Raw genomic sequence first — 72,089 nt, 5'->3', positions numbered from 1 at the left:
CGCCATTTTAACTGGGGTAAGATGAGGTCTTATTGTGGTTATGATTTGCATTTCCCTGATGATTAGTGATGTTGAGCTTTTTTTCATATACCTATTGGTCATTTCTATGCCTTCTTTTGATAAATGTCTATTTGTGTTCTTTGCCCACTTTTTAATGGAATTGTTTCTTTTCCTGTTGAGTTGTCTGAGTTCCGTGTATTTTCTGGGCATTAGTCCCTTGTCAGATGAATAGTTTGAAAATACGTTCTCCCATTCAACAGGTTGTCTCTTCAGTCTGTTAATTGTTTCCTTTGCTGTGCAGAAACTTTTAAGTTTAATATAATCCCATTTGCCTATATTTGTTTCTGTTGCCTTTGTTTTTGAGGTTTTAGCTATAAAATCTTTGCCTAGATTAATGTCCTGAAGTGTTTCCCCTATGTTTTCTTCTAGTAGTTTTATAGTTTCTTGTCTTACATTTACATATTTAATCCATCTTGAGTTAAGTTTTGAATATGGTGAGTGACAGGTGTCCAGTTTCATTATTCTGCATATGGCTATCTAATTTTCTCAGCACCATTTATTGAATAAGGTCCTTTCCCCAGTGTATATTTTTGTTGGCTGTGTCAAACATCAGTTGGTTGCAGGTATGTGACTTTAATTCTGGGTTCCCTATTCTGTTCCATTGATCTACATGTCCATATTTATACCAGTACCATGCTGTTTGGTTACTATAGCCTTGCAGTGTAATTTGAAGTCAGATAATGTAATGTCTCTAGCTTTGTTCTTTTTGCTTAGAATTGTTTTGGCTGGTCAGGATCCTTTTGTTTCCATATGAATTTTAGGATTGTTTTTTTCTAATTATGTGAAAAATGATGTTGATAATATGATCCTTAATGGTCCACATTTCCATCACAGACTCCTACAATCCTAATAGGGCCCTTTAAGGAGAACCCCTAGACCCTCAAGGGCCCCAAGACTAAAAAGGAACTGCCCGGAGACTGTGCAAAGGTATTTCTCCAGAGTGAGAGTTCATGCTGGGTCTCACAAGATGCCATTAAGGATCTCTCACTTACCCTTTCTGTGTGTTAGGGAGCCTCTCCGGGCTCCCAGATGATCCTGGCCAGACTGCCTCATTTCCCTCTCTTCTTGTGTTAGATGTTTCCTGTCACTTCTCTGTAGATGATCTACTCAAAGCGTGATTATCTACTCACTATTTTTGTTCTTCTTTGTGGAGGAAGCAAGTACCAGATGCCTCCAGTAATCCACTTTGAAGCCCTCCTTTTCTTGTGTTATTTCACTAAGACTTACAGTATGACATTGAATAGGACTGGTGAGGAAACATTCTTTCTTGTTCTGGATCTTTGTGGGAAAGCATCCAGTGTCTCACCATTAAGTATGATGTTAGCTGTAGGTTTTTGTAGACATTCTTTATTAAATATAGGAAGTTCCCCCTCTATTCCTACTTTGTTGACAGATTTTATCATGAATAGGTAATCAATTTTGTCAAGCGATTTTTCTGCCTCAATTCACATGATCAAGAAATTTCTCTTCTTTAGCTACTGACGGCTGATTATATTAATCAGTTTTTGAATGTTGAATCAGTGTGCAGAACTGGAATAAATCCTACTTGGCTGTGTTTTACAATTATTCTCATATATTTTTTTTTAATTTGCTGATTTAGTTTTGAGAATTTGTCATCTCTGTAGTGAGAGATTGTGATTTGTAGTTTTTTACTGAAAGCTATCTTTTATAATATTTTTATTTGGTTTAGGTATTAGGATAATGCTGGCCTCATACAGTGAGTTAGAATGTGTTCCTCTGGTTCTATTTTCTGGAAGAGATTGCAGAAAATTCATATAATTTCTTCTTTAATTGTTCAATAAGATTCACTGGTGAAATCATCTGGAACTGATGTGTTCTTTTTTGGAAGGTTATTAATGATTAATTAATTTTCTTAATAGACGTACACTCATTTAGATTATTTATTTCTCCTTGTGTGAGTTTTGGGAGTTTGTGTCTTTCAGGGAATTGGCCCAGTACTGATAATAATCAGTAGGGATGGCCCTGTTTTTATGTCGGATATTGGTAACTTGTGTCTTTTTTCTTGGTTATCTTGGTTAGAAGTTTATCAAATTTACCAATTTTTTTTTTAAAGAGCTTTTGCCTTTACTGATTTTTTCTATTACTTTATTCTTTTCAATGTCATTACTTTCTGCTTTCAGTTTTAGTATTTATTTTCTTCTGATTTCTTTAGGTATAAATTGCTCTCCTTTGTCTAGTTTCCTGAGCTTGGATTATTGATTTTAGGTTTTCTTCTTTTCTAATAAAGGCATTTAATTTTAAATTTCCTTCTAAACACTGCTTTTTCTGCATTCCACAAATTTGAAAAATTTTCATTTTCATTTCATTTCATTTAGTTATAAATAATTTTATAATTTTTATTGAAGTTTCTTTGTTATTCATTTGTTACTTATTTATTTATTTATTTAGAGATGGAGTCTCGCTCTGTCGCCCAGGCTGGAATGCAGTGGTACGATCTCAGCTCACTGCAACCTCCGCCTCCTGGGTTTAAGGGATTCTCCTGCCTCAGTCTCCTGAATAGCTGGGACTACAGGTGCGTGCCACCACGACCGGCTAAGTTTTTGTATTTTTAGTAGAGACAGGGTTTCGCCATGTTAGCCAGGATGGTCTCAATCTCCCTACCTCGATCTGCCCTCCTTGGCCAATCATGTGTTATTTAGATGGGTGTTGTTTAATCTCCAAACATTTGGGAATTCTCCAGTTATTTTTCTTTTACTGATCTAGTTGAATTCTATCATGGTCTGAGAACATATTTTGTCTCATTTCTATTCTTTACAAGTTTTTAAGGTGGTGTTTTATGACCCAGATTGTGGTCCACCTTGGCAAATGTTCTATGTGAACTTGAGAAGAATGTATATTTAGCTGTTATTGGATAGAGTATCCTGTAATTGTCAGTTAGATCACATTGATTGATAGTGCTACTCTGGTCAATTATAGTCTTACTAATTTTCAACCTGCTTGATCTATGCATTATTAACCTTCTGCTAACAGATGAATTCTCCACATCTAATAGTGGATCTATCTATTTCTTTTTACCTTCTATCAGTTTTTGCCTAATGTACTTTGATGGTCTGTTCTTAGCTGCACACACACTGATTGTTATGTCTTTTTAGACAATTGATGCCTTTACCATTGCATAATGCATGCCTTTATTCCTAATAATTTTTTTCTGAAGGCTACTTTTTTCCTGAAATCAAAATAACTACTCTAGCTTTTCCTTTTTTCTTTCTTTCTTCTTTTTTTTTCTTTTTTTCACAAATAGCACCTTTTATTTGCCATCATTTGAAGTCTGAACTTTAAACAGATTCTTGGACTGGTGGTTCATATCCCTCAGCTCGTTCAACTGTAGCACCTGTCTCATCCCCAATGGCTTTTCCAGAACTACTGCTGTCACCATGAAGCTCCATGAGCTTTCCCAATTCAAACTTGGGCTTCTTCAGCATTTTTACTTTTCTAATGAAGACATCATGGAGAGGATAAATAGATTGGCAAGCCTTTTCTATGTCTTTTCCAATGCTGTCTGGAATCAATTTATTGACGACTTCTTTCAAGTCATTTGTCTGCACCTCTCGGGTCATGATTTCCATCATCTTCTTCCGGATTAGGCGGACCTGTTGGTGCTGAGCATAAGAGGTCTTCTGTATCTGATTGTTGCGTTTTTTAGTAAAACCAACACAGAACAGACGAAGCAAGTAACCATCGGTAGTCTTGACATCAGTGTGAGCTTCAATCTTGTCTGCCATTTTTTGACCATGGAACACATTTTGTCATGGGTAAGATCCATGCCATGAAAGTTAGTCAGGCAGTTTTTGCCCCAAACATCTTCAGTAATCAGCTTGAATTTTCTAAATGCAACTTCATCATTCTGCAAATCAGCAAGACTCACTTCAAACACACGACCCTTGAGACCATCAGATGCAATTTTGGTTCCTTGGGTCCTGGTGATGGCGTCTTTCCAATATTTCTTATATTGAACATAGCAAGTGCTTTCACATCATACCAATCTTTCTTAGAAAATTGATCAACCACTTTCTTCTTGGCTCCCTTTTTGCTGCCTTTCATAAAGCACTTGTTCTTGCCAACTGCCATGGTGCTGGTCAGAGCCAAAAGGCTTATTTATTTATTTTTTTTAGACAGAGTCTTGTTGTCTGCAGTGCAGTGGCACAATCATGGCTCACGGTAGCCTCAACTTTCTGAGCTTAAGTGATCCTCCCACTTCAGCCTCCCAAGTAGCTGGGACCACAGGCACACACCAATATGCCTGGCTGATTTTTAAATATTTTACAGAGACATGGTCTCCCTATGTTCCCCAAGCTGGTCTTGCACTTCTGGGCTCAAGGAATCCTCCCACCTTGGCCCTCCTAAAGTGCCGCTTTCTTTTCTTTTTATTAGTGTTAGCATAGTCCATCTTTCTTATTATTTTAGTTTTACTCTGTGTCTTCATATTTAAGGTGGCTTTCTGGTAAGCAGTGTTTAGTTGGGTTTTGATATTTTATCCGCTCTGACATATCTGTCTTTTAATTGGTGCATTTAGACCATTCACATTTAAAATGGTTACTGATATAGTTTGGCTAACATCTACCTTGTTTATAATTGTTTTCTATTTATTCCACTTATTTTTTGTTCCTTTCTCTTCCCTCTTTTTCTGTCTTGCCTGGTTTTAATTGAGCATTTTATAATTCTCCATTATCTCATCCTTTAGCATATTAATTATACTTCTTTGTAAAAATAATTTAGTAGGGACTGCCCTAGAGTTTTCAATATTAATTTTTAACTAATCAAATTTACCTTTAAATAACAAGAGAGATAGGGAAGACAACTTTCTGGCCTCTATCTTGGTGAGACTCATAAGATGATAAATTTTTCAAACATAGTAAGGATGTTCAAAATTGCTGAGCAGCCACAAAGAACACAAAATCTACTACATATTTTTCTTAACTACTTTTTCTCCTATTTTTCACCTCCTTGCTTAGTTCCTAAAACAGTTCATTTCTTTCTACTTTGTCTTCCAGTCATTAAGTCATTCTACAAACACGTCATTTATCTTCAGTCCAACCATTGAGTTCTTTTTCAAAAATATCCTTGTGTCATGTTTTTGATTTCTAAGAATGCTCTTTTTCTGACAGTTCCCTTTTTTGTATGCAATAACCTTTCAAATCTATTTGAAAGTATTAATCACAAATTATTTAAGGAATATGTTTCTTTTTTCTCTGTATTTTTGTATTCATTTTAGTGTCCCTCACTGAAATTTGCTCTTGGTTTTCCTCAAAATGCCTGGCAAATTTTGCATTCACATTTATAAATGAAAGACTTGCCTCACCATTGTGGGTGTCATGGGGCTCCCTGGCCATTTTCAAGCCTTCTTTACTATAGAGAACTACCCCTTGAAAGAGAGTTGTAACTTTAGAGCTCCATAAGTGTGACAGGGAAAAACCTACAGGAATGCTTCCTGCCAGGAAAAAAAAAGGGCAGCTGTTTTTGAAAGGCCCATAGATAAAAAGCAAAAAGATAATCTACTGACTTTCCTCAAATGGTGAAATAAGAAAAGTATGAGTGTGGCCCAACTCTTAGCATGGAGCTGGAGTGTCCTTGTCATTTTCTTGATGTCCATTCTAACGGTCAAATTTTACCTTTTTGCCTTACTCCAGTTCAGGAGTTCATGCTAAGGCTTCATTTTCTGAGTCAAAAATTCTACTTTATTTAATTCTTCTAACATGATTTAGCCTGCAGGCTAAAGAATAGTCAAGTTGGGACTGGCCCAACTGTTGCACAATTCTTCAGTGAATTGACTCACTATTTGATCCATGACCAGCTCCCATTACTAACCCTGCTGACTCAATACTTTGCATTTCACTATGGTTTCTAGCACTAATCCTGCTAACTACTGTATGTTCTTAAGAAATTTCTCCAATTTTAAGTATAATAATGACACTGCTTTGTCTCCAGTGCTGCTATAGTTTTTTTATTCATGAATCACTTCTGTTTTTCAAGGTGATTTTATGAATAAAAGGAAATACTGTATCATCTTGTTTGGTGACAACATTTGTCTTTTTCTACCACACAATGGGTGAATAATCCACTGGGTAAAATGGTAATTTTCAGGCTAGCTGAGACTAAATAAAATAAACAATGATGCATTGCTGTGATCAAAAACTCAGCTTTTTCATTGGTATATTTGGAATCTGTGTTTGTGCAAATGAATCCTTAGGCATAGGCATTTTTACCATGATACTTTAAAAATGCAAATTATTATGTGATGTTTGTACAATTCATTTCAGTACTTCTGCTTAGAAATTGTTTTCTTAGCCCTTTTCTGAATGAGATATATGTTCATTAACATTAAAACATACATTAACATAAATATATATTTTCATATGAAGATAAAAATATTAATGTGGTTATTCCAGAAGGTAGAATTTAGAGCAATGTTGATATTTTTGCTTTTAGATTGTGTTTTCTAAATTTTCTACAATAAACATGTATGTAACTTGAAGGAGGACTTTTAAAAATAAATGTATTTGCTTTTTTTTTTGGTTTGCTAGACAAATATTATGCCATGCCCACGACTACCAAGAGAAGTAGTCACAAAGAGCAGCAAATTTAAGAAGCAAAAATTTAAAAAGCATAAACAGCCTTATGTATACTGATTGCATAAAGATTTCTGTGTGTATACCATAGTACAGAATGCAAGTTTAAAACTGCATGTATTATTTCTTCTGTGCTGTTTCCTGCCAGCTGTTGACCTTGAAAACAACATATTGAGATGACTCATGAGAACCAGTGTGAAATAGGACATTTTACTGCTAGAAGTTCTCCTTCTCCTCAGACTGTAGTTTGGCAGTACTGTATAAAGGCAGAACAAAGTTGTAAAAGCTGAGATTAGAAATTAGTCATGTTAGCACACCTTAACCATAATTTTGTTAGGATGTGCAACAAAAGAATCAATGTTAACTATTTACTCAACAGTAACATTTATTATGCAGAAGAAATATGTGTTCACGCCTTATGAAATCTCTTCTAAGTCTTCCAAAGCCTAACATGGCAAATATAGAGTTTAGTGGACTCCATTATAATTTGGCTTACAACCCACATCTCTCGAATTTCCCCATAAATTGTATGAAAATAATATGCATAAAATTATTTCATGAAAATATAACATTAGCATTTTCCTTTTAAAATATCTGGGACTCATCCAATAAAGGTTCCTGTGATGTCAGGGACAGATGACCCTAAATGTAGAAGTGACATTATGAGGCATTTGCAAAACCTGGGCAAAATCAAGAGTACAAAATATTAACATTTTTACTTGCTATGAAAAAAATAGGCAAAATTTGAAAGTGTGGCAAAAAGTTGGGTACCATATCCCTTCAATGTCATACTAGGGTGACAGCAACCTAATTATTATCTAGGGAAGTGGGTCTGAAACTTCAGTGTGCATTCAAAATCATCTAAATAACTTACTAAATCATAGGTTGTTAGGTCCCACTCAGAGCTCCTGATTCTGTAAATCTGGCAAAAGGGCCTGAGAATATTAATTTCTAACAAATTTCCAGGTGAGACAGATCCAGGAATTTCTAATCCAGGAATTATAATTTCAGAATCACTGATACAGAAGAAGATACCTACTTAGATTACTGTACATTATTCATCTGCATTTCTAGGCATCAGTTTATAGACTTCTGTTCAGTAGAAACGGAAATAATTTCTGTCCAGAGTAACAGATAATTCTAAATATTATTGCCCTATAAGACATTACCAGTTTTGTATCTTACCCAACTATCTTAACTGAATATGTCTGTGTGTGTGTGTGCACACAAGTGCATACATGCATGCATAATAGTTTCTCAATTGCTTCTTGAACTGGTTTTAATACCTCACTGGTTCCCTCACAAATGTGAGTTCAATAACATTTTTTACATTTGTTTATATTATATTTGTATGAGAGAAATAATTTTACTTTTGTGAAAATTATACTTTAACACATTTGAATGAATGGTTTTTGACTGAATTTTGGTACTTTGGATTTTATTATATAATTGTAATAAAGTATTGTACACAGAGCATTAACGTAACTCTTTTAAATAGAAAGGTACATCTTTTGTGAAATTCATGAAATTACTTTGAAATTTCTTACATTATTTCAATAGATTTCCTTTTCTTGCCTCAGACTTACGTGCTTCAATGTTTTCTTGAAACTCTCAAGACGTTGTGTCATAAGATGGTTACTATTAATCAGAAATAATTTTCTCTTCATTTTTATTTTCATTAAAGTAACTCTCAGAGTCCTTTTTATGTTAACATGCAGAAATATACCACATGACTATCTTCTTCATCAAAATTGGGTAGCATCCATATTGGGTAGTATAAAAAACATATTTTAGCATAGAGAAACAATAACAGAACATGGAAGTCAGAAGTATATCTGTGTTTCCAGGGATTACATAAATGGCACGGGGCTTCATAGCTACAAGTTTAACTCTCAATTTATTACTAATTTCCCATGAGTCTTGGAGAATCACTAAGCTTTTTCATTCTTTTGCATCATTGTTTGCCAAGTATTATAATATTTGCAGGGATATAATTTAGTTAGATTGTAAGCTATTTTTATAAATTAGATGGTCTAGTAAAAAATGTAGTATTAATTAATATAAATATTCAAAACCACAATGAAATATTATTTCACATACATTAGGATGGCTACCACCAAAACAAAAACAAAAACGAGTGTTAGAAGGGATGTGGAGAAATTGGAATCCTTGCACACAGTTGATGGGAATGCAAAATCATGCAGCCACTATGGAAAAGAGTATGGCAGTTTCTCAAAAAATAAAAACATAGAATTATCATGTGATCCAGCAATCCCTGTCTGTGTATATATACAAAAGAATTGGAAGCAAGATCTCAAAGAGGTATGTGAACACTCATGTTTATAGCAGCTTCCACCAAGAGGTGGAAGCAACTCAAATGTCCATCAGTAAATGAAGGGATAAACAAAATGTGGTATATCCATATGATGGAATATTATTCAGTCTTAAAAAGGAAAGAAATCATGTCACACACTACAACATGGATGAACTTTGAGGACATTACACTAAGTGAAATAAACTAGTCACGAAAAGACCATACCACATGGTTTTACTTGTATGAGATATCTAAAGCAGTCAAGCTCATAGAGACAGGCTGGGTGGAGTGGCTTACACCTGTAATCCCAGCACTTTGGGAGGCCAAGGTGAAAGAATCACTTGAGCCCAGGGGTTCAAGATCAGCCTGGGCAATAGAGAGACCCTGTCTCTATTAAAAAAAAAAAAAATTCATAGAGACAAACAATGGATCATGGTTACCAGTGACTGGGAGAACCAGGAAATGGGGGGGTTGTTGTTTAATGGATATAGAGTTTCAGTTTTGCAAGATGAAAACATTCTGGAGATCCATTGCACAACAATGTGAACATAATGAACACTATTGAACGCTAGACCTAAAAATAATTAAGACTGTAAATGTTATGTTGGATTTTTTATCACAATTAAAAATAGAAAAAAAAAGTATTTCTGGATAGGATTAACTTTATGGCTTTAAAAGAAGGCAGCTTTAGGAACCTAATTCTAGGCTCACCACAGGATTCCCTTTACCCTGCTATCTCCCTTACTAACCTGTTTTATGACTTAAGTGTTACCTGTGGAGCATCCTTCCTTGTGGTTATGAGCATATTCCCCATTGTGAATAAATACCTAAAGTAACAACCTGTAATCAAGCATTTATATTTCTAAGGACATTTATGACAGATTGTTACAAGTAAGCTTTGACTGAATACACAAAGGAAAAAGCAGGAGGGCAGAGTGTCCTTGGTGAAGGGAGATTAAGAGTCTGGTGAAGCCTGGTTATTTACCAAAAACTTCATCTACTTAACTCCATGTCAGGCCTGCAAAAATATTTTCCCTTCCTATTTCCTGTTGCCCTGGGGAAAGTTGCTGTTACCATAGAAAAGGGAGTCTATGTGTGTAACCTATGCATTCCTTTCTAGGGGCAGACAAAAGACACATTGTGAGCGAATGACTTTCACAGCTCTTCAGCTCTAGACCATTAGTATGCTCAGTTTTAAGCTCTATGTTTCCCTTTTTGAAGTAGTTAAATCCTTTATTGACTGTTCTTTCTCATTTCCACATCATCTTTTAGTTCAGTGGAGGAACATTATATTACGATTCTTACTAAGGGGCCAGAAGTGTCAATCCATTTTAAGGTCAATTCAAACACAGATGCTTACCTCTCAGCCCTATGCTGTGGAACTTCTGGAAGAAACCCCATTCTTAATTTTATGATGTTTTTACACATATACCCTCACAAAAAGTGGTTACCATAGAAACTGGGGAGCAAGTAACTTGGTAACTTTAACAGAAGTGCATACTTGCTATTGCCAAAGCTGGAATAACAATTGTGCATTTACCAGGAGAATACAAGACTTTCTATTGTAAAGTTGACTACTTCTTTTTTACCAGGTGCTCCATAATTCTTCAAGTGTATTCCCAATATGAGAACAATGTTTCCTGTATTAGTGACTTAGAAAAATATTTGGGTTTTTTTTGACATAGCAGTATGTCAGTGAAAAAAATTAAATTGACATGATTTATATTACCTTATGTGTCTACATCATTCCTTTTGCTTCTAAGGCTTTACAAGGACATCCTTGAAGATTTTGTGAGTGGATGGCTCCCTTTATTTTTAATTAAACATTGATATAATTCATTGTACAAAATTTGGGGAGCACAGTGAACTGTAAAGAAGATTTTAAAAACCCATAAAGCCTTTGTCTCTCGCTCCAGCCAGAGCTTGGGGTTAGTGCTTCACTGCCCTGTGTCCTCCACTCCAGGAGGTCTCTGTGATTGTGCCACAGCCTAAGCCTCCATCGCTCTGTGACCTGCTGGTATTGGAACATTCATAGCAAAGACCCCAGGACACTCCTGAAGCCAAGAAGGAGGAAAAGAAATAGCCCTGCAATGTGAAGAGACATGAGACAGTAGCCAAACTCCCAGAAGACAGGAGAAGACAGAATACCTCCTAAACCTTTATATGAGGTCAGCATTAACCTACATCAAACCAGACAAAGACATTACAAGAAAATAAAACCACAGACCAATATCTCCTATAAATGTACATGCAAAAACCTCAACAAAATACTAGCATTCAAATTCAATGAGGTACAAAAACAATTACACACTATGACCAACTTGGATTTATTTCAGATAATGCAAATCTGGTTTAACATTTAAAAACCAATTAATGCAATCCATTCCATGAAGACTAAAGAAGAAAAGTAACATGAGCATATAAATGGAGAAAAAAACATTTGAAAACATCCAGTACCTTCTCGTGGTTAAAAGATTGGGCAAAGAAGGAAAAGAAGGGAACTTCCTCAACTTTATACAAAATATTTTTTAAAAACTCCAACAGCTGGCCAGGTGCGGTGGCTCATGACTGTAATCCTAGCACTTTGGGAGGCTGACGTGGGCAGATCACCTGAGGTCAGGAGTTCAAGACCAGCCTGACCAACATGGTGAAATCCCATCTCTACTAAAAATAAAAAATTAGCTGGGTGTGGTGGCAGGCACCTGTAGTCCCAGCTACTTGGGAGGCTGAAGCAGGAGAATCGTTTGAACCCGGGAGGCAGAGGTTGCAGTGAGCCAAGATCATGCCACTGCACTCCAGCTGGGCAACAGAGTGAGATTCCATCTCAAACAACAACAACAACAAGAAAAAAAAAAAGCCAACAGCTACCATCATAACCTAGATTGTGAGAAACTAGAAGTTATCCTGCCAAGATCAGGATCCAGTTAGTGATGGCCTCTATCAGCACTCCATCTCAACATTTTACTGAAAATCTGAATAGTATAATATGGGGCAAAGTGTATACTGTTTGGGAAGGATAAAATAAAACTGCCATTTTTTGCAGATGACTAAATTGTCTATGTAGTAAATCCAAAATGAGCAACCTAAAAATATCTGGAACTAATAAACAATTATAATAAGGGTACAGAACACAAGATTAATATACAGAAGTAAATTGTTTCCTATATAGCAGGTATGAACAAGTCAAATTTGAAATTTTAAATGCCTTAACATTTAAATTAGTGCTTTTCAAAATGAAACTTATAAATCTAAAAAAATATATTCAATATCATTTTGATAAAAACTATATAATTCTGATGAAAAAATCAATAACCATATACAATATTATAGGTATTCTGAAAGTATTTTTCTTCCAGTCTGAGCCTTGTCTTCTTATTCAAATGAGAAGCAGTGTATTTCAGAGTATAGTTTGTATTTCACAGAAGAAATATTTCCTTCTCATATACAAGCAAACTCAGTATTGTCAAGATGTCATTTCTCGGCTTCATCTATAGATCAACACAATCCCTATCTAAACCCAAAGAAATTATGTTGTGGATTTTGAGAATACTTTCCAACATTTATATGAAGAGAAAAAAATCAAAACAACACAATATTGAAAAAGAACAAGAAAGAGGACTGTTATTACCCAACTTCAATACTTATTATAAATCTGTAGTAATCATGAAACGTTGTATTGGCAAAATAATCCACAAATTGATTAAAGGAACAAACACAAATCTCAAATATCTACAAAAATACAGTTAACTGATTGTTCACAAAGAAAAAAAAGCAACACAATGGAGAAAAGATAATCTTTTAACAAATGGTGCTGTAATAACTGGACATCCACATGCAAAAAAAAAATTTAAAAAGAATCTAGACATAGTTATCACACTCCTCAAAAATTATCTCAAGGCCAGGCATGGTGGCTCACACCTGTATTCCCAGCACTCTGGGAAGCTGAGGTAGGCGGATCACCTGAGGTCAGAAGTTCAAAACCAGCCTGACCAACATGGTGAAACTCTGTCTCTACTAAAAACACAAAATTAGCCTGGTGTGGTGGTGCGTGCCTGTACCCCGGCCACTAGGGAGGCTGAGGCAGGAAAATCACTTGAACCCGGGAGGCAGAGGTTGTGGTGAGCCAAGATCATGCCACTGCACTATGGCCTGGGCAACGAGAGCGAAACTCCATCTCAAAAAAAAGAAAAACTATCTCAAAATGTATCAGACTTAAATGTAAACACAAAACAACGAAACTAGAAGAAAACAGGAAAAAAAATCTAGATGTTCTCAAATAGAGCAATAATATGCTGTTCTTCATTGAAATTTAAAAACAAAGAAAAACTCTGTAAAAGATATTGGTTCTCATTCTAATAAGAGGAGAAGGCACAGACCAGAATAAAAATATTTTCAAAACACCCACCTGGAAAGAAATATTATCTAAGATATGTAACAAACACTTAAAATTCAACAAAAAGAAATGAACAACTCCCATAGATTACATACATTTTACATATCATATATTACTTTTTAGAACCCCTAACAGAATGAAGTCCTAACACACCCAAATTATAATTTCTGAGCACTCTTTCAGTAAGATATGTAAAGGCACAGGAAAAGCTGAAAGACTTTTTTGTATTCCTGGTCTACCTCATTAAAATGTAATCCTCGGCCAGGCCCGGTGGCTCACGCCTGTAATCCCAGTGAGAGGTGACAGTGTGCCGGCAGTCCTCACAGCCCTCGCTCACTCTCGGGGCCTCCTCTGCCTGGGCTCCCACTTTGGTGGCACTTGAGAAGCCCTTCAGCCCACCGCTGCACTGTGGGAGCCCCTTTCTGGGCTGGCCAAGGCCGGAGCCGGCTCCCTCAGCTTGCAGGCAGGTATGGAGGGAGAGGTGCCAGTGGGAACACGGGCTGCACGTGGCGCTTGCGGGCCAGCTGGAGTTCCGGGTGGGCGTGGGCTTGGCGGCCCCGCACTCGGAGCAGCCGGCCGGCCCTGCCGCCCCGGGCAATGAGGGGCTTAGCACCCTGGCCAGCGGCTGCGGAGGGTGTACTGGGTCCCCCAGCAGTGCCAGCCCACCAGAGCTGCGCTCAATTTCTCACCGGGCCTTAGCTGCCTTCCCGCCGGGCAGGGATCGGGACCTGCAGCCCGCCATGCCTGAGCCTCCCACCCTCTCCATGGGCTCCTGTGCGGCCCAAGCCTCCCCGATGAGCGCAGCCCCCTGCTGCATGGTGCCCAGTCCCATCGACCACCCAAGGGCTGAGCTGTGCGGACGCAGGGCGCGGGACTGGCAGGCAGCTCCACCTGCAGCCCCGGTGCCGGATCCACTGGGTGAAGCCAGCTGGGCTCCTGAGTCTGGTGGGGACGTGGAGAACCTTTATGTCTAGCCCAGGGATTGTAAATACACCAATCGGCACTCTGTATCTAGCTCAAGGTTTGTAAACACACCAATCAGCACCCTGTGTCTAGTTCAGGGTTTGTGAATGCACCAATCGACACTCTGTATCTAGCTACTCTGGTGGGGCCTTGGAGAACCTTTGTGTCCACACTCTGTATCTAGCTAATCTGGTGGGGACGTGCAGAACCTTTGTGTCTAGCTCAGGGATTGTAAACGCGCCAGTCAGCACCCTGTCAAAACAGACCACTCGGCTCTACCAATCAGCAGGATGTGTGTGGGGCCAGATAAGAGAATAAACGCAGGCTGCCCGAGCAAGCAGTGGCAACGCTCTGGGGTCTCCTTCCACACTGTGGAAGCTTTGTTCTTTCGCTCTTTGCAATAAATCTTGTTACTGCCCACTCTTTGGGTCCACACTGCTTTTATGAGCTGTAACACTCACCGCCAAGGTCTGCAGCTTCACTCCCGAAGCCAGCGAGACCACGAGCCCACCGGGAGGAATGAACAACTCCAGACGCGCCACCTTAAGAGCTGTAACACTCACCGTGAAGGTCTGCAGCTTCACTCCTGAGCCAGCGAGACCACGAACTCACCAGAAGGAAGAAACTCCAAACACATCCGAACGTCAGAAGGAACAAATTCCAGACGCGCCACCTTAAGAGCTGTAACACTCACCGTGAGGGTCCGCAGCTTCATTCTTGAAGTCAGTGAGACCAAGAACCCATCAATTCCGGACACACCAGCACTTTGGGAAGCCGAGTAAGGCAGATGATCTGAGGTCAGGAGTTCAAGACCAGCCTGGCTAACATGGTAAAACCCCATCTCTACTAAAAATACAAAAAAATTAGCTGGCATGGTGTAGCTGTAGTCCCAGCTACTCGGGAGGCTGAGGCAGGAGAATCGTTTGAACCTGAGAGGCGGAGGTTGCAGTGAGCTGAGATCGCGCCACTGCACTCCAGCCTGGGTGACAGAGCGAGACTCTGTCTCATAAATAAATTAATTAATTAATAAAATGTAATCTTCGAAGGTGTTGTAGCCAGCTCTCCAGGCTCCTAAGATTGTGAGGAATGCATGTCTTCCTTCCAGGGCGAAGAGCAGCATTGAATAATAACATAATAGCTGTAACATGGATTTTTCAAGCATGGCTTCAATTTGACACGTCAGAACATTTGAGATTCTAAATCACTGCTCCAGACTGTTTTACATCGCTCCACTGACTATAGGAAATTTTTACTGAAATCAAGGTTTAACAAAATAACTTACTTATAAAGTCTAACAAGCGGAAAGAAAATTAGCAAGAGATAATCAGTTCTTCCTGAAAAACACTCTTTTCTCATTAAATTTTTTCTGACGTTAGTTTACTGATTTCAGGTAGAATTTTAAATTCTTCTTAAAAACAGAAGCAAACAAAAGAACTAACTGATAAAAACTAATAAAAGCTTGCTCGAATTAAAAAAAAAACCATAAACCCGCTATCCGGAGTTAATTTTAGTTAATAATTTGACCTAAGTTCTCCAAGTATTTTTTCAAACATAGTTGAGATTGTTGGGGGCTTTCATTGCAATTGTAAAAGGAATTGCAGGTGCCTGCTTAAATGAATGACTGGGATACATGTATAAAACTGCCTTGTCTAGTTATTTATTTACCTTTATTCCTTAGCAATAGAATCTAGTCAAGCCAGCTATTATTCAGCATAATTTGTTAATAATATGCTCTCATTTTTGCCATAAAATATTTATTTTCTCTGACATGTAGGGTTTATGTAATTTTGGAATTTATTTCATGGAGAAATACTAGCTAGAGGGAAGAAATCAAGAAATACCTTTGGTACCACAGTGCCAGAGGATGGATCTATCTGGATAACACTCCCTGCTGACAAGGTGAAGGTTGTGGGACTTAAGATGCCAAGAGGGTGTGTGGTGATGATGAAAGATGAAACTGTCATGGTTAAAATTGAGCAACGGCTGCTCCTTTTGTAGGGGAGAAAGTTTTCTTTTCTCTACCCCTCTTAGAATCATTGGCTGGGGCCCTGTAAATTAAACTGACAAAAGACACATTAATAAGAGAAGAACAAACAGAAGTTTGTTAACATGTACAGTATGCGTACACAGAAGAGCACTCAAAGGGATGGTTAGCATTTGGGCTTACATAGCATCTTAAAAAATTTTAAACAATAAATTTTAGAGATGTGACAAGATGAAGGAAAAGGACTTTGAGTTTCTAGGGCAGCAAATTATGGGAAGGCAAATATATGGGGGGATGAATGAAAGATAAGGGCTAATCAATAAGATTTGTTACATGGATTCCTCTAGTGCAGTCTCCAGGCTGATAAGGGTCTAGAGCTGTCTCCAGTAATTACCTCTGTCCTTCCTGGTGGAGAGGAGAAAGAGGCACCTTTACAAATTTACATTCTGCTTTTAATCAAATGAGGGAGGGAAGAGAGTTTTTCTTATGTCTGTTTCTTCTTAATTGTCTTCAGCTCAAAATAATCAATATGCCAAAATGACATATTTTGGGGTGCATCTTCTGCATCTCTTCACTGCCATTTCTCTTGGTAATGAACCTTGTTGCTGCTTGTAAGATTGCTTTGAAAGTGATGGGACTGAGGATGTTTGCGACTGAAAATTACAGACAGCTGGGCAATGCTGTAATCAGAAAAAGGATCATTGACTTAAATAAAGCTTCCATCAAAATATATTCTTTATAAGAAGATTTGCAATATTAATAGCCTTTCTCTCAAGGTATACTAGAAAGCATTCAGTGAGTCTTACTGTATGTCAGGTACATGGCATTTATTATCTCATGAAATCCTCTCAACAGTTTTGTAAATTAAATGCTGTTGTTTTTCTCATTTTAGCAATGTAGAAACTGAGTTACAAAGAAAGTAAATTAACTTGCCAAAGTCAATTACTAGTTAGTAAGGAAGTCAGAATTGCAATTTCCGCAGTCTGACTTGAGAGTCCATGTTCTTACCCATGTTTTACTGTGTCCTATCTAGTAGAATTAGATCCATAAACACTCTTAAGACTCTATGAGCCTTGTTCTCAGTCTTTTCTGGAAAAAAAAAAGAATTATCAGACGTCAAATATAAAGAACATTTATCAGTATTTATTCTAAAAATATCTGAGAACACTTAAATTTTTTTTTTAAATTAAGCTCATGTCTTCTCTTCTTTGTAATGAACCAGAAGGATTACTGGGTGTCTTCAGTGGAAAACTAGGCAGTTGTCTAAGCACATTATTACTGTCGTCTGATCTATAGGTTCTCTGTATTTTTCCTCATCTTTGAGTTATTTTATAATTCTTGTAAATTGTAAGTAACTGATAGCAATGCAAGTAATTACTCTACAGAATCACACAAATTAATTTTGTCTTAGGGAAATTAAACTGATTTCTCTCTACTTCCCATGGAATAAGACCATTTTACACCAATTTGTAAATAAAATCCAACATACTTATTGCTTATATATGCGCATATTCTTTAACACTCATTTGGATCAATTGTAACATTTATGGGTCCCTCATTAGTTAATGAGTTAAATAAAATCATTGACAGGTATTCATTTTGTATTTGTATGTCAGTCACAAGTATACCCTATTTTAAGCTTCCAAATCTACTTTTCTTTTTTTATTCCAAGCAGTACCCATATTGTATACATCCTTCCTTAAATATATTTTAAACTTATCTTTTCTGTTCCTTTTGCCTTATCTTGGCCCTCATTATCTCATCAGGAGTACAGCAACAATCTAACTTATATGTAAGTGATGAATAAATTCATGAACTCCCAGGTTTAGGATCAGGATTATAACAGTTATTGTCAATAATGGGAACAGCTGAATTGAAAATAAAAGAGACCAGGGCTCTAGGAAGGTTACTGTTCTAAAAATGTTTCTGAAATACAGTTTCATTGTATTTCTTCCTCTGATAAAAGCACATTAGTGCAATATGCATATTCCTTACTTCCACAATAATATCATTGCTTTAGCACCCAAAATTCAACTGGCTTTGCAGTGGCTTGAAGCCTAGTAACATCTCCATTTCTTTAGGCATTGCTGGATGATACCATTTGTTCATCACTTAAAGTAAAAACTATTGGAATATTTAAATGAACAGTAATCAACTTAGGGTTTTTAAAAAAATTTGTAAACTTAATAACAGGATTAGATTTGATTGGTTGTAGCAGGGGGTGGGGAAGGTGGCATCAGCGACATTAACTTCAAGAATGATCGTTGCCCAAAGTTGTTTTGTTGTTGTTCTGCAAACATTTCTTCTGGTAATTACTAAACTTAATGTCCATGTATATTCTTGTGGTATCATAAAAATAGCATAAACTCTAGCTCAAAATTCTTAAACATGATCTGAATATACTAATTTAAGATAGAGAATATACCAAATTAAAATATGCCTTGTGTAAACTCTTGGACCTCAGAATGACACCTCAATCCACTCTTTGGAATCTAGAGGTTACATGCAGGGGCAGGTGGATAAACACGAGGTTTCCACAGTACATTCTGAAGCTGGAGGGATGCTCAGCAATTACCCAAGAAATACAGAAAATATCCTCAAACAACCTTGTTTCCTGAAGTTTCTTTGATTGTACATACAAATTATTAAAAACAATACACTTGGAAAGGCTCAGAAGCCATGCAGTACTGCCTAAGTATAAAAATAGGAAGACTAACATTCTTGAAAGCCTCAGGCATACTGAATTTGTCATTAACAAAACATTTGAATTCATGAGGACCAAAGGCTGGAGAAAAAGAGAGGCTATCCTGCCCCTACTTAAGTTGAAACTACAAAGGCTATATATGTTTCCATTTTCTGCTGCCAAATGACAATAAGGTAAACAGTGTTAAGAATATCAGTTTGATATGCATTGTAAAATGAATAAGATATAAAAATACTCTTCTGAAACAAAAATTTTAAAATTCAGGTTTTTCTGAAGCAGCTTCGTTCAATACTTTTAAAATGATATTTTGCCACAGATATGAACTTTTATGAATGCCTAGACACAATTAGAATTCATCTATATATGTTTACAAAATGTCCCCTTTTTATTGATAGTTATTTTACTACAAAAATTGTTGGAGTTTCTCTTTAAATAACATAAACCTATTATTAGCTTTCATTAAGAAAATTATCCAGCACATGGTGAAACGGGCAATAAAATGAAAAGAAAATTATCCACAAACATTACATAATTACACCACCTGAGACTTTCCAATCTATTTGGCTTATCAAGTCTCCTTCAAGTTTTTAAAAACCATTTTGCCTGTTTTCTATGGTAGATAATAAAAAATTGAATTTAAGCAAAATATTTTATTTTATATTAGCATATCAATAAAGAATACAAATAACATTTACCTAAAATAGTTTTAAATATTAATATGGGGTCACTGATCACTTTTAAACATATAACATTTACATATATTTATATGTACTATATAAATAATACTATAATATGAATACACATTTATATTTATATAAATGTCCTATATATTTATATTATAAATATAAATATGTAAATTTATATAAATAGAAATATGTGTATATTTATCATTTATCTATGTAACAAAATAATTCATATAAAATATATTACATATAAATTTTTATATTCATATTATAAATATATGTATTTATTTATATATGTGTATTTTTAGATATAAAATATATGTCTATGTAAAGATATGAATAATATAAAATATTATGTTATTTTATAACAATATAAATTTAGGTGTCTTTCTATTCAGAAAAAATGCCACTTGATTTACTTTAAATTGTGTAAGACAAAAACTGCTTTGTCAAAAATAATATTTAAAATGAAATATGTTTTCTTTGGGGACTGGATGCATGTTAAAAATACATATTAATACATAACTAAATGTTATGCATCAAAAAGACCAGAACGCCTTTCATAACCTTGCAATTTTAGCATATGCTTTAAAAACTTAACTGGTTTGTATTTTTAGGCTATTTTGAAGATCTTTCTATAAATAAAATATTTCTTAGGAGTACAGTGCTTGTTTTCCAATACTTGGATGATGTATTATTGTTTTTCTCATTGTGTGTTTTTATGTTTTTATGTATGTAGTATGTTTTTCTCAAGTTTTTTCCTTGAAGAACTATTTAATAGTGTAGCTTCTGGATCTGGTGAATACCAGTTTTTGTATTACAATCATGAACAAAGCAGAACTGCCTGCATAATACTATGACTAAATGGATGAGATTGATTTATTCCAGTAACTAACAATATCAAAAGGCGAGTAAACTTTTCCATGGGGGTACCATACATAACCAATTCATAAGAATTTCTTCAATGCTTTTCCTTGGATTAAAATCATATTATGGACAAATGAAGTCATTAACAAATCTCTTGAACCTGTCAACCTATTTTGCAAAATGTACAATTTCAGAAATTTTTATATGAATAACATTTTATCTGTCCAAAATTATGCTTTTATTTTGACAATTCTTCAGAAATATTTAAGAATTCAGAAACAGAGGTATATCAAAGCAATCTAAAATACTTCTAGCATCTCTCTTTTTATGTAGTAAATATAGAAATCGTTGTGATTTCTGCATTTTCCAGGGGGGTCCCTGGGCAATCTAAAAGATAATTGTAATTTTAGAAAACATCTTAGAGTTTGCTTCAGCAGCAAGTGTACTAAAATTAAAACAATATAGAGAAGATTAGCATGATCCCTGCACAAGTATGACACACAAATTTGCGAAGCATTCTATTTTTTTTTCGACAAATGGTTATCTATTTCAACCGGATATCCACATGCGGAAGAATAAAGTTGGACTCTTACATTATACCATATATAAACATTAACTTAAAGTGAATCAAAGCTCCAAGCAGCAAAATCTAAAACTATAAAACTCTTAGAGGAAAACATAGGAGGAAAGATTTATGACATCAGATTTGGCAATGACTCCTTGGATATGACATCAAAAGCACAGACAACAAAAAAAGTAGATAGATTAGACTGCATTCAACATGGGAAGCTTTTGTGTAGTATGCTAAGTAAGACTCGTCACAAAAAGACAAATACTGTATGATTGCACTTATATAAGCTATCTAGAATAATAAAATGTATAAAACAGCAAGTAGAATGGTGGATGCCGGGGCTGTTGGGAGAGATGAATGGGAGCTATTGTTTAATAAGTATGGAGTTTCAGTTCTGGAAGATGAAAAAGTTCTGGAGATGGATGGTAGTGACAGGTGCACAAACATGTGAATGTACTTAATGCCACAGAACTGCACATTTAAAAATGGTTAAAGTGGCAAATTTTATGTTTTGTATATTTTACCACAATGAAAAAACAAAAAGACAATCTATTCTTTTTTTTTTTCTGTGTTTAGAATCTGATCTTGAAGAAACAGAATTATCAGAAAAGATCTGGTCATTTGATTGATACAGTATCACAGTTGCCTGTGAGCAATGACTGATTATAGCTTAATTATACATAAAGTAATAACAATATTTCATAAAAGATGAAAGTAACACAATTATAAGAAACTTTAGTTCTCGTGAAATGATGAACTTTAAAAAAATTGATAACAAAATAAAATCAGCACAAATTTCAGGAAATTATTCTGGTGATATACAGAATTCCTGCTAACTCTGTAGATTACACAGACGGTAAAAAATAATCTTATTCCCTTTGTTAAAAGCAGATTAAATATTTCAAGATCAATTTATGTTTTAACAGGGAGAAAATAAAATTCCAGGATTGCATTAATGTAGTCTTTTGCAGTAAAGGATATTAAAATATCTTTATAAATAAACCCATTAAAATTAAGCAAACTTCCTCCAAATTTTAATATATTTCATCTTTTTTCCTAGACTAAGATATTATAAAGTATGGTAAATAAAATTCATTTTTCTCAAACCTTATACAACTTGCTATGTACACTCAAGTTTTATCCCTCACTATAACCTTTAATATTCTGGAACAAATTGACACACTATTCTGTTTTTACTTGAAAACCATACCTGGCTGCCCTCTGGTTGTCAAGGGTTGCTTCTTTCTCTATTTGTATGATTTTATTTTTCCTTAATTTATTGAATTTTTCTTTTTCTTTTTTTTTACTTTATGTTCCAGGATACATGTGCAGAACGTGCAGGTTTGTTACATAGGTATACTAGGTATACGTGTGCCAAGATGGTTTGCTGCACCTATCAACCTGTTACCTGGCTTTTAAGCCCCATGTGCATTAGCTATTTGTCCTGATGCTCTCCGTCCTCTTTCCCCCCCACCGACAGGCCCCACCCAGCAGTATGTGTTATTCCCTCCCGGTGTCCACGTGTTCTCATTGTTCAAATCCCACTTATGAGTGAGAACATGTGGTGTTTGGTTTTCAGTTCGTGTGTTAGTTTGCTGAGGATGATGGCTTCCAGGTTTATCCATGTCCCTACAAAGGACATGATCTCATTCCTTTTTATGGCTGCATAGCATTCCATGGTGTATATGTACCACATTTTCTTTATCCAGTCTATCATTGATGGGCATTTGGTTCAATGTCTTTGCTATTGTGAATAGTGCTGCAATAATCATACGTGTGCTAACCTTCTCTCCCTGGAACCTTCTGGGAAGTGAGGAGGGCCTCTGCCAGGCTGTAGCACCATCTGAGAAGTGAGGAGCGCCTCTGTCCCACCCCAGTGCAACTCTACAGGTGTGAAGTGGCAGTCTAGTGTGTGATCTTTCTGCCCTCCTCAAGTTTGCATTTTCAACATTAAAGTTTACTTCTAAATTAAAAGATTTAAATTGGGGAAGATAAAAAAAAATGTGTGCATGTGTCTTTATAATAGAATGGTTTATATTCCTTTGGGTATATACCCAGTAATGGGATTGCTGGGTCAAATGGTATTTCTGGTTCTAGATCCTTGAGGGATCGCCACACTGTCTTCCACAATGGTTGATTAATTTTTATTACATTAATTTACATTCCCACCAACAACGTAAAAAGTTGTTCTTATTTCTCCACAGCCTCGCCAGCTCTGTTTCTTGACTATTTAATAATTGCCATTCTGACTGGCATGAGATGGTATTTTATTGTGGTTTTGATTTGCATTTCTCTAATGATCAGTAATGTTGACCTTTTTTTAAAATACGTTTGTTGGCTGGATAAATGCCTTCTTTTGAAAAATGTCTGTTCATACCCTTTGCCCACTTTTTGATGAGGTTGTTTTTTCTTGTAAATATGTTTAAATTCCTTGTAAATTCTGGATATTATACCATAGTCCTTTGTCAGATGGGTAGATTGCAAACTTTTTTCCCATTCTGTATGTTGCCTGTACTCTCTGATGATAGTTTCTTTTGCTGTGCAGAAACTCTTTAGTTTAATTAGATCCCATGTGTCAATTTTAGCTTTTGTTGCAATTACTTTTGAGGATTTCATCATAAAATCTTTGCCCATGCCTATGTCCTGAATGGTATTGCCTAGGGTTTCTTCTAGGGTTTTTATGGTTTTAGGTCTTACGTTTAAGTCTTTAATCCATCTTGAGTTAATTTTTGTTTAAGATGTAAGGAAGGGGTTCAGTGTCAGTTTTCTGCATATGGATACCCAGTTTTCCCAACACCATTTATTAAACAGGGAATCCTTTCCCCATTGCTTGTTTTTGTGAGGTTTGTCAAAGATCAGATGGTTGTAGATGTGTGGTGTTATTTCTGAGGTCTCTATTCCATTCCATTGATCTATATGTCTGTTTTGGTACCAGTACTATGCTGTTTTGGTTACTGTAGTCTTGTATAGTTTGAAGTAAGGTAGCTGATGCTGCCAGCTTTGTTCATTTTGCTTAGGATTGTCTTGGCTATGCAGGCTCTTTTTTGGTTCCATATGAAATCTAAAGTAGTTTTTCTAATTCTGTGAAGAATGTCAATGGTAGCTTGACGGGAATAGCATTGAATCTATAAATTTCATTGGGCAGTATGACCATGTTCATGATATTGATTCTTCCTATCCATGAGGATGGAGTGTTTTTCCATTTGTTTGTGTCCTCTCTTATTTCTTTGAGCAGTGGTTTGTAGTTCTCCTTGAAGAGGTCCTTCACATCCCTTGTTAGCTGTATTCCTAGTTATTTTATTCTCTTTGTAGCAATTGTGAATGGGAGTTTGCTCATGATTTGGCTCTCTGTTTGTCTATTATTGGTGTATAGGAATGCTTGTGATTTTTGCGCATTGATTGTTTTATCCTGAGACTTTGCTGAAGTTGCTTATCAGCTTAAGGAGATTTTGGGCTGAGACGATGGGGTTTTCTAAATATACAATCATGTCATCTGCAAACAGAGACAATTTGACTTCCTCTCTTCTTATTTGAATACGCTTTATTTCTTTCTCTTACCTAATTGCCCTGGCCAGAACTTCTAATACTATGTTGAATAGGAGTGGTAAGAGAGGGCATCCTTGTCTTGTGCCTGTTTCCAAAGGGAATGCTTTCACTTTTGCACATTCAATATGATATTGGCTGTGGGTTTGTCATAAATAGCTCTTGTTATTTTGAGACATGTTTCATCAATACCTAGTTTATTGAGAGTTTTTAACATGAAAAGTTGTTGAATTTTATCAAAGGCTTTTTCTGCATCTATTGACATAATGATGTGGGTTGTCATTGGTTTTGTTTATGTGATGGATTACGTTTATTGATTTCCATATGTTGAACCAGCCTTGCATCCCAGGGATGAAGCCAACTTGATTGTGGTGGATAAGCTTTTTAATATGCTGCTGGATTCAGTTTGCTGGTATTTTATTGAGGATTTTTACATCTATGTTCATTGGGGTATTGGCCTGCAGTTTTCCTTTTTTGTAGGGTCTCTACCAGGTTTTGGTATCAGGATGATACTGGCCTGGTAAAATGAGTTAGGGAGGAATTCCTTGTCTTCAATTGTTTGGAATAGTTTCTGAAGGAATGGTACCAACTCCTCTTTGTACCTCTGGTAGAATCTGGCTGTGAATCCATCTGGTCCTGGGCTTTTTTTGTTGGTAGGCTATTTATCACTGCCTACATTTCAGAACTTGTTATTGGTCCATTCAGGGAATTGACTTCTTTCTGGCTTAGTATTGGGAGAGTGTATGTGTCCAGGAATGTATCAATTTCATGTAGATTTTCTAGTATATTTGCACAGAATTGTTTATACTATTCTCTGATAGTAGTTTGTATTTCCATGGGGCCAGTGGTGATGTCCTCTTTAGCATTTTTTATTGTATCTATTTGATTCTTTTCTCTTTTTTTCTTTATTAGTCTAGCTAATGATCTATTTTATTATTTGATTCAAAAAACTGGTGCCTGGATTCATTGTTTTTTTGTAGGGTTTTTGTGTGTGTGTGTCTCTGTCTCCTTCAATTATGCTCTGGTCTTAGTTATTTCTTGTCTTCTGCTAGCTTTTGGATTTGTTTGCTCTTGCTTCTCTAGTTCTTTTAATTGTGATGTTAGGGTGTCAATTTGAGATCTTTCTAGCTTTCTGATGTGGGCATTTTAGTGCTATAAATTTCCATCTTAACACTGCTTTAGCTGCATCCCAGAGATTCTGGTACGTTGTCTTTTGTTCTCATTGGTTTCAAAGAACTTCTTGATTTCTGCCTTAATTTCATTATTTACCTAAGAGTCATTCAGGGGCAGCTTGTTTAATTTCCATGCAGTTGTGTGATTCTGAGTGAGTTTTTTAATCCTGTGTTCCAAATTGATTGCACTGTGGTCTGAGAGACTATTTCATATTATTTCAGTTCTTTTGTATTTGCTGAGGGGTGTTTTACTTCCAATTATGCAGTCGATTTTAGAGTAAGTGCCATGTGGCACTGAGAAGAATGTATATTCTGTTGTTTTGGGGTGGAGAGTTCTGTAGATATCTATTAGGTCCACTTGATGCAGAGCTAAGTTCAAGTCCTGAATATCCTTTTTAATTTTCTGTCTTGTTAATCTGTCTAATATTGACAGTGGAGTGTTAAAGTCTCCTACGATTATTGTATGGGAGTCTAAGTCTCTTTGTAGATCTCTAAGAACTTATTTTATGAATCAGGGTGCTCTTGTATTGGGTGAATATATATGTAGAATAGTTAGCTCTTCCTAAAGAATTGAACCCTTTACCATTATGTAATGCCCTTCTTTGTCTTTTTTGATCTTTGTTGGTTTAAAGTCTGTTTTGTCAGAGACTAGGACTGCAACCCTGCTTTTTTCCGTTTTCCATTTGCTTGGTAAATTTTCCTTCATCCCTTTATTTTGAGCCTATGTGTGTCTTTGCACATGAGATGAGTCTCTTCAATACAGCACACCAATGGGTCTTGACTCTTTATCCAATTTGCCAGTCTACGTCTTTTAATAGCCCATTTACATTTAAAGTTAATACTGTTATGTGTGAATTTGATCCTGTCATGATGATGCTAGCTGGGTATTTTGCACACTAGGTAATGCCATTTCTTCATAGTGTCATTGGTCTTTATATTTCGAGTGTTTTGCAGTGGCTGGTACCAATTTTTCCTTTCCATATTTAGTGCTTCCTTCAGGAACTCTTACAAAGCAGGCCTGGTGGTGACAAATTCCCTCAGCATTTGCTTGTCTTAAAAGGATTTTATTTCTCCTTCACTTATGAAGTTTAGTTTGGCTGGATATGAAATTCTGGTTTGAAAATTCTTTAAGAATGTTGAATATTGACCTCCACTCTCTTCTGGATTGTAGGGTTTCTGCCAAGAGATCTGCTTCTAGCCTGATGGACTTCCCTTTGTAGGTGACCTGGCCTTTCTCTCTGGCTGCCCTTAACAGTTTTTCCTCCATTTCAGCCTTGGAGAATCTGAAGATTATGTGTCTTGGGGTTGATCTTCTCATGGAGTATCTTAGTGGGGTTCTCTGTATTTCCTGAATTTGAATGTTGGCCTGTGTTGCTACGCTGGGGAAGTTCTTTTGGATAATATTCTGAAGTGTGTTTTCCAACTTGATTCCATTTCCCTGTCTCTTTCAGGTACTCCAATCAGTCGTAGGTTCAGTTTTTTACATAGTTCCATATTTCTCGGAGGTTTTGTTCATTCCTTTTCATTCTTTTTCTCTAATCTTGTCTGCTTGCCTTATTTCAGCAAGGTAGTCTTCTATCTCTGATATTCTTTCTTCCACTCAATCAGTTTGGTTATTGATACTTGTGTATGCTTTACAAAGTTCTTGTGCTGCATTTATGTTCCTCTCCAAACTGGTTATTCTAGTTAGCAGCTCCTCTAACCTTTTATCAAGGTTCTTAGCTTCTTTGTGTTGGGTTAGAATATGCTCCTTTACTTCAGTGAAGTTTGTTATTAACTACCTTCTGAAGCCTACTTCTGTCAATTTGTCATCTTATCTTCCATCCAGTTCCGTGCCCTTGCTGGACGGGTGTTGCGATCATTTGGAGGAGAAGAGGCACTCTGGCCTTTTGGTTTTTCAGTGTTTTTTTGTTGATTTTTTTTCATCTTCATGAGTTTGTCTAGTTTCAATCTTTGAGGCTGCTGATCCTTGGTTGAGGTTTTCGTTGGGACTTTTCTTGTTGATGCTGTTGTTGTTGCTTTCTCTTTGTTTTTCTTTCAATAGTCAGGTCCCTCTTCTGTAGGACTGCTGTGGTATGCTAGGGGTTGCTTCAGTCCCTATTCATTTAGTTCGCTCTTGCGCCTAGAGATGTCACTCGAGGAGGCTGGAGAACAGCAAAGATGGATGCCTGCTCCTTCCTCTGGGATCTCTGACCTCAAGGGGCACCAATCTGATGCCAGTAAGAATGCTCCCATATGGGATGTCTGACAACTCCTTTTGGGGGGTCTCACACAGTTGGGTGGCATGGGAAACAGGACCCATTTAATGGGAGGACATTTAAAGGACAGCATTTTGACTGTCCTTTGGTGGAGGGGGTGTGCTGCACTGGGGGAAAACCCACTTGTCTGGGCTGCCTGGATTCCTCAGAACTGGCAGGAGGAAAGATTAAGTCTGCTGGTCCATGGAGACAATGGCCACCCCTCCCCCTAGGGGTTCAGACCCAGGGAGAGCAGAGTTCTGTCTCTGAGCCCCTGGATGGAGTTGGAGTTCCTGCAGGGAGGCCCTGCAGCTGCAGTGTTGGCTGCCGCCCCTCCCCCAGAGAGCTCAGACAGCTTAGACAGCAGGTAGCTACAGCAGTGGTGATGGCTACCCCTCTCCCTGTGAACTCCACAGGCTTAGGCCGATTCTAACTGAGTAGCTCTTGAGAATCTGCACAGCTCCATGGTTGGAACCCAAGGCACCGGTGGCATGGGCTCACAAGTGAGATCTTCCGACCCATGCATTGCACAGGTCCATGGAAAAAGCATGGTTTCCCAGGCTGGGTAGCATGCTCACTCAGCACCTCCCTTAGCTGGGGGCGGGGGCTCCCTGCCCTGTGCGGCTCTCAAGTGAGCTGCAGCACCACCCTACTACTCTTCCTTCCTCTCTGTGAGTCACACCCACCAGCCATCTATTCAGTCCTAATGACAGAACCAGGATACCTTGGTTGCTGGTGCAGGATTCGCACACAGTTTTGGATCTTTTCAATGGAAGCCTCTGATCGCTGCTGCTTCTAGTTGGCCACCTTGTCCCTGTCCCCTGAAATTTTTTATATGACCCATGATATGGTGTACTATTTGGACAATGTTCCATGTTCATTGACTCATCTTCCTATATCTCTCCTTATCTCAGATATTATTTTTTGAGGTCTACATTATATATTCTAGCCACTACAAATTTCTTTTGACTATTGTTTACATAGTATATTTTAAAAATTATTTTAAACTGTCTATGGTGGAGAGCATGATGAACTGCAAAGGACCATGAGGAAATTTGGGAGATGATGATATTCAGTATCTTGATTGGCAGTTCTGTTACAAGAGTTGTGTATCTGTTTAAAGTTGTATATACACATTGAGCACAGTTTTTTTGGTACAAAGATTATACCTCTAAATGGTTGATTACATGTGAAAAAATGGTTGATTAAAGATGGAAAATAATAACAAAATCTAGAAAATCCTCAAGTATTTGGATATTAATACTCTTCTAAATAAACCATTGCAGTCATTGTAGGGTTAAAGAAAAATCGTAAAATAGAAACAGAAAACAGAAAAGATCATGAAATCTGAAATATTTTGAACTGAAAAATAATGAAAATTATTTATATCAAAATATGCAGCATGGAACCATAGCAATGGTTAGAGAAGAATCTATAGTTTTAAATGTTCATATTATACACAAAACATTTAACAACATGGATCTAACTTTCTACCTTAGAAACCTAAAAGCAAAACTTAAATATATAGGAAATCAAAAGAAATAAACTATAAAGAACAGAAATCAATAAAATTGAAAATGACAAATAGAGAAAATTAACAAAGCAAAAAGTTTGTTTCTATAAAGTATTAATACAGTTAGTAAATCTCTAGATAGGAGACATGTTATTTGTTTTCATCTGGGACATGAACAAACATACCAAAGAAAATTGGATATCTCAATGTTCTTGATTATGTTATTTTTGTACCTTGAGTATTGCCAAGATCACTATGGATATTTATCTTTGTTAACAGCTATAGGTAAAATTTGAAGGATGCATAGAAGTTTACTGTATAAACAGTGAAAGTAAGGCAAGGACACTATCAGCATCTATGCAATGATATCAAATTAAGAACAAGCATGTTGTGGTCACAGTTTGTGAAAAAACATTTAAAACTTGGATGATTTTATTTATTTACTACAGAGAATGTAGTCTGTCCTTTCAATGTCATACTCTATCATTATTTAATACATATCTATGATATTTCTTTTAGAAAATTAAACTAGCGTATTTACTTGTGTTTTACCTTGCTCTTTACTATTTGATTAGATCCTAGACACTACAAAATTCATGTTATCTTGTAGATCTCTGTGTGACAGAAAAGATAACTAAATTTTAATGTTATATATGATAGTCTATTAAAAATTTCTTGTGAAATTTAGTTCAAAAGAACTTTTATATAAGAATTCAAATCCACATAATTAAGGTGAAAACTTGGACAAGTCAAATTGGGTTTGTAATTTAGGTTTAAATAATCATTTCTCCACTTTGGCACTATTGACATGTTGGTCTAGATAATAAGAATTCAAAATATTAAGGTATTTCAAAAGATATCTCTCATTACATTTTTAGTTAAACAAGTTTTATCTAAAAAAATCTGTGGAAACAAAAATGAATTACTGGACTCATGAAACAAAGGTAAGAAAACTTAAACATTTAAATCATGAAAAATTAAACTTTTACTAACAAAAATATTTTGCTAAAAATTTTCACATATTGATAAAATTAGTAAGAAGACAGTGTTCATTGTAAAATTAAATTACTCTTAAACTGAAGAATGCATCAGAGACTTGCAATGGCAGAATTGATCAAGCAGAAGAAATAGTGAGCTTGAAAATATGCTATTTGAAAATACACAGAGGAGATAAAAGAAAAAAGAATTTAAAAGAATGCCACAAGATTTAGAAAATAGTCTCAAAAGGGCAAATCTAAGAGTTATTGGCCTTAATGAAGATGCCAAGAACAGCTCAGTCAGGGAGACCCTAACCCAGTGGCGCTAGAGGAATTAAAGACATACACACAAATATAGTGGGTGGAGTGGGAAATCAGGGGACTCACAGTCTTCAGAGCTGAGAACCCCGAACAGAGATTTACCCACATATTTATTGACAGCAAGCCAGTGATAAACATTGTTTCTACAGGTTATAGATTAACTAAAAGTATTCCTTACGGGAAACAAAGGGATGGGCCGAAACAAAGGGATGGGCTCTGGCTAGCTATCTGCAGCAGGAATTATGTCCTTAAGGCACAGATTGCTCATGCTATTGTTTGTGGTTCAGGAATGCCTTTAAGCGGTTTTCCGCCCTGGGTGGGCCAGGTGTTCCTTGCCCTCATTCTGGTAAACCCACAACCTTCAGCGTGGGTGTCATGGCCATCACAAACATGTCACAGCACTGCAGAAATTTTGTTTATGGCCAGTTTTGGGGCCAGTTTATGGCCAGATTTGGGGGTCTATCCCCAGCATGTTCCCCTTCTTGATTTTGCAGGGCAGTAAAAGCAAAGGCAGCTTTATCACAGTGAGCTACTACTCACAGGAGTTGGGATCCACATCTGCAGACTACACAAAGACAACACAGATTAATAACACAATCATCATTGAAATCACAGAGCCTCCAAGTGTTTTTATCTGTTTTAATGGGTTACTAGCTGCTAATCTGTCTGCATCTCCTTCAAGCACTCCAGTTCCTGGCATTAAGGTCAGGTATGCCTGGGATGCTTTTAATATTTGTTCTTTAAATTTGGAATATCCAAAGACAAGTTTTTAGAGTGTCCTTCTAGATGCTTTTTTATTCTTTCCCAAATTTTGATCTTATTAAGAGTCATTAATAGTTTCCACAAATCCTTATGTTTAGCTCCTACAGCGGGCCATATCATTTGAGGTTGAGGTGCCACTATACCGTCATGTTTCCAGATAATAGGAACTCTTACCATATTTCTTACTATTTCTACCATCTGACCATTTTGTTCAGACCAGCTGAACATAGTGGGGCCATGGTATGCAGACTGAGAGGTGCAATTTAAGCTAAACATTCCCTTAGGGGACCAATCAATAATGATTCCATAGGAATCATGTACAACACCTCTGCCTGTTCTGCAATGCAATCTTCCAAAACAAATACATTCATTATTTCTGGCCAGGTCCAATTCTGTTTACAAATAGGCTTTTGAGGGCAGTATGCCTCAATTATAGGAGCAGATTTATTATGGCAAAATGAGATCAGAAAGCATGTGTAACTGTGTCATAGAGTGATTACATCTGGGCATTATTGCAAGCCAAGATTGATAAATATGCCCAATAAGTATAATTACACTCTGTGTCAGCCCTTGTTGAAGGAATATTCATGGCAATGGTGATCACCGCTATCATAGCTATCATTAAATTACTTATTGTGACTGGTTGTCCCGCTTTCCTCAGGTTTTCTTCTGCCATCTGCAACAGCTTCTTGATCTGTCCCCAGGTAGGTGGCTGTGTTCGATGGGTGTTGCTCGTGACAGCTGCGGTCCTCCTCAGCATCAGTCTCAACATGGCTGCAACCAGGGGGTCCTTGGGATCCTCCTGGAATCTCTTCTTTGGCATCTTGCTCATGATAAGGTTTCAGGTGTCTTGATGGTATCCAAATCGGCTGCCGGTTTTGGCCTGGTGAAACACAAGCAAAACCTCTACCCCAAGTTATTATTTTACCTATTTCCCAACTTTTTGTTATTGGATCTCTCCACAAAACCAGTTGTTCTGCTTCTGTCTTTGCAGCTGATTTCTGTAGATGCTGTTCAGCTGCTGATAGCATCTGGCCTTTAGGCAGCCTCAAAAAATTTAAGGTCAATAATGCTAGATTCAATTGCATATAGGGTGTTCCATAGTCCCTGTTTCCCCCTTTCTGCTTTTGCAATTGCTGTTTTAAGGAGAAATTCATTTGTTCTACAGTGGCTTGTCCTTGAGAATTATATGGGATACCAGTAATGTGTTTAATATTCCATATAGAGAAAAATGAAGCTAGAGCTTGGCTAGTATAGCCTGGGGCATTATCTCTTTTAATAGAAGCTGAAATGCCCGTCACCACAAAACACTGCAAAAGGTGACATTTAACACAGGCAGAAGACTCTTCTGATTGGCATGTAGCCCAGACAAAGTGAGAAAAGGTGCCCACACATGCATGTACATAAGCTAGTCTCCCAAATGAGGGAACATGTGTGACATCCATTTGGCAAAGAGAATTAGGTACCAGTCCTAGAGGATTAACTCCTCCTGTAAAAGATGAGGAATGTACCATTTGGCAAGTTAGGCATCACTGCATAATAGCTTTAGCTTTTTTCCAGGTAATGCTGTAACTGCATTTGAGACCAGAGGCATTAACATGGGTTAAATTGTGAAAGTGTCTAGCATTATATATTGCAGTAGCAACTAGGCGATCAGCCATTTGATTCCCTGCAGTCAAAGGTCCTGGAAGAGGTGTATGAGCCCTAATGTGAGTGATGTAAAAAGGGTGCATTCTACTCCTGACTGCTGCTTGCAATTGGGTAAATAAAGTCATCAGTTCTTCACCTGCATGAAATCATAACTGAGCATTTTCAATCAATTGTGTGGAATGAACCACGTATGAAGAATCAGAAATCACATTAATAGGCATATTAAAAACAGTGAATACCTTAATTACAGCTACAAGCTCTCCTTTTTGAGCTGAAGTATAGGGTGTCTGAAGAACTTTACCTTTTGAGCCAGAATAAGAAGCTTTACCATTGCTAGACCCATCTGTAAAAACATTCTCAGTGCCTCCAATTGGTTTAAACTTAGTGATTTTAGGGAGAATCCAATTGTCAATTTCAAAAATTGAAACAGTTTCATTTTAGGAAAATGATTATCAAGAATACTCACAAAGTCAGCTAAATGGGTTTGCCAAGTAAGACTATTTATAAAAGCTTGCTGTATTTGTGCCTGTGTGAGAGGGACAATAATTTTTCCAGGATCGTATCCATGTAATTTAACAATCCAAGTTCTCCCATTTCCTATCATAGTAGCGATTTGATCCAAATACAGAGTTAGAGTCTGTGAATTAGTATGTAGAAGAAAAAGCCACTCTACAAGATCTTACTCTTGAACAATAACACCAGTAGGTAAATGCTGAGTTGAAAAAATTGGCAAATCTACAGTCTTCTCTGGATCTATTCTGTTTATTTGAGCTTTATGGACTTGCTTTTCAGTCAGCTGTAACTCTGCCTCAGCTTCTTTTGTTAATTGCCAAGGGCTAGTGAGACTAGGATCTCCTCTAAGAAGAGAAAATAGATTACTCATGGCATAGGTAGGAATGCCTAGAGCAGGTCATATCCAATTAATGTCCCCTAGTAATTTTTGAAAGTCATTTAATGTTTTCAATTGATCCCTACATATGGTTACTTTCTGTGGCACAATGGTAATGTCATTTACTAAGGTCCCCAAGTACGAGTAAGGAGTAGTAGTCTGAATTTTGTCAGGAGCTATAATTAAACCAGTGCAAGAAATCAAATTTTGCAAGTGATCATAACATTGGAGTAATATGTCTCGAGTGGGGGCAGCACAAAATATATCATCCATATAATGAATAATGTAACACCGTGAAAATTTTTTACAAGTAGGTTCAATTGCTTGCCCTACATACATCTGGCAAATTGTTGGGCTGTTTAACATGCCTTGTGGCAACACTTCCCAGTGAAAACACTTAGCAGGTTGCAGGTTGTTTACCACAGGAATTGTAAATGCAAACCATTCACAGTCTTGCTCAGCTAACGGGATAGTAAGGAAACACTCTTTTAAATTTATGACTATTAAAGGCCAATTTTTTGGAATCATAGCAGGAGAAGGCAGTGCTGGCTGCAATGTCCCCATAGGTTGTATAACTGAATTAATGGTTCTTAAGTCAGTTAACATTCTCCATTTACCTGATTTTTCTTAATTATGAAAACTGGAGAATTCCAAAGGGAAAATGTTGGAGCTATGTGTTCTTTTTCTAATTGTTCAGTAACTAAGTCCTCTAAAGCCTCCAGTTTCTCTTTACTCAGTGGCCATTGTTCTATCCAAATTGGCTTATCTGTTAACCATTTTAAAGGTATAGGTTCTGGAGGCTTAACAATGGCCACCATCAAAAATGATATCCTAAATCTCAGTGGGAACTTTGTCTTTCCACTTGAAGCAGTTCCTTCAAACCTTGCAAATTTTTTCCTAGTCCCATACCATGGACATACTCCATTTCATGCATCATATGTTGACTATGAGGGCTATATAATTGTTCTGGAATTAGAACTTGTGCTCCCCATTGTTGTAATAAATCTCTCCCCCATAAATTTATAGGTACAGAAGTTACAATTGGTTGAATAGTCCCAGGTTGTCCATCGGATCCTTCACGATGCAAAACATAACTACTTTGATATACTTTAGGGGCTTTACCAACTCCAACTATGTTAAATTGAGCAGGTTGAATTGGCCACATAGATGGCCAGTGCTGTAGAGAAATGATTGAAATGTCTGCTCCTGTATCTACCAAACTTTTACATTTCTTTCCCTGAATAGTTATTTCACAGGTAGGACGTTTATCAGTAATCTGATTCACCCAATAAGCTGCTTTGCCTTATTTGTGCTTCCAAATCCTCCTGTTCATTTAATTTCCCTTTTCTCCATTTCCACATACGGCACAATCAGGAGTTGTGCTATGCGCTCTCCTGGCTCTGCTTTCCAGGGAACAGGAGTAGATATAACAATTTGAATTTCCCCATTGTAATCTGAATCAATGACTCCTGTATGTACTTGCACTGCTTTTAAATTTAAACTAGATCTACCTAGGAGTAATCCTATCATTCCCCCAGCAAGGGTCCACAGACCCCTGTTGGAACTTTTTGCAGGGGTTACCCAGGCAGAAGGCTCACAGCTTTTGTGCAGCATAAATCTACTGTGGCACTACCGGCTGTGACAGGGGACAGATATTGTACAGGGGTGAGGGAATGGCCTGAGCCAGAAATGATCCAGTTTGGAATGGGGCCTGGGATGGCCCCCTCATGGCGTTTCCTGAAATTGGGTTCCCATCTTTATCAAATTTAGAGTGACACTGACTGGCCCAATGTTTTCCTTTTTTATATTTTGGACATATTTCAGGCTCAGCAGTTTTCCTTTTTCCCTCGTCTGGTGGCCTGACTTGCTGATTTTTTCTACATTCTTTTTTAGTATGACCATGCTTCCCACAGTTAAAATAAGCTCCAGGAAATGGAGTATTTCCTTTACCCACTCTCAGTCCTGCCATTGCCTGGGCTAGCAGAGTAGTCTTATGCAGATTACCTCCGATACCGACACAGGCCTTGATATAATCAACTAAATGTGCTTTCCCTCTAATAGGTCACAGAGCAGCCTGGCACTCGGGATTAGCACTGTTGAAAGCTAATAACCGCAACACTATATCCTGAGCAGCTGAATCTGCAATCACCTTTTTAAGAGACTCCTGTAGCCGAGCTATAAAACCTGTGTATGGTTCCTTTGGTCCCTGTTTTACAGCACTAAAGGAAGGGTATTGTTCTCCACCTGAAGTGATTTTTTCCCAAGCTCTAATGCACACCCCTCTAAGCTGTTCTATGGCATCATCCTGCATAACCACTTGTGCATCTAAACCAGCCCAGCTGCCGACCCCCAAAAGTTGGTCTGTAGTTATATTAAATTGAGGTTGGGCCTGGGCATTGTGAGCAGCCTGAATGGAATCTTCATCTGCCCACCAAGTTTTAAATTATCAGAACTGAGCAGGAGTCAGACAAGCTCATGTAAGAGCGTCCCAGTCAGTAGGAATCATCTGACTGGAAACAGCAACATTCTTTAACAGTCCCATTACAAAAGGAGAACCTGGTCCATATTGATTAATAGCTTTTTAAATTCTTTGAGTAATTTAAAAGGAAAAGGCTCAAATGTATCTATAATATTTCCCTGTTGATCTTGGGGGGTGTATCCTAACCAGGACTGCCAAGCCTCTATATCACCCTCACGTCTAGCTTGCTGGATTCCTGCCTGAATAGAACTGAGAGTGGTCACTCAAGGCACTGCTCAAACAGTCACTGGGGCAACTACTTTTTGCCCAGTGTCCTCTGGAAAAGAAAGATCTGGAGGGTCAGGCCACTCTTTTTCTTCAAAATAATGAGGGGGTGCAGAAGAGTAGGGACAAACCTCTCCCTCTTTTGCTGCTTTAGCTTTAGCTGGCAAACAAACCTGTTCTGTCACCTCTTCTGTTACCTCGTTATACTTTTCTTCCTCCTCCTCATTAGTATGTAAAGGTTCCAAGGTGGAATGAACCAGAGCCCACACTTGTTCCATTGTTACCCTGATGCTTCCAAGCTCCCCTTCTTACTCACCATGGGGATTGCTTAAGAGTACTTGGGTGTCCTCCAGCTTCATTCCACATTTTCCAACCTTCGCTCTGGTGACCCTTCAACCTGGGTTCGAGCCTCTGTGTAGGCACCACTTGCTGAGACCAGCTTAGCTGGGGAGACCCTAACTCAGCGGCACTAGAGGAATTAAAGACACACACACAAATACAGTATGTGGAGTGGGAAATCAGGGGACTCATAGCCTTCAGAGCTGAGAACCCCAAACAGAGATTTACCCACAAATTTATTGACAACAAGCCAGTGATAAACATTGTTTCTATAGATTATAGATTAACTAAAAGTATTCCTTACGGGAAACAAAGGGATGGGGTGAAACAAAGAGATGGGCTCTGGCTAGTTATCTGCAGCAGGAATATGTCCTTAAGGCACAGATTGCTCATGCTATTGTTTGTGGTTCAGGAATGCCTTTAAGTGGTTTTCTGCCCTGGGTGGGCCAGGTGTTCCTTGCCCTCATTCTGGTAAACCCACAACCTTCAGCATGGGCATCATGGCCCATCACAAACATGTCACAGCACTGCAGAGATTTTGTTTATGGCCAGTTTTGGGGCCAGTTTATGGCCAGATTTGGGGGCCTATCCCCAGCATGAAAAGGTAGAGAGAGAGACTGGAGTAGAAATTGTATTCAAAGAGATAACACAGAGCTTTCCAAACCTACAGAAATATATCAATATTTAAGTACAAGAAGATGGTAGAACACCAAACAGGGTTAACTCAAATAAGACTACCTCAGGACATGTAACAATCAAACTTCCAAATATCAAGGATAAAGAAATGATCCTAGAAGCAGCAAGATAAAAACAAAAACAAAAACAAGTAACATATAATGGAATTGCTCCACTATGTCTGGCTGCAGACTTTTCAGTGGAAACCTTACAGGCCAGGAGAGAGTGGCATGTTATATTTAAAGTGCTGAAGGAATAAACCTTTTATCCTAAAATAATATGTCTGGCAAAAATATCTTTCAAACATGAAGGAGAGGCTGGGTGCAGTGGCTCACACCTGTAATCCCAGCACATTGGGAGGCCAACGCAGGTGGATCAATTTAGACCAGGAGTTTGAGAACAGCCTGGCCAACATTGTGAAACACTGTTTCTACTAAAAATACAAAAATTAGCTGAGTGTGGTGGCACACGCCTGTAATTCCAACTACTTGGGAGGATGAGGCATGAGAATCACTTGAACCCATGAGGCAGAGATTGCATTGAGCCAAGAGCATGCCATTGCACAAAAAAAGAAAACAGTAACAAGAAAAACAAAACCATGAAGGAGAAAGACTTTCCCAAGCAAAAGCTAAAACCTGAGGGATTTCACCAATACCAGAAATGCTAAAGGAAGAAATGCTAAAGGAAGTTCCTCCATCAGAAGGGAAAGGATATAAATGAGCAACAAGAAATCATCTGAAGGTACAAAATTCACTAGTAATAGTAAGTACACAAAAAATACAGAATATTATAACACTGCAATTGTAGTGTGTCAACTACTCATATCATGAGTAGGAAGACTAAAAGAGAAACCTACGAGAAATAATAATTAGAACAAATTTTAAATAAATAGTACAATAAGATGTAAATAGAAACAACAAAAAGTTAAAAAGTGGGGGAGACAAAGTTAAAGTATAATTTTTATTAGTTTTCTCTTTACTCGTTTGTTTGTTTTTGCGATCATAGTTAAGTTGTCATCAGTTTAAAATCATGGGTTATAATTATAACATGCTATTTGCAAGCCTCATGGTAACCTCAAATCAACAAACCTGCAACAGACACACAAAAAATAAAAAGCAAGAAATCAAAACCAGAGAAAATCACTTTCACAAAAAGGAAGAGGGGAAGGAAGGATGAGAGATCACAAAACAACCAGAAAACAAATTTTAAAATTGCAGGAGTAAGTCCTTACTTATCAACAATAACACTGAATGAAAATGGACTAAACTCTCCAATCAAAAGACATAGGCTGAATGGATTAAAAACAAAACAAAACAAGATTTAACTATCTGCTGCCTACAAGAAACATACGTCACCTGTAAAGACACATAGACTGAAAACAAAGGGATAGAAAAAGATATTTCATGTCAATGGAAACCAAAAAAGAGCAGGAGTAGCTATACTCCGATAAAATAGATTTTAAGACAAAGACCGTAAAAAGAGACAAAGAAGGTCATTACATAATGATAAAGGGGTCCATTCAGCAAGAGGATATAATTATAAATATATATGCACCAGACACTGGAGTGCCCACATATATAACGTCAATTATTATGGGAGCTAAAGAGAGAGATGATTACCAGAGGCTAGGAAGCATAGTGAGGAGTGGGGTGGGGAGTGGGGATAGTCAATGGTACAAAAGTATGGTTAGATAGAATGAATAGAATCTAGTACTTGATAGCACGACAGGGTGACTATAGTCAACAATAATTTATTGCATGTTTAAAAATAAATAAAAGGGTATAGCTGGAATATTTGTATCACAAATCAATGAAAATGCTTGAGCTGATCAATACCCCATTTATTCTTATGTGATTATTACACATTGTAGCCTGTATAAAAATATCTCATGTACCCCATAAATATTTATACCTATTATGTATCCATAAAAAATAAAAATAATTTTTAAAGTAAATAAATAAGTAAATAAAATTACATTACTCTAATTTGTCCAAAGAATTGCCTATTTAAGTATACCTTTTCCTTTTTCAATTATAGACAATCTTGAATAAAATATCAAAAATTTAAAAGATTAAAATTTTGCCAAAAGCTCTTCAGTGCAGGAACCAAACTACTAGTTGAACTCCCAGTTAACTTTTCTTGAATCACACTTTTGACAAGAAAAAACATACCAAAAAACCCACACAAACAATTTAATATTTTGTCTTTTTTTTTTTTTAGTTTAGTTTTGGGAGTTCTTGACCTTATATCTGCACTAGCCATTTCCAGAGTTTACACATAATGACAGAGCAGTGTTCATGAACAAATGAATATCCAAATTTTCAGAGAGATCAGAAAAAGAAAGGGAGAAGAAAGGGAAAGAAGGAAGCAAGAAGAAGCCAGCTTAGGACAGATATGAAATTATTACTGTAACAGGCCAATTACCTAAATTCTACAAAGAGAAGACAAGGGTTAAATGACAGAAAACCTATTTTTACAATATACAATCGAGGAAAAGCATTACAGCTGGTTTAAACAATAACTAGAGGTTTCAACCATTCCATCAAACCTTAATGATTAAAAACTTGGCACTTAACAGACCAGTGACACTACAAAGCAACCAAATAAGAAGTCTGCAAAATAACCAACTAACATCATGATACCAGGATCAAATACACACATGTCAATACTAACCTTGAATGCAAATGGGCTAAATGCCCCAATTAAAAGAAACAGCATGGCAAGCTGGATAAAGAGCCAAGACCCATTGGTAGGTTATCTTCAAGAGACTCATCTCACATGCAATGATACACATAGGCTCAAAATAAAGAGATGAAGAAAAATCTACCAAGTAAATAGAAAACAGAAAAAAGCAGGGGTTGCAATCTTAGTTTCAAACAAAACAGACATTAAACCAAAAAAGATATAAAAAGACAAAAAGGCATTACATAATGGTAAAGGGTTCAATTAAGCAGGATCTAACTATCCTAAATATATATGCACCCAACACAGGAGCACCCAGATTCATAAAGCAAGTTCATGGAGACCTTCAAAGAGACTTAGACTCCCACACAATAGTAGTGGGAGACTTTAACAACTCACTGACAATATTAGACAGATCATTGCAACAGAAAATTAACAAAGATATTCAGGATCTGAAATCAACACTGAATCAAATGGATCTGAAAGACATCTACAGGACTCTTCATGCTCTAAAATCAATCACATAATCAGAAGTAAAACACTCTCCAGCAAATACAAAAGAAATGTAATCATAACAATCTCTTGGACCACAGCACAATCAAATTAGAAATCAAGACTAAGAAATTCACTGAAAACCATATAAGTACATGGAAATTGAATAACTTTCTCCTGAATGACTTTTAGGTAAATAATGAAATTAAGGCAGAAATCAAGAAGTTCTTTACAACTAATGAGAACAAAGATACAACATACTAAAATCTCTGGGACATAGCTGAGGCACTATTAAGAGGGAAATTCACAGCACTTAATGCCCACATCAAAAAGTTAGAAAGATAGCAAGTTAACAACATAACATCACAACTAAAAGAACTAGAGAACCCAGAGCAAACAAATCCCAAAGCTAGCAGAAGACAAGAAATAATCAAAATCAGAGCTGAACTGAAGGAGATTGGGAAGTGAAAAACAATTCAAAAGATCAACTAATCTAAGAGCTGTTTTTTTGAAAAAATTAATAAGATAGACCACTGGCTAGACAAAGAAGAAAAGAGAGAAGATCCAAATAAACACAATCAGAAATGACAAGGGGGATATTACCACTGACCCCACAGAAGTACAAACAAACATTAGAGAATATCATCAACACCTCTAGGCATATAAACTGAAAAATCTAGAATAAATTGATACATTAATGGACCATACATCCAGGAAGGATACATCCAAGACTGGACCAGGAAGAAACTGAATCCCTAAAAAGGCCAAAAATGAGCTCTGAAATTGAACCAGTAATAAGTAGCCTACAAACCAAAATAAGTCCTGGACCAGAAAAATTCACAGTCGAATTCTACCAGATATACAAAAAAGAGCTGGTACCATTCCTGCAGAAACTATTCCAAAAAAATTGAGGAGGAGGGACTCCTCCCCAATTCATTCTGTAAGTCCAGCATCATCCTGATATCAAAACCTGGCAGAGACACAACAAATAAAGAAAAATTCAGGCCAATATAATTGATGAACATCAATGCAAAAATCCTCAACAAAATACTGGCAAACCAAATCTAGCAGCCCATCAGAAAGCTTACTTACCATGATCAAGTAGGCTTTATCCTTGAGATGGAAGGGTGATTCAGCTTATGCAAATCAATAAATGTGATTCATGATATAAACAGAACTAAAGACAAAAAACACTTGATTATGTCAATACATACACAAAAGGATTTTGATAAAATTCAAAACCCATTTATGTTGAAAACTCTCAATAAGCTAGGTATTAAAGGAACATACCTCAAAATAATACGAGCCATCTATAACAAACCCACAGCCAACATCATTCTGAACGGCCAAAAGCTGGAAGCATTCCCCTTGAAAACCAGCACAAGACAAGAATTCCCTCTCTCACCACCACTCTTGGTCAACATAGTATTGGAAGTCCTAGCCAGGGCAATAAGGTGAGAGAAAGAAATAAAAGGCATCCAAATAGAAAGACAGGAAACCAAACTATCCCTATTTGCAGATGACATGATCCTATATCTAGAAAATCTGAACCCAAAAGCTCCTTAAGCTGATAAACAACTTCAGTAAAGTCTTAGCATACAAAATCAATGTGCAAAAATAACTGGCATTCCTATACACCAACAGTCAAGCACAGAGCCAAATCAGGAAAGCAATCCCATTCACAATTGCCACACGAAAATTTAAAATACCTAGGAATACAGCTAACCAGGGAGGTGAAAGATCTCTAGAAGGAGAACTATAAAACACCACTCAAAGAAATCAGAGATGACACAAACAAATAGAAAAACATTCTATGCTCATGAATAGAAATAATCAATATCATTAAAATGGCCATATCATCCAAAGCAACTTATAGGTTCAATGCTATTTCTATTAAACTAGCATCAACATTGTTTGCAGAAATAGAAAAGCTATTTTAAAATTCATATGGAACCAAAGGAGAGCCCATATAACAAAGGCAATCCTAAGCAAAAAGAAAAAAAGCTGGAGGCATCACACTACCCAACTTCAAACTATACTACAGGGCTACAGTAACCAAAACAGCATGATACTGGTACAAAAACAGACAAATAAACCAATGGAACAGAATAGATAACCCAGAAATAAAGCCACACACCTACAACTATCTGTTCTTCAACAAACCTGACAAAAACAAGCAATGGGGAAAGGATTCCGTATGAAATAAATGGTGCTAGAAGAACTGGCTAGCCATATGCAAAAGATTGAAACTGGACCCCCCTTTCTTACACCATATACAAAAATTAACTCAAGATGGATTAAAGACTTAATGTAAAACCAAAAACTATAAAAACCCTAGAAAACAACCTAGGCAATACCATTCTGGACATAGGAACAGGCAAATATTTCATAATGAAGACACAAAAAGCAATTGTAACAAAGGCAAAAATCAGAAACAACAAGGGGGTTACTACCACCGACCCAACAGAAATACAAGCAACCATCAGAAAATATTATGAACACCTCTGTGCACATAAACTAGAAAATCTAGAAGAAGTCGATAAAATCCTGGACCCATACATCCTCCCAAGACTGAACCAGGAAGAAATTGAATCCCTGAACAGGCCAAAAACAAGCTCTGAAGTTGAGTCAGAGGTAAAAGAACAAACAAACAACAACAACAACAAAAACATGACAAGTGGGACCTAATCAAAATAAAGAGCTTCTGCAGAGCAAAAACAAAAATGAAAACAAAAACAAAAACAAAACTACCTACAGAGTGAACAGACAACCTACAGAATGGGAGAAAAATTTTGCAAACTATGCATCTGATAAAGGTCTAATATCCAACATCTATTATTAATTTGTTTACAGAACTTAAATTTATAAGAAAAAAAACACCATTAAAGAGTGTGCAAAGAATATGAAAAGACACTTTTCAAAAGTAGACATGCATGCAGCCAAGAAGCATATGAAAAAAAGCTCAACATCACTGATCGTTAAAGAAATGCAAATCAATACCACAATGAGATACCATCTCACACCAGTCAGAATGGCTACTATAAAAAAGTCAAAAAATAACAGATGCTGGCAAGGTTGCAGAGAAAAAGGAACATTTATACACTGTTGGGAGTGTAAATTACTTCAACCATTGTGGAAGACAGTGTGGCAATTCCTCAAAGACCTGAAAATGGAACTACCATTTGACCCAGCAATCCCATTATGGGTATATACCCAAAGGAATATAGATCATTCTATTATAATGGCACACACACACATATGTTCACTGCAGTACTAGTCACAATAGCAAAGACATGGAATCAACCTAAAAGCCCGTCAATAGTAGACTGGATAAAGAAAATGTGGTACATATACACCATGGAATACTATGCAGCCATAAAAAGTATAAGATCATGTCCTTTGCAGGAACATGGATGGAGTGGAGGCCACTATCCTTAGTAAACTAATGCAGGCACAGAAAAACAAATACCACATCTTCTCACTAATAAGTGGGAGCTAAATGATGAGAACACATGGATACATAGAGGGTAACAACACACACTGGGGCCTGCTGGAGGGTGGAGGGTGGGAGGAAGGAGAGGATCAGGAAAAATAACTAATGGGTACTAGGCTTAATCCCTAGGTGACTAAATAATCTGTGCAGCAAACCCCCGTGACAGAAGCTTACCCATATAAAAAACCTGCACGTACACCCCTGAACTTAAAAGTAAAAAAAAAAAAAAAAAAAAAAAAAAAGGTACTTAATCATCATCTAAGTGAGAAACCTTAGAGGGAAGTTAGGGGGTGGTAGAAACCTCTTATGTTAAAAAAGTGATCTCTCGTTTGGACAGACAAACCAGAGAATCTCCTCCCAAAGTGTTTTTCCCCATTTATTCTAGTTTATCACTCAAATAATTCATATTGTTCATGCCAAAAATTCCCCAATGTGACCACAGTAATTTGTGAATTAGGCCATGAATAAAGGCATGTTTGGCCCAGAGTGTCGAAAAACAAATGAACAAAAAAAAAAAAGCAAAAACAAAAACAAATCATGGCAACTGCAATGCTAGGTAAGAATCTGGTCAATCAGCAAGTCTGGCAGTCTAGAAAAAATTAACACCTCCAAGTAAAAGTCACTAAATTAAGCAGTTATCAAAGAAACAAAGGCAAGCCTGAGGAATGTTCTTATTAGGTTGAAGTTTGGTCCAAGGCAAAATTTTTTCTGTAAGGACACTGGTCTGATGAGATCTTCTGGACTTGTCAGCCTTGGGGTGCACTGAGAGACACACTTATTCAACCTATGCTAATCCTTTCTAATCTTATAATTTTCTCCTGGGGACTCACAACAAAAAGAAACAAGAACAGAACAAGGGCCAAAACATTGTGGAATTAATAAGGAAGTTTCCCCACCAAATATGAGTTTTCAAATCTGAGCAGATAATAAAAGGATTCCGAGAGAGGAATTCTCTTTCCCAGCACACAAAATAAACTCAGTATTACAGGGCTTCAAATAAATATATTGGACCTGAGCCCCAATGGAGGACCTACCTCACCATTGCAGCGGGAGAGACCCCTGAACATGAGATTCAGGAAGCTTCAAGGTTATGTACAATTTCCAAGCTACAAGCCTTAAGCCATGGCAGGGACGGTGCTTAAATTATAGCTCGGGACCTCTAGGATCATCAACAGTCGATTCCCTAAAAGACCATTTGAAAAACCCATTGATCAAACAAAGCTAAGTTTATTAGACTTACTGTAATAAGGTAGAGCACCACATTTAAAGTCTTATTCGTGGCTCAAAAAGGAGAGTTTAAGGCATATTATTTGTAGGGTTTAGGGGGCTTGAGCTTATGAGGTTTAGGGCAAATCTTTCATGGCAGGTAACTGATTGTGACAAGTACAATTTTGACATAATAATTTGAAATTGGTGGCACAATAAGGTGTTTTGATGAGTAAACTTGACAGATAAGCAATCAGTTTGCCTAAGAGATAAACTTATCATAATAGGAGCTGTTTATGCAAATGAGCAAAGTATTTGACAGGACAAACTTGGTTTGCAGAAATTCCCCTACCAAACAGTAAAATTTACTGGTTTATAGTCTTATTTTCCTGAACTAGAATTCTCTTGAGCAGTTTTGTTATGATGGCACAGCTGGTCTGAGTTCTCAGAACCTTTCTATTTTATGACCTCTGCCACAGCTTGCTCAATGGTATACCTGAAAGGTATCATTGACCTAAGATTATTTCCTATAAAAACATCAATTAATATTTCAGATAATTTTTTTATCTGTGGCATTAGAATGTACACTTTCTTTACAATGGTATTATCCTTTAACCTATCTGATAGTATTTCTGTTTCTATTTCCTTGCAAAGGGGGTATTCGTTATTAACAGATTAGACTTAGAAGTTTTGCCAGGATTCCTTTGCATATGGCCCATAAAGGAAGGCACTTTCTGGTGTATCTTTCCTTAACCTGTTCCCCTTCATGTCTAGCAAAAATTCCTCAAACTTCTAGGGCCAGTAACAATTTTTTTCTGATTTTTAATGTTTTACAGATTTTTCCCTCAAGAATCTATGCTGAAAAAAATTAAACAGCTTGCCTTTAAGATCCTTTTGAAAAGCAAACAAGTTGAAGATTTTTCTTCTAACATGATTGATTGGTAAAATCAAAAAAAGATTACAGATGATGGAATCACTCTGGTCACTTTCTAATATAAGCTACTTCATTACTTTGGACTACAGCAAGAATTCCTTTGCCAACAGTGATGCAGTGAAGCAATTTGAACAGAAGCACGAAACACATATTTCATTGCCTACATTTATTAAAACAGAGAAATTAAAACCTAATTTGATTCATTACATATTAGAAACATTTTTGTCACTCATCTCAAAGGCCTTTTAATTTGACAAGGCAGGTGCAGAGGCAAACATAAACAGACAACGCAAATATACAGAGAATAATCATACTATACATACAAGCGTCAGTAGAAAGATCTCAGAAGTCAAGAGTGCAAAAACTAAACAAAGCCAGAAGATGCCTGTAATTTAATTTAATGTCTTCTAATAGTTATAAAAATTATAAATTCTAGAAGACCACTGCCTGGACCTTCACTGACCATGCTGTCCCAGGGGGTACTTTGTGCTGCCACCACACCAGTGCCCTCTCTGAAGAATGCAGCCCTCCTAGGTCCAGGGATATTGCAGGCAACAAGGACCTTTCTTACAGGGCAGCCAAGTCCTACCCTCTACCACCTCTTCCTGAATATGGAGGAAAAGTTTGTCTTGGGCTGATCCTTGAGGAATTCTTCCAGTTTCTTTATCCCAAAACTTGTGTAACAGTACCCTATGTGCTTGGAGCCTGGGCTTGTGTTGTATGCGGTACCCAAAGAAATATATGTGATTACTCCTACTCTACAGTATCAGTAGTAGGTTACTGGTCTATGTAATTTAAAAATATGGTGCCTCTATTGGAGATTAGCTGATAAACTCAGTAGCAAAAAATTGCCCAACTAGAAGAGGTGAAGCAGGCTTCCATCAAACAAATCCAGGACACGATTCATTTGGAGAAGTTATTCCAGGTATTGGTTCAGAAGTGCCATTACTATTTTGATGTCCAGAGGAATAACATTGCTATGGCTTTGGAGGTTATTTACTGGAAACGGCTGCATAGCGTATATAAGGTAAAGAATCACCTGGACTATCATATGTGTGTGTAGAATATGATGCATCAAAAGGAACAAGAGCACATGATCAACTGGGTGGAGAAGCACATGCTCCAGAGGATCTCTGCACAGCAGGAAAAGGAGACAGTTGCCAAGTGCATTGCAAATCTAAAGCTGCTCTCAAAGAAGGCTCAAGCACAGCCAGTTCTGTCAGTGTATCCATCCCAACCGAGACAACTGAAACAACTGACCGACTAAATGAAAGGTAGTCTTTGTGCCAAAATCTTTCTGTATTGCTGTCTACTGAAGTTACAGTTCACTTTTCCTAAAAGTGAAAAGTTTGAGTGTCATTATAGTGAAAGAATTAAACCTATTGGCCAATCAGATGGATCTCATCTTTCTTCCTCTGCATGTTGAGTTGTTCCATGATCACTTTTGAATAAACAGTTTTTTTTTATTAAAACTTGCTCCCTGGCTAAAGATTACCAAGATACAGTTTAAACTTGTAATTAATTCTACCATCTTGCAATAAAGTGACAACTGAAACAAGAAAAAAAAATTACAAATTATAAACTATAAAACTCTATCTTCTAGAATTGAATACATAAAGAATGCAAGCTATAGAATAGAAAATAATATGAAAAGGATACAAGCTATGATCAAGTCCAAAGGGTTTTGAAGCTAGGCAGAAAGATATCTAAATATTTCGGGGACAAAGAAGTGAAAATCCAAATAAGATGATGAAGCAAAGTAACAACAATCGTGGTGGCGGCTGCACACTTTTTTTAAGAGACACGTTCAGGCATTTCCTGCTTAATGTCAGTAAACTGTTTCTGACAATCTGCACTTGTACACAAAATTGTTAACAGGAGCCAATTTCCAATCATTTTATTTATTTATTTATTTATTTATTTATTTATTTATTTATTTATTTATTTATTGAGACGGAGTCTCACTCTGTTGCTCAGGCTGCAGTGCAGGTAGCAGGATCTCGGCTCACTGAAACATCTGCCTCCCGGGTTCAAACGATTCTTGTGCCTCATCCTCCCAAGTAGCTGGGATTACAGGCTCCCGCCACCATACCTGGCTAATTTTTGTATTTTTAGTAGAGATGGGGTTTTACTATGTTGGCCAGGCTGGTCTCAATCTCCTGACCTCATGATCCGCCTGCTGTGGCCTCCCAGAATGTTGTGATTACAGGCGTTAGCCACCATGCCCAGCCTATTTATTTTTAAAATTTGATAATTTTGCTAATCTTCTCTGTATCGTTCCAATTTTAGTATATGTGCTGCCGAAGCAAGAACTCCAATTATTTTAAACAGCAAAATGTATAATATGCTCAACAGTAACTCAAAGCCTCCAGTTTCTTCAAATACAAAAAACAGTTGCATATGAGTAACAGACTCTAATGTCAGGATGTGAAATTATAACAAAATGTTGCATTGTGTGCAATAATGCTGCAGTGCCTCTCTTTATACCATGGACATAATGAGAGTTGCATCCCTCCTACTGACACTTTGATATGTTTGTCAAGGATTCTATGCTGATTCTGTCATTCTGTCAATTGTATTTGAATCACATCTCATGGCTTTTTCCTCTCATCATTTTGATTAAAAATATTGCATTGAGCTTTGGGGACACAAATATAATTTCCCCCCACATAAACAAAAACCTCAAATAATGTATTGTGAGATAAATATGTTTTATGAAGTTAGAGGTATTAAAAGCCAAGAGGCATCCTACTGGGAAAATCTTAACTGAGGAGAGAACCAGCAGCGTATTGCTGATATTATGAAATATGTGATTTAAATGCATGGACTTGAACTATATGAAACCCTCTCTACAGGCCTTTTTTAAAGTTATAGTGATTACAATTAAGACTTAATTTGAGCCACTTACTGCTGTCACTAAAAATCATTCTAAAAGTCAGCCTTAAAAAGGAAGGAAATTCCGATACACACTAAAACATAGATGAATCTTGAGGACACCAGGCTAAGCGAAATAAGCCAGTGACCAAAAGACAAACACTGTGTGATCCCATTTATATGAGGTATCTGGAGCAATCGAATTCACAGAAACAAAGTAGAATGGTGATTGCCAGGAATTGGGAGGGAAATGCGCTGTTGTTGTTTAATGGGTATGGAGTTTCAGTTTCACAACGTGAACAAGTTGGTTGCACAACAACCTGAATATATGGAACACTATTCAACTCTACACTTAGAAGTGGTGAACATGGTAAGGTTTATGTTTTGTATTTTGTACCACAATAATAATAAAAAGTATGTGGGGGGAGAGTCATTCTAGAACCTCACTTTACTCAGAAGATGTCTCCAAAAATGTCTTGATATGACATAAGTGTCTCTAGTGATTAAGGATGTTTTCACTCAGGAAGAATTAGCAGTATGTGTAAAAAAATTAAGAAAATAAAATCTGTAGTGTTATTATTTTGCATTAAGGAATCTTGTATATCTGCTAGTTTTTTTAATGTTTGTTTTATTAGCCTTGTAATTCAATTTTCTAAAATGTACTTGTGTAATTGATTTAGGCTTATGATATTAAATTGAATTCTTGCTAAATATATATGATATATAGACATATATACAGACATATATATAGACATATATATAGACATATATAGACATATATATATGGTCTAGAAAAAAATCTAAGATAACCTGTGGTATTTATGAGTTTAATTTGTGAGATTAATAAGAGTAGTCAGGAAGACTGTGTTAGACAATCATATTGCTGAAAAGAAAACTGAACATTTTAACATAAAATGTGTAATGTAAAAGGAAATTTAATAAACTTAGATGTTTAAGGGAATTTAATAAGGTCCTAAAATCCTCCTTAAAAGGAGTTACAAAAATTTTCTAGATTTTTAAAAAGAATTTAAAGACTAGAAGGTGAATAAAAGCTTAAGAAAGAATCAAGTAAATAAAACATTCATTTAAAAAGAAACCTAAGTAAACCTCTAAATGGCTTCTTCTACACATAAAAGCTGTCCTTGAGGGCATCAGAAAACTCATTTTAACACTGACAATAATATCGAGAGTGACAAAAATCCTTTCCCTGACCAAACTCTAGCCAGGCTCCTCTGAGCAGTCTTCTCAACTAGGCCTCAACCTTGGCCTATAAATGCTTTAATGAACACTTATATAGTTGCTAACAGCTCAAGGCTGAATCCCCAGAATGACCCCAGCCCTTCTTCAAGTGCCTGCCTTAGAAAACTCAAGGCTGTCAAAAGAATTTACTGTTTTCTCTAGCCAACATCTGAAGATAGAAACCCCGTCTCCCAGTCTCTGTAGGAGGGTAGGAGCTTAACTTTAATAAACACCAGTTAATAAGCCCAGATTGATTTCACATGGACCAACCCCCTTTTCACTTTTTCTAATTTTTCACTTCTCCAGCTCCATTGAGAGCTGGCCTACTCCTGTCACTATTCCCTTACTGCCCCTTTAAAACACCCACTCACTTCAGCTCAAATCAAAGCTCAGGTCAGTTCACACTGGACTCTTTTCCCTATTGCAATAGTATATCACTGAATAAAACCTGTCCTTACCACTTCAACTCATGTCCAACTTTCTTTATCTTTGACAAAGGTAAAGAAGGAATGAGACTTGGGTTGCAGCAAGCTAATAGGTAGTTGTTAACTGACATAGTGTGAGCAAGTCAGGTACCCTATAGAACAAATAGAACTAAATTCAAAGACTCCAGAGAGCCATGGCTAAAAATGTAAATGTTGGAGTACTTGTCTTCCTATTTAAGTTATATTGAACCCTTCTCAGTAATTTTTAACCTTAGAGCTTTTACTTGGTTTTTTATTCATTAACTGTTATGCCAGCAGGCAACTTGTGAGTTCTGGGGAAGGCCTGAAACTGTGGAGTGGAGACTATAAGGAACCTTAATAATGAGCAGCCTAATTCTCTCTTCATCTCTGGGACAGAGTAACTTATAATTCTGCTCAGGTGCAAAAGCAGTTTGAAACTGACTGTGGCTCCAGCTCTTAAAGATTTTCCTACAGTCAAAAATAGATTTTCTTTTATTTTTAAGTAATCTGCAAAGCACCCTGCTCAGCAACATGTACATTTAATAATTTGGGGGGAAGATAATAAGGATGACCTGGTATGATACCATTTTAATGAGCCAGTTTGTTGCTAAGTAAGCTCTGGTCCTTGGTGCATATAAGGTACATTTTTAAATGAGTCAGAATCACTTATTGATCACCCTCTGTGTGTAGATTCCTGTGTTAGTCTTATTGACAATTTAAAAGAACAACAGAAGAAAAAAGACTCAGACTTCAGAGCGTTTCTACCAGCCTTTTTGGAATAATGAACACTTTTGGGCAGGCAAAGGCCAAGGCAACCTGCTGCAGGCCTGTGTCAGTTTCAGGGTACAGGGTCATTCACTAGGATAAGAAGAAAGGAGTTGAGAACTAGAAGTAGACTATAAAAATGAAATTACCTCCAAAGCAATCCTCAGACCAATGATCAAATGAAACTTATCAAGCAGGGGGACCAGAGAAGCCCACCCAAAATTATATTTGTTACTTACCACAACACTTGGTCCAACTATCAGTTCAATGAAGAATTTTCAGACTACAAAAAAATCACCTCCCTCCTTGAAAAACTGAAAATACAAACAATGGCCAGACCAAATATGCAATCCACCTGTGACCCACAATTGCTGCAGCAATCAGCCCAAAATGATTAAAACTTGGTCAGTGACTGCCAGCTTCCCCTGATTCTTGCCCCAGCTTCCAACTCGGGATCAACCAGAGAAAGACAAATGTGCTTTCCAATTCAGTTGCATAGGATGACCTGCTTCTAGCTAGCCCACCTGCAGCTTCCCCACACCATTAACTTCCTATCAAAGCAGACCTGAAGCCTTCCCCCATTTTTTTTTTCTTCACTGTAAGGCTTCCCTGGCTGCCTTGGAGTCTCTGCCAAAAGCAAGCGATAGTGGCTGACTCCCTGTCTATAGCAAGGTCTGAAAAAACAGTCTTTTAAATTCTCATCTCAGTAGTCTTCATTTATTTCCACAATTTTACTGGACGCCCCACCTGAATACGTTCTGCACTGTCTGTTGCCGTCAACCAGGTGAAGATGCTACAGTAGGAGGCCCCTTGTGCCTCGCTACTCGTGTCTTACAGAGTGCACTCTGATGTGGTAAGTTTGCAGCAGGTCTAAACTTGGCTTTCTTTACGCTGAGTTTCTTACCCATTTATTCAGTTCAATAAGCAGAGTTTGTAACTGGTTCCCCTTTGTTTAGCTTCCTTGGTGGAATCAGGTCATTCTGTTTTGCTGTCTTTTGTGCTTCTGTTCTGTGTTATGCTGTTTGAAAGTATTGTTCGTTTTAAGGAGAATCACAGGGTAGACACAGGCATAGCCTTAATAAACCTGTTGTTCCAGCTGGCCTCAGAGGCTCATTAATTTGTGGTTCTTACTGGACAGGTGTCCATTTGACAAATTCTGCTGTGGTCACCAAAAACAAAATGAGTTTCTTCTTTTGTCTTGACCTTTTGTCTTAAAAGCTTGGCTTAATGAAGAGAGAGTGTTCTCTGGTCTTCAACCTGCAGGGTCTGGGAGTTAGGGAGGTGCAGATTATCGGTTCTGTGCATGGAGGCAGCCACTTTTTAGGTTAGTGACCAGAACATGAGATGTCCAAGGATCACATTTCTACTGACCATGGCCAGCTCTCATGGAGTCATGTGTGTCTAAAATCTCTCCTCCCTAGAAAGAACTCCTTCTTAAATGTACTCATAGTATAATCGTATTTTTTGCACCTGTCTCTCTAAAAGGCATAAGTTTACCAAGAATGATTGGGGCCTTCAATGGCCACTCTGGGGAACATTTGACTTGAACAAAATTGTTCACTTGAGAAGTGCTTTAAGAAAGGGAATAATATTTCTCTGGCCAAATAGGCAACATTTCTTAATGGTATGCAAAGTCCTCTAAATGAAATACTGAATTAAAAATTGCTTCACTAAAAGATCTTTTGGCCAAAGATAATGAGCAATAAAGCAAACTTAAGCAAATGTAAGCTAAAATAAACTAGACTAATCCCCCATTAAGTGCCCCCCTCCTTATCTCCAGTTGCTTCCCTATATTCAGCTTTTCCTCTTCTCTGTTATCCTCAGATCCTCTCCTTCTGCACCTCCATGGACTCATCCTTCCCTGGTTCAGACCCTCTTTCTTTTGCCAACACTTCTTCAAAGAGCCTGACATACAACTTGCCTCGAATGATCCATTTCTCCCTTGATCCAGGCATGCAGGCACCTGTAGAATTTAAACCTCCTCCCAGCCCTTAACTATAACCATTAGGCCCTTAACTGAAAAATGTTCCTTTCTACTCTGTGATACCCTCCCTGCAAATTTAAAATAGAAAGGCTTACTTAGTCATAGAATTGTAATATTAAATGCACAATAGGAGGATTTTGTCTTGAGGTTCCAGAGGACACCTCTATTTATTACTAAGTTGTTTCTAGTCTAGAGATACATTTACTTCTCCATTATATTTGAGGCGTATCTCAAATAAGGATTATAACACTGTACCTAACACTTCATGGGCTAAAAATGCCACTGACATAGGAAAAATGATTGGAGCAGAACCTATTTAAATAGATCCTACCAAACCATTATACAAAGTTCACCAAGATCCCTTGAAACCAGAAGCAAAGGAAGGGCTCAGACCTATAGTTTAAGGATTTATAGCAAAAGATCTGCAATAGCTCTTGTAACACTCCCATCCTAAGTGTAAATAAATCAAACACAAAAGTATATTTTTTTCACAACCTGAGAATCAGCAGCAAAACTGTTATCCCTCACTTGCTAGTAGTACCTAACCCAAATATCAACCTGTCATTAATTCCACCTGAAACCACTTGCTTCAGTGTAGTGGATCTTTGTTCTAACTTATTCAGTGTGCCTCTAGACCAGGACAGTGAATACCTTTCCTTTCACCTGGAGAAGACAACAATATATCAGGACAATCATGCCTAGGAGTTATTGAAGCTCCCTCCTGTATTTCCTGGGTACTCAATTGGGAGTTAAAAGATTTAAATTTCCCTTGTGATTCAGTACTAGTACAATATGTAGACAGTGTCATAATTTGTTGAGAGAACAAAGAATTTCATTTACTTCCTCTTAGCTGTACCAGAAGAGGGACATAAAATTTCAAAAGTTGTTACAATTTTGCCAAAACACTGCCCATTATTTAGGGCATGACCTATCTGAGAAAAACACTTTCTCCTAAGTCCTAACGACTATCCAAACATATCCTATGCCCCTTATAAAATGGCAATTGAGATGATTTCTAAGTTTAACGGGATATTGCAGACATTGGGTATCAAATCCTTTTGAACTTGTGATACTTCTTTATGAATTGAAGAACATCTTGCAATGCAATTGACTATGGAGATGACTAAACAGTCTCCCATCAGTGAAGATCTGGATCCCTAGCCTTTCTGGAGTTGGTCAACCTCTTGAAAGTAAGAGAATGACCAAAGGCGGGGACTAAGAGACTGAATATACAAATGGACAATGGCCAGACCAAATATGCAATCCAACTCTGACCTCTCAAAACCTCACAACCTCTGCTGCAATCAGCCTACAACAATCAGAACATGGTCAATGACTGCCAGCTTCCCTAATTTTTGCCCTGGCTTCCAACTCAGGATGAACTGCTAAATGATCTCCCTCAAACCAATCACATAGGATGCCACATTTCTAGTTAGCCCACCTCCAACTTCCCCATGCCAATAACCTGCAATCAGAGCACACATAGAGCCTCCTTTTTTTCACTATAGAGCTTTTGCACTCCCCTGTCTGCCTTCAAGTGTCTGCCAGATGCAAGTGATGGAGGCTGACGGCCTTGCTATAACAAGCCCTGCATAAACAGTCTCTTTTGAGTTTTCTCTTACTTGCATTGTGTTTATTTCCATATTCTCCACTCAGAATTTTTTTATTTGAACAATTTTGGTTCCTAGCTATGGTAAGTTCCTGAGCACTACCAATCCCACCTACCGTCAGAATAAGTCTTATGCTACTTAATCTCAAACTCCAGAGTCAAAACATCTATGCAAAAATGCCACTGTCTTGCTCTAAAGAAATATATAGACACTTCACTTTTTCTGTGCCCCCAAATGCAGGGATACTATGAGTTTATCCAAAATGAAGGAGGTCTCAATTCAAAGATTTTAAAAGTTGAGGTGACCGCTCCATGTTTGTCTACCCTGTCTTTAATTAAACCTTGCTATGGTCATCTCATCTCCAAGCTGACCTCCAAAAACTGACCCTCGAAACATAGGTATGAATCTTGAGTAGTAAATTCCTGCTGACTTCACAGTCATTTCCACTAGATGGTTTTATAAGGAGGGTTACTATTAAGAGAAGCTTGGGAAACACATTGTCAGTCATGTAGTTTTATAGAAATGTCAAAACTATACCCAGCGAAATACATGCCAGCCCTACAGGAAAACTAACATTTTGTCTCCATGAATGTAATAGAAAAACTACCAAAAAATCAGAAATAGGCAAAATTGAGTACTGAGTGTTCTTTCACCTCTGTAGGGGCAGAAGTTAACAGGTAGATTTCTGTTGAATAGAAAAACAACTTCTACTCTGTATCATTTATTGCCCTGTGAGTATTAACCAACTTAGTGTTTACCCAAGCAATCTAATACTAATTTTTTATTAAATTATCTGTAGATTCCTGGCTCCTCAAATGCTCTTTGTACTAGTTTTAACATCTACTAGTTCCCTCATTAACTGGTTGAAAAAAAACTGACACATGTTCATTTGATATTCAACATGAGATATAATTTTATTTTTCTAAAAATTATACTTTCACCATTAAAAATGTAAGCTCCCTGACATTTGGGGCTGACTGATAAAAGAGAAAAAAATTAAGCTCTTAAAGGAAAGACATTATATGATGGGTTTTTTTGAGCTATTATAACAATATATATCCTAATATTGAATCAACCTTGCATTCCTGAGATATATAATATACTTGATATTTTGGTGCCAAATTCTATTTGCTAATATTTGTATTTAGGATATTTGCATTTGTAATTATTCCCAGAAAATTTTCAGAAAAAGGGAAAATCATGACTCATATAAACATAAAAATAGCAAATATGAAAACTTTCAAAAGGAAAGCTAAAATGGAAAAAAAAACTATACAGAGTAAAGGGATGGTGAAAGGAATTGCAAATAGGCACAAAACTGGTTTTTCCACAGAGTTAGTCAAAATCATTATAGAACAAGGCAGCAGTCATATATTTATCAGTTACCTACACATAAAAAGAGATCAAATAGCTCAAAGACAATGAACAAGACTAGAATCTGATAAGCTGGAAGGTATGCTGCAAATGACTCATAGTTTCCATTGAAACACACACAAAATGTTTGACATAATCATTGGTAAAGTTGGTCTGTAATTTAATTTTTTTTTTTTTGAGACAGAGTCTTATTCTGTCACCTATGCTGGAGTGCAGTGGCATGACCATAGCTCACTGCAACCTCAACCTGCTGGGTTCAAGTGATCCTCCCACCTCAGCCTCCTGAGTAGCTGGGACCACAGTTGCGCACCCCTACAGCTGGCTAATTTCTTTATCTTTTTGTAGAGACAGGGTCTCATCATGTTGCCCAGGCTGATCTTGAATTCTTAGGCTCAAGCAATTCTCCTGCCTTGGTCTCCCAAAGTGCTGCAATTACAGGCATGAGTGACCACATGTAATTTGATTTTTTTAAATAAAATATTCATTGCATTTTGGTATTGTAAAAGAAAAAAATACCTTTGAAACCCTTTTATTAAAAAAGGGTTTCACTGGGTGCAATAGTTTGCATCTGTAATCCCAGCTGATTGGGAGACTGAGGTGGGAGGATCACTGCAGCCCAGGGTTCTAGACCAGCCTGGACAATATAGTAAGAACTGGGGAAAAAAAAAAAAAAAAAGAGTTTCAAGACACGGGGACGTCAGTAAACCAAAAACCTGGCAAAAAATTTCAGAGTCAACTTTATCTCAACTCTAGAAGACAGACAATGGTTTGCAGCAACAAAGGGAACACTTAATCAGGAGAAAGGCCATTGAAACAAAGTAAAGAACTTTGCAGCAGTTTAACTTAGCCTTGTCCCGTCCCTTTCCTCAGCACAACAGAGGTCTTGAAGACAGTATCTTGTGTTCCTGATATGGGGACATGGTTCCAGAAGGAGGCTAGTGGACCTCTTTCCCAAGAATTACTCTTTTCTCTTTTGACCTGTCTGCGGGTTCCCTGAAAGACTAACGCAAGGGTCCTGCCTTTGTTTCATCTACCTTGGAATTCTCTCAAGGTGGAGAATCAGAGAGATGTTCCTCTAAAACATTGTACACCATCATACACAGACTATGTTCCTCTAAATCACTGAAAGCCAAAAGAATGAGCATCTGTCAGCTGAGGCAAAAAAGAAAGGTTGGGGAAAACAGTTGTTTCCACACAGCGAGGAAGAAAATTTGAGAGTAGGAATCTGTAGGGAATAAGGGCCTTGAAAAACTCTTGCCTATAATGGAGAATCTAGGAAGTTACACACAAACTCAGAGCAGGATGCTTGCTCAGAAAAGACCTGAGAAGGCCATAAACTTTCACCTTTGACTGATCTTTAGGGTTAATGAAAGCAGGAAGTGAAGGTTAAGTCAGAGTTGTAAACTGCCTAAGCAATGAAGGAGTGCCTCAACAAACAACCAATCTTCAAAAACCTAGAGGATATCATATTTCTTTCTCTTCTTTTCTTTTTTCATCCCTTTGTTTTCTTTCTTTTTTTTCTGCTTTTTGTGTGTGTTTGAGGTGGGGAGGGTGTTCCCAGAATTTAAGAAAAATCTCTATGAAGGAATTATGTGACAGTTAAACTAAAAGAACAGAGATTTCTGACAAACACATGATAAAGAAGATAGTCTTTATAAGAAGAGTTTAGGAAAGTCGTTAAAACAAACAACTACAACTCATAGCAAGTAAAATCAGCAAATCCTGGAGAGAGAAGAATTTGATTTCCAGATTTAGTATGTTTTAATATACAAAATGTGGCTGGGCGCGGTGGCTCACGCCTGTAATCCCAGCACCTTGGGAGGCCAAGGCGGGTGGATCAAGAGGTCAGGAGATTGAGACCATCCTGGCTAACATGGTGAAACCCCGTCTCTACTAAAAATACAAAAAATTAGCTGGGCGTGGTGGTGGGCACCTGTAGTCCCAGCTACTGTGGAGGCTGAGGCAGGAGAATGGCATGAATCCAGGAGGCGGAGCTTGCAGTGAACCAGATCACGCCAATGCACTCCAGCCTGGGAGACAGAGCAAGACTCCGTCTTAAAAAAAAAAAAAAGGGGCCAGGCATAGTGGCTCACACCTGTAATCCCAGCACTTTGGGAGGCCGAGGTGGGTGGATCACGAGGCCAGAAGATCCAGACCATCCTGGCTAACATGGTGAAACCCCGTCTCTACTAAAAGCACAAAAAAATTAGCCGGGCGTGGTGGCGGGCGCCTGTAGTCCCAGCTACTAGGGAGGCTGAGGCAGGAGAATGGTGTGAACCCAGGAGGCGGAGTTTGCAGTGGGCCGAGATCGTGCCACTGCACTCCAGCCTGGGCGGCAGAGCGAGACTCCATCTCAAAAAAAAAAAAAGAAGTGCAGTTTTAAACAAAAAAGAAGCAGAGAAAGAAAGAACAAAGAAACTATGGCCCATTTACAGGGAGAAAAAAAGAAATTAATGAAAACTACCCCTGTGGAAGCATAGACATTTTTCTTAAGTAGACAAAGATCTGAAAAAGTTATAAATATGCTTAAAGAGTTAAAGGGAAACATGGGGAAAGAAAGAAAAGAAACAAGGAAAATTATATCTCAACAAATAGAAAATATCAACAAAGGAAATAGATTTCAAAAATAAATAAATAGAATATTTGGATCTGAAAAATACCATAACAGAAATGAAAAATTCACTGAAGGGGTTCAACTGCAGATTTAAGCCATCAGAAGAATCAGTGAACTAAAAAAGAAGTCAAATGAAATTATTCAGTCTGAGAAACAGAAAGAAATAAAGATGAAGAAAAATGAACAGAGCTTAAGAGAATTGTGAGACACCATTAAGCATACCAAGTTACCCATAATAGGAAGGAGAGGTGATAGAGAAATGGGCAGGAAGAATGTTTGAAGGATATTTAATATTTCAAGAAATAATTGCCAAAAAATTTCCAAATTTGAAAAAGATATGAATCTATACACCCACAAAGCTTAATAAATTCTGAAATTGAGTATTTGTGCTTTAGTAGTCACTTCCATTTTAAAATCTATTACCTGTTCTTTTTTGATCACTTTTATTTTTTCTGATATTTGTGTATTTTTTTCTTTAGTTGTTTTTTTAAATATACTTTTAAGTTCTGGGGTACATGTGCAGAAGATGCAGGTTTGTTACATAGGTATACATGTGCCATGGTGGTTTGCTGCACACATCAACCCATCATCTACATTAGGTATTTCTCCTAATGCTCTCCCTCCCCTAGCTCCCCACCCGCCGACAAGCCCCAGTGTGTGATGTTCCCCTCCTTGTGTCCATGTGTTCTCATTGTTCAACTTCCACTTACAAGTGAGAACATGTGATGTTTGGTTTTCTGTTCTTGCATTAGTTTGCTGAGAATGATGGTTTCCAGCGTCATACACGTCCCTGCAAAGGACATGAACTCATCCTTTTTTATGGCTGCATAGTATTCCATGGTGTATATGTGCCACATTTTCTTTATCCAGTCTATCATTGATGGGTATTTGGGTTGGTTCCAATCTTTGCTATTGTGAATAGTGCCGACATAAACATATGTGTGCATGTGTCTTTATAGTGGAATGATTTATAATCCTTTGGGAATATACCTAGTAATGGGATTGTTGGGTCAAATGGTATTTCTAAGTTCTAGATACTTGAAGAATCACTACACTGTCTTCCATAATGGTTGAACTAATTTACACTCCCACCAACAATGTAAAAGCATTCGTATTTCTCCACATCCTCTCCAGCATCTGTTGTTTCCTGACTTTTTAATGATAGCCATTCTAACTGGCATGAGATGGTATCTCATTGTGGTTTTGATTTGCATTTCCCTAATGACCAGTGATGATGAGCTTTTTTTCATAAGTTTGTTGACTCCATAAATGTCTTCTTTTGAGAATTGTCTGTTCATATCATTCACCCAGTTTTTGATGGGGTTGTTTGTTTTTTTCTTGTAAATTTGTTTAAGTTCTTTGTAGATTCTGGATATTAGCCCTTTCTCACATGGATAGGTTGCAAAAATTTTCTTCCATTCTGTAGGTTGTCTGTTCACTCTGATGATAGTTTCTTTTGCTATGCAGAAGCTCTTTGGTTAAATCAGATTCCGTTTGTCAATTTTGGCTTTTGTTGCCATTGCTTTTGGTGTTTTAGTCATGAAGTCTTTGCCCATGCCTATGTCTTGAATGGTATTGCCTAGGTTTTCTTCTAGGGTTTTTATGGTTTTAGGTCTTATGTTGAAGTCTTTAATCCATCTTGAGTTAATATTTGCAGTAAGGAAGGGATCCAGTTTCACCTTTCTGCATACGACTAGCCAGTTTTCCCAACACCATTTATTAAATAGGGAATCCTTTCCCCATTGCTTGTTTTTGTCAAGTTTGTCAAAGATCAGATGGTTGTAGATGTGTGGCATTATTTCTCAGGCCTCTGTTCTGTTCCATTGGTTTATATATCTGTTTTGGGTAGCAGTATCATGCTGTTTTTGTTACTGTAGCCTTGCAGTATAGTTTGAAGTCAGGTAGTGTGATGCCTCCAGCTTTGTTCTTTTTGCTTAGGATTGTCTTGGCTATAGGGGCTCTTTTTTGGTTCCATATGAAAATTAAAGTAGTTTTTTCCAATTCTGTGAAGAAAGTCAAAGTTAGCTTGATCAGGATAGCATTGGATCTATAAATTACATTGGGCAGTATGGCCATTTTGACAATATTGATTATTCCCATCCATGAACATGGAATGTTTTTCCATTTGTTTGTGTCATCTCTTATTTCCTTGAGCAGTGGTTTGTAGTTCTCCTTGAAGAGGTTTTTCACATCCCTTGTAAGCTGGATTCCTAAGTATTTTATTCTCTTTGTAGCAATTGTTAATGGGAATTCACTCATAATTTGACTCTCTGATTGTCTGTTATTGGTGTATAGGAATGCTTGTAATTTTTGCACATTGATTTTGTATCCTGAGACTTTGCTGAAGTTGCATGTCAGCTTAAGGAGATTTTGGGATCAGACGATGGGGTTTTCTAAATATACAATCATGTCATCTACAAAAAGACAATTTGACTTCCTCTTTTACTAATTGAATACCCTTTATTTCTTTCTGCCCTGGCCAGAACTTCCAACACTATGTTGAATAGGAGTGGTGAGAAAGGGCATCCTTGTCTTGTGTCAGTTTTCAAAGGGAATGTTTCCAGTTTTTTCCATTCAGTATAATATTGGCTGTGGGCTTGTCACAAATAGCTCTTACTATTTTGAGGTATGTTCCATCGACACGTAGTTTATTGAGAGTTTTTAGCATGAAAGGGTGTTGAATTTTGTTGAAGGCCTTTTCTGAATCTATTGAGATGATCATGTGGGTTTTGTCATTGTTCTGTTTATATGCTGGATTACGTTTACTGAGTTGTGTATGTTGAACCAGCTGATCATGGTGGATAAGCTTTTTGATGTGCTGTTGGATTCGGTTTGCCAGTATTTTATTGAGGATTTTCGCATCGATGTTCTTCAGGGATATTGGCCTGAAATTTTCTTTTTTTATTGTGTCTCTGTCAGGTTTTGGTATCAGGATGATGCTGGCCTCATAAAATGAGTTAGAGAGGATTTCCTCTTTTTCTATTGTTTGGAATAGTTTCAGAAAGAATGGTACCAGATCCTCTTTGTACCTCTGGTAGAATTCAGCTGTGAATCCATCTGGTCCTGGGCTTTTTTTTTTTTTTTTTTTTTTGGTTGGTAATCTATTAATCACTGCCTCAATTTTGGAACTTGTTATTGGTCTATTCAGGGATTTGACTTCTTAGTGGTTTATTCTTGGGAGGATGTATGTGTCCAGGAATTTATCCATTTCTTCTAGATTTTCTAGTTTATTTGCATAGAGGTGTTTATAGTATTCTCTGATGGTAGTTTGTATTTCTGTGGGATCAGAGGTGATATCCCCTTTATCATTTTTTATTGCATCTATTTGATTCTTCTCTCTTTTTTTCTTTACTAGTCTGACTAATGATCTATTTTGTTAATCTTTTCAAAAAGCAGCTCCTGGATTCATTGATTTTTTGAAGGTTTTTTTTTTTTGTGTCTCTATCTCCTTCAGTTTTGCTCTGATCTTAGGTATTTCTTTTCTTTTGCTAGCTTTTGAATTTGTCTGCTCTTGCTTCTCTAGTTCTTTTAATTGTGATGTTAGGTTGTCAATTTTAGATCTTTTCTGCTTTCTCTTGTGGGCATTTAGTGCTATAAATTTCCCTCTACACACTATTTTAAATGTGTCCCAGAGATTCTGGTACATTGTATCTTTTTTCTCAGTGGTTTCAAAGAACTTCTTGATTTCTGCCATCATTTTGTTATTTACCCAGTAGTCATTCAGGAGCAGGTTGTTCAGTTTCCATGTATTTGTGCAGTTTTGAGTGAGTTTCTTAATCCTGAGGTCTAATTTGATTCCACTGTGGTCAGAGAGACTGTTTGTTATGATTTCCTTTTTTTTTTTTTTTTGCATTTGCTGAGGAGTGTTTTACTTCCAATTATGTGGTCAATTTTAGAATAAATGATGTGGTGCTGAGAAGAATGTATATTCTGTTGATTTGGGGTGGAGAGTTCTGTAGATGTCTATTAGGTCTGCTTGGTCCAGAGCTGAGTTCACGTCCTGGATATCCTCGTTAATTTTCTGTCTCGTTGATCTGTCTAATATTGACAGTGGGGTGTTAAAGTCTCCCACTATTATTGTGTGGGAGTCTAAGTCTCTTTGTAGGTCTCTAAGAACTTGCTCTGTGAATCTGGGTGATCCTGTATTGGGTGCATATATATTTAGGATAGTTAGCTCTTCTTGTTACATTGATCCCTTTACCATTATTTAATGCCCTTGTCTGTCTCGTTTGATCTTTGTTGGTTTAAAGTCTGTTTTATCAGAGACTAGGATTGCAACCCCTGCTGTTTTTCTTTCTTTTTTTTTTTTTGCTTTGCATTTGCTTGGTAAATATTCCCCCCTCCCTTTATTTTGAGCCTATGTGTGTCTTTGCACATGAGATGGGTCTCCTGAATACAGCACACTGATGGATCTTGACTCTTTATCTAATTTGCCAGTCTGTGTCTTTTAACTGGGGCATTTAGCCCATTTACATCTAAGGTTAATATTGTTATGTGTGAATTTGATCTGGCCATTGTGATGCTAGCTGGTTATTTTGTCTATTAGTTGATGTGATTTCTTCCTAGTGTTGATGGTCTTTACAATTTGGTATCTTTTCTCAGTGGCTGGTATTGGTTGTTCCTTTCCATGTTTAGTGCTTCCCTCAGGAGCTCTTGTAGGGCAGGCCTGCTGGTGACAAAAATCTCTCAGCATTTCCTTGTCTGTAAAGGATTTTATTTCTTCTTCGCTTATGAAGCTTAGTTTGGCTGGATATAAAATTCTGGGTTGAAAATTCTTTTCTTTAAGAATCTTGAATATTGGCCCCCACTCTCTTCTGGCTTGTAGGATTTCTGCCAAGAGATCCCCTGTTATTCTGATGTGCTTCCTTTTGTGGGTAACCCGACCTTTCTCTCTGGCTGCCCTTAATATTTTTCCTTCATTTCAACCTTGGTGAATATGATGATTATATGTCTTGGGGTTGCTCTTCTCGAGGAATATCTTTGTGATGTTCTCTGTATTTCCTGAATTTGAATGTTGGCCTGCCTTGCTAGGCTGGGGAAATTCTCCTGGATAATATCCTGAAGAGTGTTTTCTAACTTGGTTCCTTTGTCCCCATCACTTTCATGTACACCAATCAAACATAGATTTGGTCTTTTCACCTAGTCCCGTACTTCTTTGGGGCTTTGTTCATTTCTTTTCACTCTTTTTTCTCTAATCATATTTTCTCACTTCATTTCATTGAGTTGATCTTCAGTGTCTGATATTCTTTCTTTTGCTTGATCGTTTCATCTATTGATACTTGTGTATGCTTCACGAAGTTCTCATGCTGTGTTTTTCAGCTCCATCAGGTCATTTATGTTCTTCTCTAAACTGGTTATTCTAATTAGCAACTTGTCTAACCTTTTATCAAGGTTCTTAGCTTCCTTGCATTGGGTTAGAACATGCTCCTTTTGCTTGGAGGAGTTTGTTATTATGCATGTTCTGAAGCCTACTTCTGTCAATTTGTCAAACTCATTCTCCATCCAGTTTTGTTCCCTTGCTGGTGAGGAGTTGTTATCCTTTGTAGCAGAAGAGGCATTCTGGTTTTTGGAATTTTCAGCCTTTTTGCACTGGTTTCTCCCCATCTTCAAGGATTTATCTACCTTTCATCTTTGAAGTCGGTGACCTTTGGATGGGGTCTCTGAGTGGATATCCTTTTTGTTGATGTTGATACTATTCCTTTCTGATTGTTAGTTTCCCTTCTAACAGGCCTCTCTGCTGCAGGTCTGCTGGAGTTTGCTGGAGGAGGGACAAGGCCTGAAAGCCCTGCTTGCTTTCTCAGCAGGGAGGCATGTAGCCTGGTTCAAGATCTCAGTCCTGAGCACCAGGGGCCTGGATATAAACTTGGCTCTGTTTGCTTTTGGGGGAGCATGGGAGTGAGACTGGCCTTGCTGGCTGTTGGGAAGCTGGGTGAAGCCTGTCACTGCTGGCTTTTTCTTACTTCCCTGGCAACCTGTACAAAGCAGCATAGGCAGCAATAATCCCCCTTGGAACCAAACTCCATTGGCCTGAGAACCACCCCTCATCCCCCACAGTGACCATAGCAAGCCTCGTCTGAGGAGAGTCTGAGCTCAGACATGCCTAACCCTGCCCCCACCTGATGGTTTTTCTCCACCTGCCACAGTAGCCAAAGACAAAAGACATAAACCCATGGGAGCTCTACAGCCACATCCATCACCTGGGAGACTTGAATACTTATCCAGGTGACCTTAGGGCAAGCTTGTATCACCCCTATACTACCACAACTGATGCCCTCTTGAAAGTGCCACCTCCTGGCTGGAGGCCAACCAACTCGAGCATTTACAAAAACTCATAACAAAACAAACCCTGTTCCAAGGAAGAAGAAAATAATAGCTAATTTCACCACCTGTAACATCCTGGCTAACCAGAGGTCCTGAGTCTGGACACGGGACAACTTCACTGTTAGCATAACCAGCATTTGAGATAACAAGCATGCTAAACAAAACTACAACCAAGGACTTTCACAGAGTCCACTTCACTCCCCTGCTGCCTCCACCAGAACAGGAGCTGGTATCCATGGATGAGAGACCTGAAGATGGATCACATCACAGGACTCTTTGCAGATACTCCCCAGTACCAGCCTGGAGCCCACTAGCTCCAATGGGTGGTTAGACCAAGAAGAGAAATAACAATCACTGCAGTCCAGCTCTCAGGAAGCCCCATCCTTAGGGGAAGGGGAAGAGCACCATATCAAGGATCATCCTGTGGGACAAAAGAATCTGAACAGCAGACCCTGAGTCCCAGATCTTTCCTCTGACATAGCCTACCCCAATGAGAAGGAACCAGAAAAACAATTCTGGTAATATGACAAAACAAAGTTCTATAACACCCTCAAAGATTCACACCTGCTTACCAGCAATGAATCCAAACCAAGACAAAATCTCTGAATTGCCAGAAAAAGAATTTAAAAGGTTAATTATTAAGCTACTCAAGGAGGCACCAGAGAAAGGTGAAAACCAACTTAAAGAAATTGTTAAGAATACAGGATATGGATAACAACTATCCAGAGAAATAGATAGCATAAATAAAAATCACAATTCCTGCAAATTAAGGACACACTTAGAGAAATATAAAGTGCATGGGGAAGTCTCAGCAATAGAATTGAACAAGTAGAAGAAAGAACGTCAGAGCTTGAAGACAAGGCTTTCAAATTAACCCAATCTGACAAAGACAAACTTTTTTTAATGAACAAAGCCTCCAAGAAGTTTGCAATTATGTTAAATTATCAAACCTTCCTGTTCCAGAGGAAGAAGAAAAATATCAAAGATTGGAGAACATATTTGAGGGAATAATCAAGGAAAACATCTCTGGCCTTGCTAGAAAACTACATATCCAAATACAAAGCTTCCCTGTCCTTGCTAGAGAACTAGATATCCAACACCCAGGAAATTCATTACAAAAAAAGTCATCACCTAGGCACATAGTTAACAGGTTATCTAAAGTCAAGAAGAAGGAAAGAATCTTAAGAGCTGTGAGGCAAAAGCATCAGGTAACCTACAGGGAAAACCTATCAGATTAAAAGCAGATTTCTCAGCAGAAACCCTACAAGCTAGAAGGCACTGGGGTCCTATCTTTAGCCTCCTTAAACAAAATAATTATCCAGCAAGAATTTTGTATCCAGCAAAACTAAGCTTCATAAATGAAGGAAAAATAAAGTCTTTTTCAGACAAACAAATGATGAGAGAATTCACCACTGCCAAGCCAGCACTACAAGAACTGCTAAAAGGAGTTCTAAATCTTAAAACCTCAAAATACACCAAAATAGAATCTCCTTAAAGGATAAATCTCACTGGGCTTATAAAACAATAACACAATGGGAAAATAAACCAAGATATTCAAGCAACAATTAGCACAATGGATAGAATAATACCTCGAATCTCAATACTAACATTGAATGTAAATGGCCTGAATGTTCCACTTAAAACACACAGAATGGCAGAATGGATAAGAATTCACCAACCAAGTATCTACTGTCTTCAAGAGACTCACCTAACCCATAAGGAATCACATAAACTTAAGGTAAAGGTGTGGAAAAAAACATTCCATGCAAATGGTTGGAAATGAGCAGGAGTAGCTATTCTTACAGCAGACAAAACAGACTTTAAAGCAGCAACAGTTTAAAAAGACAAAGAGGGACATTATATAATGATATATATATATAGTGATATATATGACATTATATAATGATAAAAAGATTAGTCCAACAGGAAAATATCACAATCCTAAATATATATGCACCTAACACTGGAGCTCCCAAATTTACAAAACACTAAGAAATAAGATAGACAGCAACACAATAATAGTGGGGGCTTCAATACTCCACTGACAGCACTAGACAGGTCATCAAGACAGAAAATCAACAAAGAAACAATGGAATTAAACTATACTGTAGAACAAATGGAATTAACAAATATTTACAGAACATTCTACCCAACAACTGCAGCATACACATTCTATTCATCGGCACACAGAACATTCTCCAAGATAGACCATGTGATAGGCCATAAAACAAGTCTCAATAAATTTAAGAAAATTGAAATTATAGCAAGTACTCTCTCAGACCACAGTGGAATAAAATGGGAAATCAACTCTGAAAGGAACCCTCAAAACCATGCAAATACATGGTAATTAAATAACCCTGCTCCTAAATAATCTTTGCATCAAAAATGAAATCAAAATGGAAATTAAACAATTCTTTGAACTGAATGATAATAGTGATACAACCTATCAAAACCTCTGGGATACAGCAAAAGCAGTAAGTACTAAGAGGAAAGTTCATAGCATTAAATGCCTACATCAAAAAGTTTGAAAGAGCACAAATAGACAATCTAAGGTCACATTTCAAAGAACTAGAGAAGCAAGAACAAACCAAACCCAAACCCAGCAAAGGAAAAGAAATAACAAAGATCAGAGTAGAACCAAATGAAATTGAAACAAAAAATACAAAAGATTAATGAAACAAAAAAGTGGTTCTTTGAAAAGATAAACAAAATTGATAGACCATTAGTGAGATTAACCAAGAAGAGAGAAGATACAAAGAAGCTTGATTAGAAACAAAACTGATACCACAGAAATACACAAGATCATCCAAGGCTACTGCTACTATTCCACCCTACTAGCCTACTTTCTATTCCCTGTGATCACTAAACCTTTTTTCCTTGTTATGTATCAGGTATGATCTCTCTTCATTTCTTCATGTCAGACAACTTTCATCCTCTGTGTCTCCTCAGACTAGCTTTTCCTGACCAATCTGTCTAAAGATAACTCTCCCAGGTATTCTCCATCTTATTAATCCATTTATTTTCTTTGCATAGGTTTTTAAAAACTATGTTATCTTGCTAGTTCTTTGTGGTCTACTTCAGAATCAGCAAATTTTTTTCATAAAGGATGAAGTAGTGAATATTTTAGACTCTGTGGTCCATATGGTCTCTGTCACAACAACTCAAGTCTGCCACTGTTGTGTGAAAGCAGACATAAACAAAATATAAACAATTGGAAATGGCTATGTTACGATAAACATCTGTTTACAAAATCAGGCAGCCAGTCAGATTTGGCTCATAAGCTGGAGCTCATCATTCCTGGTCTATTGTATCTCCTACCTCTCTAGCCCATGAGACGAAGATATCCTGTAGATCTTCCTTACTTTTGTATTTCCGATGCCTAGCAAATTGGCTGGTCAATAGCAATGGACAATATTTGCTGAATAGGTAAAATTTTACTTTACGATAAGCATAAATTCAATTAGCTATCTTTTTTACTTTTTTAAGAACTAGAGCATCTGTTTTTATAAATGATGGTTTTTATTTCTGGGTGCTATTAGCAACTTACGGTATTAAAATATTTGGAGAATTTTTTTCTTATTCTTCTATACTGTGAATAGTTTGAGTAACAGGATATTCTATTCTTGGGAAGTTACATAAAATAGATATATAACTATACTGGACTGTCATCTTTTTAATTATAGATGAAAAAATGTTTCTTGATTTGTTCTAAATTTTCCAATTCTTTTTAAGGCAATAATTAAAATTTTTCTTAGTAGAAAAACCCTAATTTTTACCTCCACTATACCCCCATTTTGGAGTTTGAGATATATTTCTACATAGTTTGGAAGATATTTCTACAAAGCAGCATATCAAATATTTACTATAGATTGCAAAAATGGACAAAATTATTTGCAACTGTTTCTGTCACCAAGAAAGGAAATCTATTTCCTCACTGTTTGAACTGGAAATGGCCTTGTGATTTACCTTGGCCAAAGAATGTGGCAGAAATGGTGTTCTATAAATTAAGAACCTGTAACTCAAGAAGATATATAGTGTCTGCTCATGACCTCCAATTGAACAAGCCCAGGTATATTAATGGAGGATAAGAGACAAAGCAGGGAGTGGCCCTGCTCAGCTAGTTTATGTCAGCCGAGGTCTCCATAAACCAGCCAGTCTCAATTGCTCCATGAGCTGACTGCAGGAACCTAAGCCCAGCAGAGATCAGATCTCAGTCTAGAGCAGAAAAATCACCCAGCTGGATCCAAGCTCAAGTCATATTGACAAACTGCTGAATTATGAGTTAAGTAAATGTGTTGTTTTAAACACTTACAGTAGAAGATGGTTTGTTCTGTAACAAAAACTAATATACCCTTTAATTTATTTCAAGCTTTAAGTGTAATAATTTTCTTCTCCTTTTATATTTTCTTTTTGTTACTTTAGTTACTATTGTTCTTTTGCCGTTTACCAAATTAAATATTTATTTCATTCAATTTAGTATTTCATCCTTAATAAAACATTCAGAATTCTACTTGAAGCATTTTTTTTTTTAATTCTTTTGAGACAGGATCTCACTCTGTCACCCAGGCTGGAGTGCAGTGGCACTATCATGGCTCACTGCAGCCTCAACCTCCTGGGCTCATTGAGTCTCCTGCCTCACCCTCCTGAGCAGCTGGGACTACAGGTATGCATCACCACACCCAGCTAACTTTTTTTTGTAATTTTTTTATAGAGACAGAGTCTCACCATGTTGCCCAGGCTGCACTTGAACTCCTAGGCTCAAGTGATTTGCCTGCCTCAGCCTCCCATGAAGCATTTTTTTAAGCAGAAAATTAGCTGTATTATTTTAGGTTTTTATTTGATACGTTTTTTCCATTACTGTCTTGGTGATTTTACATTTCATTTTTAAAATCCTATTTCTTCTTGAGATCATTTTAAAGAGTATTTTCCATTATAAAGCAGCTAAGTTTATATTGTTTTTTATAATTAGTTTTAGTTTTTCACATTTAGTGAAAGAGCATAATTGCTCAATCTATTCATTTTAAAGATTTCCAACTTTTTATCTGCTCATTTTCAGATTGATTTTTATAATTGTTCTATGTATTAAAAAATAAGAAATATATAGCGATTGATATAGACAGATATAAAATATCATATGTATGTAATTCGTTTGGTTATTGTTTTGTTGAAGATCTCTATTCTTAGTTATTTCACAAATAAATATTAATACTAGTGATTGTTGTATCAATTTTTATTTTACCTTTTATCACAATAAATATCCTTTTTGCTGGATACTTTTGAATTCTACTATATCGATATTAATATCATCCTAATTTTTAAATTTGTGTTTGCCTAATATTTTTCTTCATCCCTTTATTTTCATCCTTTGTTTGTGCCTTATGGTGAGTATATGGCTAGATTTTATTTCTTAAACAGATGTGAGAGCCTATTTTTTCTTGGGGAAATTTAATGAAATCAATTAATGTTTGGTTTTGTTTTACCCAGCTTATTTTATATTTATTCTTTCGTATAATTTGCTATAGCTTTCTTTTCCTGTCCCATGTTTCTTGTATCCATCTCTTTAAAAATTATTTTTCCCTTAGTGATTTATCTATTACGCAGACTTATTTTAATTGATCAGATTTAAACCACTAGGTGATAGGCCAAAGGAGATATTAACTTTTGTGTTACTCTGTTTAATTCCCTCTTGGGCCATTCTTAGCTTTCTGATGCTGGGGATTGCTATACTCTGACTGATCTAGAAAGCGAAGCTATGGAGGCAAGATATCCACTTTGATAATACTCTGGGTCCTTTAGACATCCTTAATGAATGTAGGAAGAATGAGCTAATGAGGAAGAGAACTAGAGAGAGAAGAATTTCCTCCCTCAGAAAGTATCTGCAATGAGGAGGTGGTTTCCAGCCGGTTTCCGTGTTGCTGGCCCCCTTCCTGTCAGAGGGCTGCATCCATTCCCTATTGCACTGTTCAGGGCAAAAGGTCAAGCGTTCATTGGCTATGATTAGAGTTGTTTAAACCTTAACATCTGCTTGTAATTAGTGTAAATCCTTCCAAGATTTTCATATATGATGAATTCTAATCCTTAGTTTCCAGAGGCATTGCACATGTTTTT

General features: G+C 37.1%; 1 non-coding gene and 2 pseudogenes across 1 annotated transcript; 2 read left to right on the top strand and 1 right to left on the bottom strand.

Moving 5' to 3' along the window:
- Nucleotides 1-3,356: 3,356 nt before the first annotated feature.
- LOC101145226 (small ribosomal subunit protein eS1-like) lies at nt 3,357-4,149 on the bottom strand (annotated as a pseudogene).
- Nucleotides 4,150-20,980: 16,831 nt separating this feature from the next.
- LOC115935548 (U6 spliceosomal RNA) lies at nt 20,981-21,083 on the top strand. The gene has a single exon (XR_004071156.1). It is a non-coding gene; the product is annotated as a U6 spliceosomal RNA (small nuclear RNA).
- A 26,135-nt stretch (nt 21,084-47,218) lies between these two features.
- LOC129523919 (ATP synthase F(0) complex subunit B1, mitochondrial-like) lies at nt 47,219-48,021 on the top strand (annotated as a pseudogene).
- Nucleotides 48,022-72,089: the final 24,068 nt, after the last annotated feature.

The sequence above is a fragment of the Gorilla gorilla genome, chromosome 6 (genome assembly GCF_029281585.2).
Source record: "Gorilla gorilla gorilla isolate KB3781 chromosome 6, NHGRI_mGorGor1-v2.1_pri, whole genome shotgun sequence".
In the NCBI taxonomy this organism is placed as follows: Eukaryota; Metazoa; Chordata; class Mammalia; order Primates; family Hominidae; genus Gorilla; species Gorilla gorilla.
This window is presented reverse-complemented; position numbering and strand designations above follow the sequence as displayed.